Source organism: Haliotis asinina, chromosome 2 (genome assembly GCF_037392515.1).
Source record: "Haliotis asinina isolate JCU_RB_2024 chromosome 2, JCU_Hal_asi_v2, whole genome shotgun sequence".
NCBI lineage: Eukaryota > Metazoa > Mollusca > Gastropoda > Lepetellida > Haliotidae > Haliotis > Haliotis asinina.
In genome coordinates this window covers 31325648-31386595 of record NC_090281.1, presented here as the reverse complement: position 1 = coordinate 31386595, position 60948 = coordinate 31325648, and the positions used below count along the sequence as shown (strand labels likewise).

Sequence of the window (60948 nt, the reverse complement as noted above, 5' to 3'; positions counted from 1 at the left end):
AGACACACCTACTCCATACGCTATCATGGTCTTCCTTACTGCTTGAAGATCGACCTTTTCTCACTGTGGTCTATGATGACTTCGGTGAACGGAAAAGAACTTATTCACTGTGAAAACCAGAAAATAGTTGAATCCGTCCACGATTTTATCATAAAACACAAAGCTTGATTTTTAATTTTTTAACAGGAAACTAATTAACTTGTCAGAAACCTTCTCACAAATGTTCAGTGTTTCTACAAAGAGCTAGTCAGACACAACAAACCATAACTCTATTTTTCATGTTTACTTATATGATAGTTGTATTTGATGTAATGATATCTATGCATATGTTATTATATGATAGTTCATATGGATGACGACACATGCTTCATTATATTTTGTATTATATGCTGTATGGGTGAGGTACTGTAAAGCTTGTTCACCAGTCCCAATCAGAGTTACAAGACACACAAATATACAACAGTGCTTGAAATTATTTCCACACTTCAGCTCTTTTAAGGTACTTGAGAGGGATGAATCTAACCATTTCCCTCTATACTGTGTTATTGTTTTTCCTAGGGTATCAGATCAACCAGCTCAATCCAATAATCAACCAAATGACCCAGAGCAAATGGAACAGGAGAGCTGGACCAAATACTACTGGTCTCAGGATACTAGTAATACATTTATGCTTCATTTCCATGAGCTATTTCTAGAACATTGTGATGCTATTTTTAGGCAGATTGAGGAAAATGTTGAACAGAGTGTGGAATCCATAACTTATCTTTATCAAATTGCAGCTGATCAGTTTAAGATAACTTACAGAAAGCCAGGTACTGGTACTATGAATATACATCAACCACCTTGGTGGAATAATGAGTTGGAGGAGATCAAACACAGAAAATACTCAGCCCTGAGATCTCATAGGGCTGCTGGAGGTAATATTGATACATATATATATTACAAACGGCATTTTAAACTTAAATTCCATTTAAAGAAAGAATATTATTTCCAATGTCAAAGAAAAAGACTCATTGAATCAAGGAATGACCCAAAACAATTTTGGAAAGTGTTAAAATCTTGTAACATGAATGTAGCAGTTGTCCCGGGAATATCTGTAGATAAATGGTTTAAGCATTTTAGTGAACTTTTAAACTGTGTTTCCACTGATGACAATACTGAGGATGTATGGAGCAAAGTGGGCACATATACCGATATAGAGGAGGAACATCTGTCGATACTAAATTGCCCTTTTTCAGAAGAAGAGGTACTCCTAAGCTTGAAAAATGTTAAAAATAATAAATCACCAGGACCGGATGGACTAGTTCGGGACTTCTTCAAAGCCACTAGGAATTATATTTCACCCATATTAACAAAGCTGTTCAACAAACTGTATGACAGTTCAGTCTTTCCAGAATGTTGGGGAAAAAGCATCATATGCCCTTTGCATAAATCAGGTGATAAAACAGATCCGAACAACTACAGAGGAATTTCACTGATCAACTCCTTATGCAAGATTTTAACCTCTATAGTAGACAATAGACTGAAACATTGGTGTGATAATAATAATAAAATCTCAGAATCACAGGCTGGATTCAGACATAACTATTCAACAACAGATCATATTTTCATCCTTCAAGCTATGGTCACTAAATATCTGTCAAAGAAAAATGGAAGGTTCTACTGTCTTTTTATTGACTTCTCCAAGGCCTTTGACTCTATTAACCACAAATTACTTTTTGAGTGTTTGAAAGAAAAGGGTATAAAAGGAAAATTTCTCAGATTTATTATTAACATGTATTCTACACTCTGTGCTTGTGTAAGAACTGATTCGGGGTTATCACCATATTTTAAATGCAATATTGGTACCCGTCAAGGATGCACGTTGAGTCCACAGATCTTTATTTTATTCATAAATAAACTTGCTCAAATGCTGGAGGAAGAAGGTGGAAGGGGTGTCTTTATATCAACTCATATTCCTGATGTATATTCTCTGCTTTTTGCTGATGATGTATCAACTGTATCAGACACTGCCCTACAACTACAAAAGAAACTTAATATTGTTGAAAAATTCTGTACAGCTACGGGAATGAGAATCAATTTGAACAAGTCCAAAATTATTGTTTTTAGAAATGGGGTCCTCTTCGTTCTTATGAGAAATGTTTTTTAAATGGTGAACAAATAGAAGTTGTAAATATGTACAGATATCTTGGGATTGTGTTCACTCCTAAGCTGTCATGGACTAAAGCACAATCATGTTTAGCAGCTCATGCAAGCAAAGCTATGTTCTCCATCTATAATTACCAAAAACATTTTGGATCTATTAATCACAAGGACTATTTTAAAATATTTGACTCCATGATTACTCCTATTCTGTGTTATGGATCAGAGATTTGGGGAACCACTTACTGTAGATATATTGAAGCTGTACATATTAAGTTCTGTAAGACTTTTCTCAAAATCAGCAGGTATACCAATAATAGCATGGCTCTTGGAGAGTGTGGCAGACTCCCACTGCAATACCATTATACCTCTAGATCAATAATGTACTGGTGCAGACTGCTGCAGCTACAACACCATAGACTTCCTTATCAAGCCTACCAAATACTCAGATCTCTTGATGATAACAATAAATCTACCTGGGCTTCACACATAAGACAAATACTTTTTCAATATGGTTTTGGATTTGTATGGATCTCACAGGATATTGGTTGTATAAAAACATTTATATCTATTTTTAAGCAACGATTTTATGACTGTTTCCTTCAAAATTGGCATTCTGCACTTGAGTCTTCATCAAAATGTAAATACTATTCACAATTTAAATCTTTACTTAATGTTGAACACTACTTGTCCTCAGACCTCCTACCATATGAACGGAAAGTTCTAGCTATGTTTCGCTGTAGCAACTTTAGATTAGCAGTGGAAACCGGTCGCCATACAAATACACCATATGATCAATGTCTCTGTCTCTACTGTCACTCTGCTGGTTTGAACTATGTTGAAGATGAGTTTCATGTCCTCCTTATCTGTAGCAAATACTCAGAAATAAGAAATAAGTGTTTCTTAATCCAGCAGACCCATCCTCCTACAATTGAAACCTTTGTACGTTTACTTACCTGCACCAACATTGAATGTCTTAAATCATTAACTACATTCCTCTCCACTGTATTAAAACTAAGAAGTAAATCCACTACATCAACAAACTGACCATGTACTTCAACCATTACTCTACACCTAGCATGTATATATTATATATTTTTGCATGATGTTGTATTATGGGCCAGTGGCCTACATTACTGAATAAAATGTCTGTCTGTCAAATATACAACAACATGGAGATGTGTGGAGAAAACAGAGACATATGGAGAACAGCAATGTCATAACTGAACAGAAATCATTCCCTCTATTGGTGAAGGCCGTGTGGGATTAGTTAAACAAAGAAATCTAGTCGACCATGCCTCCTAATCCTCTTACTCCTTAAACAAACGACTTGCCTGGGCTGTCTAAAATTGAATTGAAATTTGTGTAAAATCGATGTTTCGGGTATTACGTAAGGAGGTAATCAGGTGTCAACACTATGGCGTTGGACGCTCCGGACATGAAGGAAAACCAAATACGTTATAAAGTACAGTAATGTGGTCACTATGAGCGAGGCAGACAGTCTGATGAGCACAGCTCATTACGGAAATCTCTTGTCTTTGGATCTGCTCGTTGAGACGCTGAAGCCTTCTGTCAAGTTCTTCTTTATTCTTTATTGTGGCCACTGTGTCACAATATGCAGTTTACATTGCTCACAGACCCTTGATTCACGATGACGCCAACTTTCTCGACTACTGTTCGTGCGACGACTATCATTCAGGAATTGGTTCCACAGCTTTTTCTTTCACCGATGTCTCTGTGTATGTGTTTTAGCTCGTTAATTAGCGTAGAGACAAGCCTTCTGCTATTCTCGGGCACAAGTTCTCCAAGGTAGTCGACGCTCCGGGTGTCATTAGAACAGTGTTGAGCACTGTCACACTCCACTGCTTTTCGACAGTCCTGTTGTGTATTTGATAAAACTATCGACAATCCAGGTGTGAACCAAAAGAGGATACCACCATTCTCATCGGTGGATGACATGGGACGAAGAAAACCCGCATACTCTTCATCACATTGCTACACCGTATTTACCATAACGAATGTTTAAATATCACTCTATGTAAATACAGCATCAAAACAAGCTGAAAACATGTATTATATTAACATGGTATAAACTATAGTCGATTCGAGCCACTGCTTTACAGTTCACTGACTGCCGTGGACGCAGGCTTTTCCCACGTGGCGGGGTAAAACTTAATGATCTATTCTCCCTCGCAAGGCCACGCGAACCAATCAGAAATGGACATTCTTAGATGGGGTAGGAGAAATGTGCCCTGTACGTTCTTATGAACCTTGATCTTTCAGGTACATTTCATCAGTTGTGTACAAATACTGGTCTAGAATAATGTTTCAAACACTTTAATACGTATTGATGCAGGGGTTCCATATATTTTCTTGTTTACGTCCCGCTCGTCAAACGTCAGAATAAATTTACAGGTATCAAAGCAGACTCACTCGCTGGGCCAGTGAAAAAAAACAAAGCAAAAACAGATAAATCAATTAATTTAAACAAATAGATGGAATACTAAAAACCACCTAAATATTAGTATGCACGCCCCATTTAAAAAGATAGAGCGCTAAAGTGGCAAGATTCAAACTCAAAACTATTCAATCGTATTTTACTCGATAAATTATAATGGTCTCAATGTCATAATGTGGGTAGTTACAGAATCAAAGCAAAATATTTTACATGTTTATGTACGATTTATTTAGCAAAGCCAGAAAAATCCCCGACAAACACGGCCGCTTCTCCTCAATATGTGGGTTTGTGAGAGTGAGGGTACTCCCTACAAGGCTCACTCCCATTAGTTAACAAGGCGTCCTCCCATTTTATGTATTTGTTACTCGATAGGTACGGAAAATTAATTAGGCGATGTGGGTATGTCATGACTGGTTGATTTCTCAGGATTAGGTGAATTGGGTATGGCAGAGTCGATATACTATGATCATAGGGGATTTAGCAACCATGTTGGAGTGAAGGAATGACAAAACTCTGTGATAGATTAATGAGTGTCTTTTTTAAGCATTATGAAAATGGGAATGGTAAATTAACACAAAATGCCCTAGACCTGTCCAGCGTGTCATATATATATATATATATACCTTCATCTACATCACCATCCTTAATATATTGAGCAGAGAGCACAGAAGGCCCTATAGCTGTAACCACTGAACCGTGGCGTCTCTCTGCTCCCAAGTTCCCAAGTGGGGGTGTCCTTCTCTACCTCTTCCATTAATCTTAAAACATCTAACAAGCTCAACGCATGCATCTTTTTATTAAAATGTCATGTTATACATAATCATAAGAGTATTTTTATGTATTATTCAGTTGATAAATTATTATTTTATTATATATATATAATAATAATTTATCAACTGAATAATACATAAAAATACTCTTATGATTATGTATAACATCACATTTTAATAAAAAGATATATATTTTATTATATATATATAATAATAATTTATCAACTGAATAATACATAAAAATACTCTTATGATTATGTATAACATCACATTTTAATAAAAAGATGCATGCGTTGAGCTTGTTAGATGTTTTAAGATTAATGGAAGAGGTAGAGAAGGACACCCCCACTTGGGAACTTGGGAGCAGAGAGACGCCACGGTTCAGTGGTTACAGCTATAGGGCCTTCTGTGCTCTCTGCTCAATATATTAAGGATGGTGATGTAGATGAAGGTTACGCAGGAAAAGTAGGTGATGTGGGTATACTACGTCAACAGGCAGCTGTGCAGTCAACCAGATAGTTTGTTGTTTTAACCTGTCTGACAATTGTTACGTCTGACCAGGGAGACAATAACAAGCTGATGTTAACACATGTGATCTAACGATAGTTTTGCGTTCTTTAGCATGTTTTGGAAGGGATGGCCGTGGTGTATCATTTATTCTTTCATTCATTCACATACGTACTTCTTTCTTATATTATTCCTTTCTCATTCATTCACATATGCACTTCTTTCTTTTATCATTTCATTCATTCACATATACTTCTTGCTCTTCATTCATTCATTCATTCATTCATTGTAAGATTTCGACTGATACAGTAAACTGGCTGAAGTACTGTTAAACGCAGCCTAAGTTGCGATGGAGACGAATCAGGTCACTGTGTGCATTGGAGCATGAGGAGGCGCATACTAATTAGTACAAATGGTAAAGAAAACAAGCGAGTGACCTACCCCTGTTGTAGATAATTTCTGGTCTGACAAATAGGAGAATACCCCATAAAACCTCGGACGAAGAAAAGCCGGGACGGGCAAACGGGAATTACTAAAATGGAGACCACACTATTAAAATGAAACATGCTAAACTGGGTAGGTACACTTAAAACTACTAGGCAGGTACATTTGGTGAATGTCCGTGGAATTGACAAGACATATTTCAATGCAGTTTAAAGATCTCACAACACCGTTTATTAATGTGTCCCAACATAGTCACTGGAGTTTGGTCACTCTTGATTAGGGCTTTCACAAATAACTTCAACTTCATAGATATAGGTTGAATTTTGTTATATTTATAAAATACCTAAATTCAAAAGAATCTCAAGGCTTAGTATTCTAAGTGTACTGTATATGTTGCTGGAAGTAAAGGGCTTCAACAACCAATGCTTGCCATAAAAGGCGACTATGCGTGTCGTAAGAGGCAACTAACGGGATCGGGTGGTCAGGCTCGCTGACTTGGTTGACACATGTCATCAGTTCCCAATTGTGCAGGTCGATGCTCATGTTGTTGATCACTGGATTGTCTGATCCAAACTCGATTATCTACAAACCGTCGCCATATTGCTGGGATATTGCTGAGTGCGACATAAAACTAAACTCACGAAATTAAACTGAATTGTCATTAGAATTTCATCTATTTTAAAACCATATGTTTGCAAAATAAAGAAAACAAGCAAACGAAAATATTTTCGTCCACGAGCGAGATTAGTCGAATTAAGACCGGAATGATTTCATTTTTTGTCATGATACTTATAAACACACTTTCATTCATATATTTACAACCCCCAATACAATATAAAAGAGCTATGAAAATTTAAGTGGAAGTCCAGATTCTTGTACTTGTTACAAATTAGCAGAATTAAGTCAAAATGAGTTGGATTTTGTGCCATGATACATAGAAATATATCGTCATTCATTTACAACCTCCAAAACACAGGAAAAGATGTATTTTGAGTAAAAGTGATTATTCCGGCATGTTTTTAAAAATCTTACTGAATTCGCAAAAGTAAGTCAAAATCAGTTGAATTTTGTGTCATGATACTCATAATGGCACTTTCATTCATTTACATCCTCGTTAGAAAAGATGTATTTGGAGTGAAAAGGAAATATTTTCGCTCATGGGCCCAATGTTTTTCGCCCATGGGCGAGATGTTTTTGAAAATCGGTCTCAATTAGCAGAATTAAGTCATAATGAGTTGGATTTTGTGCCATGATACTCATAAATATATCCTCATTCATTTGCACCTCCAAACCACAGGAAAAGATGTATTTTGAGTGAAGGCAAATATTCTCGCCCATGGGCCAAAATGTCTTTCTCCCATGGGCGAGTTTTCAACATTGCTCTCATTTAGAGGAATTAAGTCAAAATGAGTTGAAATTTCTGTCATGATACTCATACATGTACTTTCATTCATTTACATCCTCCAAATATGTGTTTGGGGTAAAAGGAAATATTCTCACCCATGGGCCAAAATGTTTTTTGCTCATGGGTGAGATTTTGTTAAATAGCTCTAAATTAACGGAATTAATTCAAAATGAGTTGAATTTTGTGACATGATACTTATGAACATACTTTCATCCATTCACAACCTCCAAAACATGGGAAAAGGTGTATTTTGAGTAAAAGTAAATATTCTCACCCATGGGCCAAATAGTTTTCGCCCATGGGCGAGACGTTTTGAAAAAATCACTCTAAATTAGCCGAATTAAGTAAAAATAAGCTTAATTTCGTGTCAAGACAATAATAAATACACGTTCATTTATTGAAAAACTGCAAAGCCTGGAGAAAAACGTGTAGTTTCAATGAAATTAATTATTCTCGTCCATGGGCCAATATGTTTTTCACCCATGGGCGAGATTTTTTAAAATCCCTGTCCGTTAGCAGAGTCAAGTCACAACAAGCTGAAATTTGTGTCATGATACTTATTAACATTTTTTCATTCATTTACAACCTCCAAAACATTTATTCTGGATGAAATTAAACACTTTCGCCCATGGGCTTGCCCATGGGCCTACCCAATGGCCACTGTTCGCCCATGGGCGTGCCCATGGGCGAGCGAGTTTAAATTTTGAGTTTTCGACAAATTTTTTTTTCATTTTGTCATCCTTAGCACACATACATAACGGCTGCCTGTTTAATTTTGCGAAATCCCTTGTGAGAGAGTGGCCACAGTGCTGAGAGTTTCTGGACTTTTGTGAGTCCAGAATTAAACTGTGACGTGTTAACTGATGTTTTGTGTTCTTTTAACCTGATAGCCAGTGGTCGACCAGTTTCACCAATATATGTCTCTTTACAACTACATTGGATCTGGTAGATGCATCCTGCTGGATTGTTGCATTTAGGTGTTGTTGGCCCGCGTCCATTAGCTGCTAGTAGCGTTTTCGGGTTGGTGTCGCTACGGAAGGTGACGTCTATTCCTGTTGTTTTCTTGATGAGACGGCTGATGCGATGACTTACCTGGCCATGGTATGGTATGCTAATTCTGATGGGGGAAGGTTCTGGTTTAGTTGACTTGGGAGTTTCTTTCAGGGTCTTGGTGTTGCTGACTAGGTGGGGTGGGTACTCGTTAAGGTCTTGGAAGGTTGATTTCAGGTGTTTTAATTCGCTGTGGAGGCTGTCAGGACTGCAGACTGCTTTTGCTCTTCGTGCCAGGGTAACTACTATGCCTTTCTTGATCTGGGGATGATGGTTGGACAGGTGATGAATGTACTGATCCGTATGTGTTGGTTTACGGTAAATACTTGTGGCTATGGATTGTTGATGTCGATGGAGACGAATGTCCAGGAAGGGAAGCTGTTGGTGTGTCTCTTTTTCCATTGTAAACTGAATTCTTGGGTGTTGGGAATTCAAATGTTGGAGCAGGGCCTCTGGATCTTGGTTGTCGTCCAGGAGGGCAAGGACATCATCTACTTTGCGGAACCAATGCTTTGGGGTGAAAGGTGCAGTTTTCAGGGCAGTTTCTTCAAAGGCAATCATGTATATTTCTGTCAGTAGTGGTGATAGAGGGGATCCCATTGGCAATCCATGGATCTGTTGGTAGAGCTGGCCATTCCAGTTGGAATATGAAGTCTCAAAGCATTTACTTACGAGATCGACGATGCTTTGGGCTGTGAGTTTGGTGTCCAGGTCTAGTAGAGATGTTTCCAGTCTAGTAGATAGGGTGTGAATGGCTTCTTTGATGGGTATATTGGTAAATAGGTCTACCACGTCGTAGCTGACTAACTTTTTTGTGTCACTGGTGTTTCTCAGTTGCTGTACGAGGGATGCCGAATCTTTCACGAAGGCGCTGCCAGTTTTTCCCAGTGGGGCTAGGATGCGGGATAGATGTTGGGCCGTGTTGTAGTAGACGGATCCACACAAGGATTCTAGTCTTTACAGGGTTCTTATGTATTTTGATGATGACACGGGCATATGGCGGTTGGGAGTTGTTGGGATTGGGGTGGTTGAATATGGAATCACTGATTTCTCGGTTGGTATGGAGGGTCTTCAGAGTTTTCTCTAGCTGTCTCTCTAGTTTGGCAGTAGGGTCTTTCTTTAGTGGTTTGTAAGTTGTGGGATCTTTCAGGGTCTTGTCTACTAGCTGTGTGAATTCTGGAGTGTCGATGATAACGGTTGCTTTCCCTTTGCCTACAGTCGTGATGGTGATCCCCTTGTCCTTTCTGAGTTCTTGTATTGCTTTCCTCTCATCTTTGGACAGGTTGTTCTGTTGGCTTGGGGTCTTGCGGATGATGTCAGCTATTTGGTGTCGTAGGTAGAATGCTCTCATATTCCTCCTCCAGGGTTTAAAATACTAAATCATCACCATTATAGATGGGAAACATATTTAAAAACGATGAATTAACTCACTTTCGTAATGAAATATATTTGTTCACTAAGGAATACACCAAACAATGAATTTACAGTCTACAATAATAATAATAATAATAATATATATGTTGATGATATATAATAGATGATATAATATAAGATATATATCATTTTTAAGTCTGGAATATCACATGACAGATTTTATACTACTCAAATCATTTTAATAGATATTTTCCAACGCTTTCAGTTTCTTTGCTCCCGAACGCCGAGTTTCAATTTACTCTGTACATACATGGTTTTTTGTCGGTTGTTTACAATTTTTTTCTTTCCACTCCCTTTTCCCTTTTCTGGAAAAATTTTTGGGGGAATCGGGTAGTCTTTTGAGTAATTGAATAAAATGTTGAAATCCAACCTCGTCGTTAGTAGATTCATGTAGATTCAACACGAACTGTCGAACATGGTCAATCACATGCGAGGACAGTTTCCCATTATCGTTCAACAAATCAAAGTTTGTGTCATTCCAGTTTATGTTCCCCAGTGCTTTTTGCTGATTGAGATACATCCAGAGTGTCAGCAATTTTCCTTTTGATGTGTCAGAATGCACATCGCGTATCAATGAGTTTAAAACACTACATTGATCGTCGTCGTCTAGCGTCAGCTAGTCTTCCCTCCTGCTACTATTACCTCGTCTCTCACTTCTTGCTCTTCATCATTAAGCTGATAATTATTTGCCATGACCCGCTTCAACTTGAGGGCTGGCGTATTGTTGTAACTGGAAAATGTAGGTGTCGTTGTTCTCCTCTCCTCCTCCTTCTGTATCATTGGAGTCCGTGGACCGTCCACCTGCATTTTCTTCGTCTCCTCCTCCCTCTGCTGAGTAAGTGATGACTGCTGCTGCTAGTGAAGTATCCTCTCGTATGTCTGACGTGGTAACAGTACCATAGGTTTGGTCATGGTCGTTGTTGTCGTCGTCCTCTCGAGTGTGGGAGGAGGAGGAGAAGCACCAATATCTGTCCAGCGCTGTTACGCAGTGTGTTAAGATAAAGTGACGGGAGAGCAACAGCTCTTTCTCGACTCTGTTGCCGACTCATTTGCTGGTCAGCAGACGAATGCACTTTCTGTAACGATACAAGGTCTTTTTCTCTCGATCCGTGACTGGTATGATACCGACGATAATGTTGTGTAGTAGCGTGTCAATGACTCGAAACTGTTGATGGGAGATACAGAACAGTAATGTTTTTCGTTGTTTTGGTTTAGATTTTATCAACACGTGTAGGAAATCAACATTGGCTAAGATCAAGTCACTTATTACGACGATCGTGGTGGTATGTAGACAGTCTTCTCGAAATGTAACAAGTCGGTTCACTGTTCACATTGGGTAGATATACCCCCGATGTAAAAGTCGTCGGGCTTCTCAATAACTTTCTTCTGCTGCAGTTTTAGTGGATGTGGACAGAATACAGATGATTTCCCGGGTGTAATATGAAGAACAGACCTTACTCATAGCGCACTGACCTGACAGACTACTCGACAAGACATTGACTCTTTTATTTCATATTAGAGTGGAAGATAGACTATGCTCAGTTCGTCATCAAACACACTGGTTCGTAATCTTCCACAAGATCCATTCGTCTGCAAAGGACTCAGATCCAATACCAAATACCCGAATGGTTTAGCTTCTACCGCGTCTTTATAAGACTCAATGAAATAGTGACTCTTCTTTCCAGTATCTTGCACTCATTAACAGAGTACAAAAATTTGCGTATTCACGCTCATCGTGGGCGCATATTTTCCCTTGAGGTAGAGGGACTGTTGTAGATTTATGATTGTGCAATTTAAATGATGCGACAACACAGTATACACTTTCAAAAGCAAGGGACTGTTGTCTATTTCCAACGATAGATCGTCTAATACAAGGCAGTAAGACCTGTTTGACTGTACTGACCGTTCGTGTAACTGACTTTCACTAGGCAATCCTTTGTGAAACTGAATGTTTGGAATGGTGGTTTGCATGTTGTAGTACAGATCTTGCCAAGCGCTGTAACAGTAGACGATCAGGGTTGGGGATTGATCGAAGACAGTAGCCGTATTTTCGAGTAGCTTATGAGTCCTAAAACTTTTTCTGCTCATGGATGCTCCGCACACCGACATTTGACACAGAGTAGTTATTTTAAATGCTTCACAGTCCGTGCTGATGGGTGAATAGTCGTGCGATAAATGATCACCTTACATGAGGTGCTCCATACTTTTAAGCCGCGCATGCCACTAGATTTCTCTGACGCTGCTGCCTAGCGCGTCATTGTACATTACGTCTGGCTTCGTCCCTCACGTGTCTTATATGATCCATATTAAAAATAAAGGCTATCAGTCTCGTGTGGCGTAGTAGACTGTGCTTGATGCTGACGTCAGCAGTGTTAGTATGAATCATACGTCTCAATATTCTGTAGTAATTATTCTCGGGATTGGGCTTTAAAAGACTCGTTCCTGAGTTCGAGACACAGGGATACTGTCATTGAGTCGTGATGATAGCTCTCACTGCATTAGTTTGGTCGGCTGTCATGTCCTCGTTCATGGACAAACAAATCTTGATAGACTACCGTTCTGTAAAGTCGTGAAAAGCCTCTTTAAATTCTGTACCTTTATCGACCCTGATTTTTTCCGGTGTGCGACCGTGCGGCGACAGTATCTCTTTAAAACCTTCCACCCACTGTTCTGGCTTCTTGTTTCTTAAAGGGGCCACAAACAGAAATCGTGATAAAATGTAAATGGCGATCAACAGATAGCGTACGCCATCATTGGCTTTAGCGTAATAGGACATATCCATCAGATCCATATCCTATTGTTGGTCTTTAGCGCTTACCAACACTTTGAGTCTTTGAAATTTACGTTTCACAGGTTTGTGTAGTGTATAAACTTCGTGTTCTCTCAGCTCTACTTTCACCTTAGACGTCGATACGTCTATTCCCCGCCTCTTTAAACTCTTGTGAAATTTGCTCAGTCCGTAAAAAGAGCCTGGCAACTTAGCATCGAGATAATACTTCTCCAAGTCCTCAAGTCTTGGTTTTCTTCTCTTCTTCGAAGCTTTGAAAGTAGACATGATCTCCTCGATTACCGATCTTTATGGAAACACTCCAATAAGACCAATAAGATGCTCCTCTTTTATATGTATATTTTCAACATGATAATATTAATATTGCGATAAGAGCATGGTATTAATAAACTCATTAAGTTTATGTTTCGCATCCTTTTAACCTTCGACATATGTAATCAAAGTATCTCGACCCCGTGCTGACTTGTGATTATAAGAACTCCTCTGTGATTATACGGACGCTTCTCTCGATTCATAATTTGATTTAAAAAGTACAACGGTGGAAAGTACAACGTGGGGTCTTATGACTTGGCCAATATAGCGAGCAGCAGTCACGCCATTTCCTCATCCTTGACCAATTTCGGAAACACCACAGTGTCAGCTAACTGGTTCAGACTGGTTGCTCCCCCACACCATCATGCTTGGACCACTCCACGAGTTTCTATCTTTCAGCGACACACTCATTGGAAAACAGTTCCCAATGCCTTCACCATTCTCTCTGACATCAGATTTCCAAACACAATATCGGGGTTCATAAGATAAAAAGCACAGCTCTCCACTGTCTCAACTGAACTAAACTATATTCCTCTCAAGACTATCTCATAGCATGAGGATTTACAGGGGCAAGATAGAGCGACAAAGGGTTGACAATTTAATCAAATAAGTTACATTTTTAATTTGAAATAAACTTATTATTTTAAATACAGATGTTCCCTTGATGTACAGTGTTGGAAGTAGTTTCTCTGATCTTGGAAATAATTGCAATTAAACAAGAAGTAGTATTCATATCCAGTATCAACTGAAACACATAGGGTACATCTTCTATAAAATATCGATTTTGTAACATCTATCAGTCTCAATTGGTAATCGATGACATGATAATCCAATGTTAAAGCAATTTTATGTTTATGAGGTAAACGTTGTAGGTAGAATTCAGTATCAGTATTACGTTTAATGGATTTATAGACCCTTTGATGATACTTCTAAATCAGACTGCCACTTTAGTATCAAGAAATAAATGAAACTATTCTTTACATTATGTTTTATACATTCTACATTATGACTAAACTGTTGAATCCACATGTTATTTCCAGCTTGAACAAATACGTCATATATACATGAGATCTACTTATGATTATCTGGTAATCTACAAGAGGCAGTAACTTAGACATGATTCAGTATATTGCAGAACTTTGAGGATTTGCGTGAAGTCAGTTTGGTATACAAGCATACCCCTTTTGTGTGAATATCAATGCATATTGGTTTGCTCCAGTCTCAGCAAAACAACCTATAATGGGAGTACCTTTCCTGAAAACTCTAATTTTGGTGCTGAGTTACCCATTGCAGTCGGTTTGGGGCGGTGAGGACTGGATTATGGTATGGTCTGTGACAGTAGACGTTTGTGACGTTCGTGCAAAAGTCGACGCACGTTATCGGCACTGATTGGTCGCTTGTGAGTCACAATGGTCTGGTCTGTTTCCGTCGCCCCGTGGAAGCATTCCTCGAGGTGGCTGCGCACAATCTGACGGTATTGAAGTTGTGATGTTACTGAAAGTCGCCCATTGCGTGGACGGTCTTGGATGCTGTTAGTGACCTGATAACACTCCTGCAGTCTGTCGATTGTCCTAACATGAACATTAAAATGATTGTCTACCCTCCGTGTAGTCAGGACAACTTGCAGTCGTCCAAAGACTTGATTCTTATAAACTGTCGTAAGTCGTGGCATGGTGACTGTGTTGGGACTCGCTTTCATTGGTATGGTTGTCACGATGATTCATTTTCACGAATGTCAAACAGAACATTTCACCATGTCCTCCTCGGTGATTTGGTCGACATGCTTTTTACATCACAGACATATGTTGGTAATTACTGTCAATTTGTATTGTAAAACATGTTCGAAAACACGTACAGTCATAATGAAACACGATCTTGTAAGTGCATTTGGTTTTGCAAGGCGTCGTTTTTGTGTGGTTCAGTATGGATCAGTGGTATGTTTCACGGTCTCTGAACCGATTTATTTTCCCTTCTACCTATAGTGAAGTGGCTAAGACCAAGGTTCCATTAATACTGGACATTTAATGATAAAGACATTGAAAATGTTTATCATTTTCAAGAATAATTAATATATGAATGAATTTCAGGAATGGAGGCACATATTATTGTCTGAGTGCACATATGCATCAGACACAAATGCCGTAGTGTTTCCAGTGTTTCCTCTTACATAGTTACTATAGGCAATCATTACAAACCAATGATTTCACAATAAGTTGTTTACAGGTACAGGAAAAGAAGGGAAATAGTCTATATTAATAAAAAACATCCCCGAAATATAAATGCCCAAGCCGTACAAAATACACTACAAATCAGGCGAATTTTAAGTTAACAAAATATACCTCTGTCAATAATTGTGTTAGAGATTACTTCCATTGGGTTTAGTCAAACTGCCACGCTCTGTTCTCTTATGTATTATTAATTATATTATATTTATATAGCGCACATATCCACGCACCTAAGCTAAGTAGTAAACGATTGTGACTAACATCACATTGGAGATACATGTCGACGCGGCCGTAAACCTCATTAGAATGAATGTGTTTAGTTTTACGCCGCACTCACCAACATACCAGCTATATGGCGGCGGTCTGTAAATAATCGAGCCTGGATCACATGATCCAGTGGTCTACAGCATGAACATCGATATATTCAACTGTGATACGAATGAAATATGTTAGTGCGCCTGGCCACCCGATCCCTTTAGTCACTTTCTCATGGGTTACTGAAGGACATTAAGTAAGGCCCTATGTAAGGTTGAGGCCGTTGTTCTTTTTTAATAAAAGATTCTCTCAGATGCAATGTCCTGCTGTCTGAACGGAGTGAAATTATTTCTCTGACATTTCTGATGCTGTCAGAACGATAGCACGTGGGAACTTGCTGTATCACTACTGATGCAGTTGTACCGTTCGAAGGCGTTTAACGTACAGTCTTTAAGTGATATAATCAACACTGGAGGCATACCTACGTTAAAGGCGAGTGTACATCCTCCCCGCCCGAAAGAATGACCACCGTGGGACTTATCATAGCCACAAAGACCGGTTAAGTGCTTTAATGAAGCTGTCGTACGTTAAGCACTGAATTTGGTCGTTGACTCTGTAAGAAACAGGTCACTATCGGTCGTTTTACCTGTCTGTAACTTCTCAAGAGCACACGGCGCCGTCAGAACAGAGTGGGAAGATTAGTGCGGCATTGAATGATAAAGTGGGGATGCTCTGGCCTAGCTGGATTGTCTGGGTTGTCGCACTGTGAGAGCAGAGCGTTCTCTTCTCAGCTTACGTCACGGATAAGCAGTCTTTTCTTTTGTTGGCAAATTTCTGCGCTGCAACAGTGTTTATTTACGTAAGAATGTGAAAAATGCCATTGTACAAAGCGACATGAAATGCAATGCTAATTATGTGGTCTAGCTTGACTGTAATTGCCGCGAGAATGGATGCTAGTTTCTGCATGGATAGTTGTCCCTTTACTCGCTGGAGACCTTTTTAAAGCATAGTGACAGACCAGTCCAACAGGGAGTTGTTTGCACCTGCTTCTAGATGGATAAGTCTAATTATACTTAGGTAAGGTGGGATACTGGTAGATCGTAGAGACCTTGCTAGAAACTCACAGAACCGAGAGACAGTGAGCCGACCTGCTGGGACTGGGGTGAGTTAGTAGCACAGCCAGCATCTCAGGTAGCACTCTATCACGGTTGATTAGGTTCTCTTGGTGGTCTCGGCATGTGCTGACCGCTTGTATCAGGCGGCCTCTTGGTGGAGCTGTCTAGTCAACCGAGCCTGTAAAAGGTTGTAGACATATGATTAGAGGGACAGCCGCTAAGCTATTCACACAACCATTGCATGTTAGATCTAAGATGTAGGCGTGAGAGTTTGTCTCTAATAGTGTTCCTATCTCCAGGCATGTGTCTCGCTGTTACATAAAACCCAAAGGTAGCAGATAACCAGAACATTCTGCGAATGGTATCTATGGCTTTATCATTAAGACAAGTGCCTTTATTTATACTGTACATTGTCCAAGTATTGTCAGTGTACAGCACAGTATGTTTGCCTCGCCATCAACACGTCCCCCTTTCCATCGCCACTCCCACTGCTGCTAGTTCCTTTGTATTTATGTGTTGTGGTGTAATACCAGGTTTGTCACAATTCACATAAAACGCCTTTGAAGTGTCTGTTGACGCCAATTTCGCATGCGCCTGTTGATAATGTGTAATAGCATACAGGTTCACCTTCGATAATATAGGTATACCATTGAAAGTCTCGTAGAATTGTGACCACCATTTTATGCCTCCTTTCGCCACCGTATTTTATGCAACGTGATGTTTGTATTTAAATAAATTGCACAAGTCGATGAGACGTTGAAGGAATGTACTCTCATCCTTTATAGCCCTGGCAGCCCAGCTGAGTTTACTGATGAATCGTAACTACTGTTTTGAAGCCCTTTTCATACTCGTGAAAGATGATGTGGAAGCTTTACGTTCTTTGAGTTTATTCTCCAGCAGTGATAGAGTACGTTTAACGCTGTCAATTTCGATTACAGTCCGTTTGATTCCATTTGAGACCGATGAATTGCTCACTAACACAAAATCTGTAATAATTGCAACAAAACCAAATTTTGCACAGCCATATGAAATCGACACACCAACTCTGATGACGTCTCTCATAATTTGGGACACCCGAATAAAAAAGTTGTTTAACGAACGATCATCATTTTCTTGTCACCTTTCGCAATTTTGTACGAGGGGGGTGGGGGGCTCTTGCTGGTAGAACAGACAGGTGGGCAAGGTGCACATGTGAAATTGCCTTTTTAAAAACGAAGATGAAAGGGGTAGGCCTCAACATGTTTTTGCTAAGTATCGTTTATGAACTGCACGTGCTGTTGGGATGAGGGAAGGGAAGTTAATAACTATCTTGAAAAACTGTACCAATTCAACCTGCATGGACACAGCTGAGGGGATCGTCTCAAAACCCACACGATGTGCGAAAGTCGATCCATTTCAACAACAGCTGGTTCGAAACACCATTAAGTCTCCATACAAACAGAATACCTTTGTCTCTCTGCTTATTCTGCAAAAGCGATGAATGATGCGTGCATCTGCAGAGTCTGATTTTGGCACGGCACCTTAACTGCTTATGATAGTCAGTTTTACTTTCGTAATGAGATAGTTTCCTTTACTAACCTCTTCAGTACTATAAACAATAGCGGTTTGGAAACTTCTCCAAATCCACTATTGTCTGTTCTACTACAGAAGTGTGTGGAAAATTTGGTTAAAACCGGCTGAATAGTGTCCGAGATATGGACGTCGAAGTGAGCAATATGTGGGTGGTGGAAAAAGTTTTTGGTTGGAACTGAAGACAGTGTTTATCAGTTGGACTTTGAAAAGAGAAACAACTGGTGCCCGGGCGATCTGCACACTTTTAAGTCAGGAGAACTACACGGAGTCAAAAAAGAAACTTCACAAAATGTAATTTTTGAAAATAATGAATAGTTTTTCTCTGATGATACAGCTACATATCCGAAATGGGATCCCAATCTTTCGACTCTAAAAAACCGTTGGCAAAACCCATTCAAACCCATCCATTTGTCGTGGAAATGACGTTATTGCCAAATCAGGATTTGCACGTGCAGTCGATCACATGATCTTTGCGTCGAGGTTTTCTTCATTTGCACGTGTTTGCATTGGCCTCAAGAATTCAAAAACCACTTTGAAACCACAGTTCTAAATGTGGAACGTGAACGTGCCGTTGGCATGTTGCAAGCGGGACAATCAGTTATTCACGTCATAAGAGCAATGAGATGCAGCCGTCGTACGAGGTCGTCTACAACAAACTGGCACCACTTCTAATCGCCCAAGGTCGGGTCTTTCACGTGTGACGTCACGAGCAGAAGACCGTCAAATCGTCCTACGTCACCTACGTGTCAGATTTCTGCCGGCTACACGAAGAGATGTTCAGAGATCGACATTTGAAAATCGGTTGCGAGATGACATTCGGATTTTTATTCTTGTGACTTGACATTCTGTATACCCATGTTTTGGAACGGGTGTGTTGCCTAATGGAACTGATTGTGGCACTGTCAGTGTATCGAGTGCATCACACAGATGTCAGCAATGTTGTGAGGAACAATCATCAACTCCTCTCTGACAGACACTCTCGGTGTCCTGTCTTTCAAGTAGTACAAGTTCGTTTTGCTGTCTTTGATATCGACCAGGTCGATGGATCATATCAGATTGGCGACGCATTTTCTGCTGTCTCGGTCGCATTCGCCCGTCTGGTGGAAGTACCTGAAGCTGACGCAATCGGGTAACGGTTTCTCTTCTGTTTTATTGCGTCGTGCTATCACCGATGACGATTCAACGAAGTTTATTTTGAGGGCTTCAACGGGTCTCGTGCCTGCGAGTCTGGTGACTTCGTGGTTGAGGACGTCCACCACTCTCGGCAAGGGTGCAACTCATTCCGTGCTCCTGTATTGGGATCAAATAAATCCTAAGGAATAAGGAAATAGGAGTGTACCTTTGATGGTGGCGATATTTTATTTTGACATGAAAAATATTTTTTGAACCAAGGAAAGTTTTGAGGAAGGTACATTGCCAACCTTTGCTCGCTTAGCTCACATATAAGATTCACCTTCAGACAGCTATCGCCTCACTAGTCAGCCGGTCATACATCATTACAGCAGAGGCGACACACACAGAGTGCCCGCTCAGACCAACCCGCGCAATGGCAGCGAGTCAACCACTGCCAAGATCTGTATTTCATACACTTTCCGACAGCCAGCCATATATCATCATAATCAAGCCTACACACACAGATACTCGTCCACGGTGCTCTTTCAGAGCATGCCGTGACGATAGCAAGGCTAACTGGCGAGACCTGCGTTTGGAAAACCCATCGCTTTGCTAATACATAACAAGTATGATGATACCTTTGGTTCTTACCTTTTGGCCTGACCAACCCCATGCTCACTAAAAAGAGATTATTTCCTAAAAACTATTCAACCGATTTTCGTGAAATCTTGCATGTTTCTCTGCAGATTGTTACGCTATTATGGAACTGTATTTGAAACACTCACGACATCGTCATTAGATTAATTAAGGCCGAATTGCGACAAATAGTTGAATATTTAAGCCTTTTCCCAATCGACCCCATGCTCACTTCGAAGTCTATATCTCAAAAGCTATTTGGCCGATTTTAACCAAATTTTGCATACACTTCTGTAGTAGTAATCAATAGCTGGACCTCCCTGAGACGGGCGTGATCCCAAACTGCTATTGTCTATACTACTCCTTCCAATACCTTCTCTTCTACCTTGCATTTATGCTGTGGATCAGTTGCCAATTTGGAGTTGCTGTATGACTTCTGTTTTTCTGTACCTGTGTCAATTAGTCTGAGGCCATTGCTGATACCTGACCGATGTCACGGCCCAGGGCACTTTGTAGTTCCTGTTTCCCACTTGTTGATAGCCTCTGTAAGTGGGTTTTACTGTAGTTGCTATTGCCTGTCGTGCTGATGTGGCTTCCAACCGTGGTTCGGTGCTGAGCCATGGATGTGTTCTGGGTGTGGCCCCTGGCAGCGCATACAAACATGGCAATATCTGCAACTTACGAATTTGCATCCTGTAAGGTTTTGAAATTTCATACATATTTCTCGTTGGGCGTTCATACCTATTTCACTCGTTGGGCGTCTCTTTGAGTTGGTTTTTCCGTACACTTTCACGTGTTTCCAGATAATAGAACATAGCATTATAATCATTGTGAGACCATCTGAAGCCGTTGTTACTCTGATTACGTCTATGATTATGGTCACAAAACATTACTGACTTTGTTTTGTGTTACTACAGATATTCGTCAACGAATGCAGTCTAGTCTAATTATTGTACTCTTTAATCAGAGTTCAGTTTATTGTCTTTAATAAGTTTTGACATTATTCTAGAATTGGATGAAATCCATTCGGCAGGTGTTCCCTCTTCCAGCCCAGGTTTGCCATGGGAGCTTTTCTTAAAAGCTAATTTTTTCTCAGTCTAAATTGATCTTGAAACGCGTCTGTTACTGATTTGGGTCATGTTCCATTGTCTCTTATGAGCAGTGCTTTCTCACCTTGTACGTGTATCGTTGGTGGAAGTTCGTCTTGAAGCAAGGACTAAAACTGTCAATATCTGTTTCGTCAAGCTCTGCTAATGCGGACGGTCCGTGGAAGTCTCCTTTTATTAATTTAGAAATTGAGCTCTCGGTAGAGCCTTTACCTTAAGCCAGTCGTTGAATCTCTCCATACTTTCCACAAGTTCATGGTTCGCGTCCGTACACTCAGCTTGCAAGTGAAGGAACTGATACCTGATAAAGAGCCCTTGAAGTGCATACACCCCTCTCCGAGCATTGTTCGGCAGCCCTCGGCACCGCGAGTTAAATCAAAAGGAATGTATGTATTTAGTACTAAAATATTGTTCTGAAAGCTAAACTAAAGTGGAATTAGACGTCTTGATGAAAAACATCTCCCAAAAATGATAGTCAAACGAAAAATATATTATGCTTGCATAACCAGTGGCGGCCATCTCGAAAAAAGACGGTGATTTTTGATTGGCCAACGTTATTTTGGATTGTGGAGAGCAATCGTGCCAATTTGATGCTTTCATTACAAAGTGAACGATTTGGGCAAGTTTGGTCTGTTATCCTCCCAACTATGTAGGATATCCATAAAAATCTTCATCCCGATGTATTTCACTTCTAAATGCCCTTCAAAGACTATGTAGGATTTTGGTGATGCAGATAATACTCGTATCTGTATTTATATGTCTGTTTGCATATGTGTCAACATTATCTGTCACATGACGTAAAAATTATCTGTGTTTCATTTGTTTTCAGATCACAAAAGAAATTAAAGTACTTCCTGTTTGGGCTACTCGCCACAGCTGTTTGTAGAATTATTTTGCTACGCTATATTAAGTTTACTTCTATGGTGACTATACTCCGGACAGTTCCACAAACAGATAGCTTTTCAAATGGAGAAGGAAGGAAAACGAATAACAACCTTAAACTGTCGAAAATATTGACAGCACAACAAACCGATACTTCTGTCAATATAGATAGAAGGAAAACCGAAAACAGTTTCAAAACGAGCAAAACATTGATACCACAAACAGGAAACTCTTCCCAAAATGAGGGAAGTGAAACCAACAAAATGGAGACAGTTTCAAAGCTTGGTTCTCAACTGCTTTTCAACAGAGATAGTCCTTATCCCATTTTCTTCGGACAAGAACAGACAGAAGATTTCCTACAGCGTGAATTTCCTTGACGGATACCGTCCAGTAAATAGTACCAAGACAAAGCGTATACTGTTTTATACCCCCCCCCCCCCCCCCCCCGCATTGGTACAGAAACTCTCAGGACCACTGTCGACAAGGTTTAAAAAAATGTCCACAGAAACACTGCGAATGTTTATTAGGTCCACGTCACATCGATAAAGCAGACGTTGTTATCTTTGATCTTACTGAACTCAACTTCAAGAAACCTCCTGCTAGAAAACCCAACCAATTATGGACCATGTTTGGAATGGAGTCTCCCTTTTATTACGCTGATCACTTATACGAGACAGAGGCATGTCGTGGTGTATTTAACTGGACTATGACCTATCGCCTTGACTCTGATATCATCTACCCCTACGGTGTCTTTTATCATCGGCAGCAACCACTGAAAGCTAATCTCTCCCACATTGCTTTGAATAAAACTAAATCCGCTTTATGGTCTGTCAGCAACTGCACCACTCCCTCGAAACGACAACAGTATGTAAAAGAACTCCGTAAGAATAACATATCAGTGGACATATATGGAAAATGTGGTCCATTGAAATGTAGAGGTCCACATTGTGATGGTATGTACAACGAATATAGGTTCTATTTAGGCTTTGAAAATTCACCTTGCATTGACTATTTCACGGAGAAGCTGTTTAAAGTCTATTCTCACAATATTGTTCCAGTCGTTCGGGGAGGTGCTGATTATAGTTCTTTAGTACCACCAGGAACTTAAATCAGTGCAGCGGACTTTTCAACTCCACAAGAGCTGGCGAAGCATCTTCAGTATCTGGAACAAAATGTTACAGCCTATGCTGAGATACTAGAGAGAAAATCCAGGTATACAGAAACTGAGTTGGATCAATTTGATTCTGCGTACTGTGATTTTTGTGTAAAAATTCATAATTTGGATCTGTTTCATCAGCAGTACTATGACATTGGCAAATGGTTGACTCAAGAAACATGCCATGTTTAGTTCCTTGGTTTTCTGATTTTGGACAGTGAGTGAGTTAATATTAACTTCACATCGGCAGTATTGCAGCCATATCGTGACGAGAGCATTCTTAAAAAAAGAACCTATGTATATGATAAAAACCTGTCGACGAAGGACAGTAAAACAACTAGAATATCACAATAAGAAATAAAACTAGCGTGGAAAGTTAAAACTAGTATCCCTATTCAGACAATACAATATAAAAACAGGCTATATAGATCACCAACAACTGAAGGTAGATCACCATATTAGGGGCCATGGGGACTTACAGTACTTCTGCTACCTGCATAGACCCTAGCTGGATTTACACCATCCCCTCAGCTGCTGGTGATTGTATGCAAGATTAGCCACAAATTGAAATAACAGAAACACTACGGCTAAAAATGGAAGATCAAATTTGACTTCAGATGTTTTGGGACTTACGTACCCTCTCAGGAGGACAATAATTTTACAGTACTTTACCCCACCTCGAGGATACAGCCACTAACACTCTAAGTTACTAATTCAAACTTCCAAGAATAAAATATTTATCTATTTACAATTCATTTAGCAAATCTAATGCCTTTAAAAATGCAATAATTAAATGAGAGCAAAGTTCGTGAATCAAGAAATTTATCCCTTGTGATGGAATATTCAACACAGTCAAGCAGGACATGCTTGACCGTGATTCTTTCATCACAAGGGATACAAAACGGAGGATCCTCACCTTTCAATAGATAATCGTGAGTATACCTCGTATGGCCAATGTGACATCGTCGTAGAATTACCTCCTCAAATCTGGACTGACGACCCAAGTAAGTATAACCGATATAAGGTTTTATTTCATGTAATTTATTTATACCTACCTGGGTGTCCCACTTCTTCTGCATCAGATCACGGATATAAGATCTTATTGTAGCTTTATAATCAGAGTATGGAATAAGAAGTGCTGTCACAGATTTGTTAAGTGCTGCCTTAGCAGCAAGATCGGCCATTGTGTTACCAGAAATGCCTACGTGACTAGGTACCAACAAAATATAATGTCGCACTGGCCAGTAGCAAGATTATTGTACAATTCGATTATTTCAATTAAAAGTGGATGTTCACAAGAAATATTGTTAAAAGCTTGAAGACAAAAAAGAGAATCGGAATAGATTATATACTGTTCATGTTTAGGGTGTCTTTGAATATATTTAAGGGCTGTTAGTATGGCGTTAGCTTCAGCTGTAAAAATAGAACTGTTCTCTGGTAATCTAGAAGATAATGTTCTGGATCCAATGACAGTGGCACAGGCCACTGCTCCACCGTCCTTGGACCCATCTGTAAATAAGGATTTATAATTGCTATATTTATGTTTCAGTTGATTGTATTCTTGTTTATATTGTAATTCATTAGTTTCTGATTTTTTAAATGTGGTCAATGTTAGGTCCACTTGGGGCCTGACCAACTACCAAGGAGGAGAAGAAAGAAGACGGGAGGGGACTATGTTTTCCAGCTCAATGCCGGCTCAAGAAAGAAATGGTTCAATTCTATGTTCTAGGGGCGGAACAAGAGAAGATTTCTTGTTGTATAAATCCTCATAAAGGGGATTGACAATACAGTTATATGCAGGGTTAGATTTATTAGAATATAATTTAGTAATGTACTGTAAGGCTACTGTAAGGCTACGGCGCTGCTCAAGAGATGGTTCATCAGCCTCAACGTAGAGACTGTCAATAGGTGAAATTCTAAAAGACCCAAGACAAAGTCTTAAACCTTGGTGATGGACAGAATCAAGAAGTTTAAGGTTGCTTTTGCAGGCTCCACCATATACGATGGAGCCGTAATCAAGTTTTGAGCGCACAAGCGATATGTATAGGTGTAGGAGAGTAACTTGATCCCCTCCCCACTTTGAGTTGGATACCACTTTCAGTAAATCGAGTGCCTTCAAGCATTTTGTTTTTAGTGATTTGATATGCGGCAAAAAGGTCAAGTGGGAGTCGAAAATTAGACCCAAGAACTTGGCCTCCTTTACAACTTTGATGGGAGAGCCATTTAAAAATAGTTCTGGGTCTTTACTAGTATGCGGCTTATATTTTCTACAAAAATGTATACAATTAGTTTTTGACTTAGAAAATTTAAAACCATTTTCTAGACACCATTTATTTATTTTGTTTAAACACAATTGTAATTGCCGTTCGATTGTATGCATATTTTTACCTCGACAGGAAATATTAAAACCATCAACAAATAATGATCCATCAATTGAATCATTTAAAACCTTGGATAAACTGTTTATCTTGATACTAAAAAGTGTTACAGACAAAATACTGCCGTGTGGGACACCCTGATCCTGATTGTAATGGTCAGACAGGGTACGCCGGTTGAACCCACTCGGACTTGAAACTGCCTGTCTTTTAAAAATTGTGATAGAAAAAGAGGCAAACGACCCCTTAAACCGAAGTCATGTAAATCCTGTAAAATGCCATGCTTCCAAGTGGTATTGTATGCTTTCTCCAAATCAAAGAATATCGATACTGCATGTTGTTTATTTACTATTGCATTTTTGACAAAGGATTCTAGACGTACCAAATGGTCAATGGTACTAGGATTTTTCCTGAAACCACATTGAATATTTGTTATAAGGTTATTGGTTTCCAGATACCAAGTTAATCTATTGTTTACCATTCGTTCCATGCTTTTACAGACACAACTCGTTAAAGAGATTGGTCTATAATTTGATGGATCAGTATGATCCCGGCCAGGTTTTGGAATGGGGACTACAATGGCATTACGCCAGGAAGATGGGAACTTCCTTGAAGTCCATATTGAATCAAAAATATACTGAACATCATTGAAAACGCACCACATGTAAATTTTGAAATAAGGCAATAGAATCTTTTGGAAATGGAAAATTAATGGTGGGAATTTTGATAATAACACACTAAATCGTAAATAACGCTCTACAGTAAAAAACGGATCGTTCGAACACATCATCGAACACATCACATGAAAACAACAAAATTCATGCACATCACACACGAAGGGCACAAATTGCATGCAGAAAGCATGCTGTTCAGGGGTATAAATGACCTTCGGCACAAAGCCGTTCTCATTTTCGCAGTACTTTCGTAAGTAAAGTTTTTTCGCCATGCCAAGATTGTCACCAGAGGAACGAGAACAGGCCTTGGGTATGTTGCAGGTCGGCGCTTCAAGCAGAAACATTGCACGACGATTTGGGTGTCATCATTCGACCATTCTGAGGCTTGCTAACAGATACCAACAAACAGGAACCAGCAGGGACCGGCAACGCCCAGGTCAGGCACGTGTTACCACCCCTCGGCAAGATCGAGACATTGTACGGCGCCATATTCGGGATCGAACCTTGCCCGCTGCCAGAACCGCCAACGCTGTCCAGGGTCGACGTGGTTTGATGAGCGCTTCCACCGTCCGACGCCGTCTCCGTGCGGCAGGGTTACGTTGTCGACGCCATTACGTTGGACCCATCCTGACTGACAGGCATCGCCGTGAACGCCGACAATGGGCTGAACAGCATCGTGTGTGGTTGTTACGACGTTGGCATGGTGTGGTGTTCTCCGACGAGTCGCGTTTTCACTTGCGAAATGCTGACGGGCGTCTACGGGTATGGCGTCGACGGGGTGAACGTTATCATCAGGATTGTGTTGTGCAAACCGATCGGTGGGGTGGAGGCAGCATTATGGTGTGGGGAGGGATAAGTTATCACCACAGAACCGCTCTGATTGTTTGTCGTGGCAGAGTGAATGCCGTTTACTACCGTGACAACATTCTTCAGAACAACGTCGTTCCCTTCTTTCACCAGCATCAAGATCTGCACACATTTCAACATGACAATGCACGAGCCCACACTGCACGTGTTTCGATACAGTATCTGGCTAACAACAACATTCCTCTACTTCATTGGCCTGCATTGTCACCAGATTTGTCACCCATCGAACACTTGTGGGATTACATCGGCCAACGCCTCGCACGTCGTCCGCAGATCAACAACCTTGGGGAACTCGACAATGCCTTGCAGCAAGAGTGGAATGCAGTGCCTCAGGACTTTATTCAGAGACTCATCCGTTCAATGAGGAGACGTTGCACAGCTTGTGTTGCTGCTAACGGGGGTCATACACGCTACTGACTTTCCATTTTGACCCCATCTTTATTTCATTGTCAGCTGCATTAAATCTTCACTGTTTTGCTTGATTGTTTTTTGCTTCTTTTCTTTATCAAACATTGGTCTACACAAATATGTAAAATTTACATAGATTGCTCACTTCTGCTCTTAGAAATCCACAATTTTAGGGGTGGTGCGTTTTCAATGAATTTTCAGTATATTTAGCAGTGTTTCCAGGCACGATTCAGGCAAGTGCTTTAGGAGCTGATAGTGGATATTGTCAGCCCCTGTTGCTGTATCATGAGCTTGCTCAAGGGCGGTATGTAGTTCATGTATTGAAAATAATTCATTATAATCTTCGCCGTTTTCTGAGTTAAGATTTAATCTTTTCCTCTCCTGATGTTTCTGAAACTTTTGAAACTGTTGGACATAATTTGATGAAGATGAATGCTTGGCGAGAGTTTCACCAAGTTCATTGGCAATGTCAGATTTATTTGTTAGTAAATTATCACCATCTTTCAGATGGTGAACAGTAGATTTGGAACCTTTGCCCTTTATTCTTTGAATCATGTTCCACACTTTTGACGTAGGCGTGCGTGAATGGATTTTCGATACATAATTTCGCCAAGTCTGACCCTTATTTTGTTTAAAAGAACGTCTAGCCTTGGCATTTAAAATTTTAACTTTGTCAAGATTATGTACGGTAGGGTGTCGGCGAAAATACTTTTCAGCCTTCTTCCTACACTTCCTGGCCTGTTTACATTCATTGTTGAACCATGGCTTACGGATATGTGGAACTGCGGAAGACTTAGGTATAGTTTGGTCAGCAATGTCATTCAATAAATCGGAAAACAACTGTGTTGGATCTTCGCTGTTCAGAAAAAACATCAGGTTTTAAGTTATCATTACACAATATTTTATACAACGACCAGTCAGCCTTGGCAAAGTTCCGTCTAAATATCGGTGGATCATCACCAGGGTCAATTGTTTGAGAATGGTGGGACAGTGATCACTCCCACATAGGTCGTCATGGACCATCCATTCAAATTCATTATATAAAATGGGGTCAGCAAGTGATCGATCCAGGGAAGAATATGTCCCCGTAGCTGGATGTAAATAAGTGGCTGAATCATCATTGAAAATACATAAATTGTTATTTGAAATGAATTCCTCCAGGAGTTTACCTTTGGTGTTAGTATGGACACCTCCCCAAAGTGGGTTGTGCCCGTTAAGATCACCCATGATAAGACATGGCTTCGGAAGTTGATCAAAGAGTTTTTGAAGATCTGATTGTTGAATACTGGAAGAGGGGGGTACATACAAACTACACAATGTCAGCACAAAGTGCAGAGTCAGACGAACAGCAACAGCTTGAAGATCCGTTTTTAGAGTAAGAGGGCTATGAGTGATGCTCTGATGGACTAAAATAGAAGAGCCTCCAGTAGCCTTATCTCCTGGGGGAGAGAAAGAATGATAATCAGTGTATCGCCTTAAGGTAAAATTATCAGTATTTTTAAGATAAGTTTCTTGAAGATATAATGTTGACGGTTGAAGGTCTTGATTGAGTAATTGTATGTTATTTTTAAGCCCTCTGCAATTCCACTGAATTATATTATCCAACTGAGTCATGGTGGCTCAATTGGTGATCGTTCACGGGTATTTGAGGAGGAGCTGTTCCTCCGACTGCCTTGTGAGGAAGGAATAACCTCCATATCCAGAGATTCAAACGAGTTTTGTAGAGTGACCTCTGAAGGTGATGGGGCAATAGGTGGATAGTTTCTATTTAACCTTTTTCCTTTCTTCTTTCCTGTTTGGTCAGTAGCTGTTTTTGAATGAGCTGGCTGTGAAGCAGACGTCTTTGATGTCGAAGGCTGAATTTCAGTCTGAGACCCGGTAGTAGACTGAGTGACTGCTGAAGTAAGTGTTTTTCCTGAATTAACTGGTCTGTCTGACAAGCAGTCGAGGATATAGCTACAGTGCGGGTGACTGCCGCAGAATAAGATATATTCAACGCAGTTGAAGTTTGATTTGTAAACAGTTTCTTGGCATCAAGGTATGAAATGTTCTTTTCGCATTTGATTTTCATTATTTTAGATTCCCGTATATAAACAGGACAGGACCTGGATGAAGCTGCTTGTGGGCCTTCACAGTTTGCGCATTTTTTGTCATGCTCACAGTCTGCACCCTCATGATGGTCACCACAGCGATGACACACCACAGGGTTTCGACATGAGTTAGACCCATGACCGAAATGCTGACACTGATAACACCGTAGTGGATTGGGGACATACACATCCATCCCGATGTTAACATACCCTGCTTTTATTGACTGTGGAAGAGAAGATCGCGAAAAGGTTAAGAGGTAGGTGTTAGTTGGAGTGATATTACCATCTTTCTTGAAAGTGAAACGTTTCACCGCTGTAGCTCCTTGATCCTCAAGTTCAAGAGCTATATCCTCCTCTGACATATCACAGAGACAACGAGCTTTGTCCCGTATGATGCCACGGCAAGAATTCAATGTCCTGTGCACAGACACCGCAACCTCGATATTGGCAAAGTTCTTGACAGACAGCAGATTGAGAGATTGCTGTCTCCGTGCACACTCAACCAAAAGCGAGCCACTACGAAGACGGGTAACGTTCTTTACCTCACCACAAATTCCAGAGATTGCTTTTGAAATTGCGAAGGGATTGAGTTTGATCGGTAGAAAGTCCTTAGACTCAATCACTAAAAATCGAGCCCAAGAATCGACATTTACAGGAATAGTTTCAGGTGTACAATCTGTTTCAACTAGACGCCTCTTTTTTTCATAGCGAGATGAACCAGCTTGTTGGGAAGACATCATGAAAGGAAGAGTATTCAGCACCCCTGCTCCCCACCCACCATGGAGTGTCAACAAGGACGGTGTCAAAAAGCACCGGATCTCCAAGATGCCAACACCAGGGATACAGGGATGTTATACTCCAGCAATTACGACGCAAAAAGCAATACTTGTATACCAAAATTAAATGCCGGGGTGGTTCTGCCCGTGACAAGTAATTGGACACATATTGAATTTGGAGGTCAATATTGCCAGATTGGCCCATGAGCCACCGCTTTCTGGCATAGGACTCTAGGCAATTTACAGTAATCAATGAATGTATCTTACAAGATCAAAATATCCAAGGCCCAAAAAATAAGGACACGTGCAAATAATATATCTACCATGCACAGTGCTTGGCGTGACCAGCCGATTGATAGAACCGGGCCAGTTCTACCACCCGTCTAGGTGAAGTAAGGGTCGAAGGGGTGTGTTGAGCAAAGGGAACGCAGTTACAGGCTCCCAGTGCCCTCAACCCCCAGACTCCCGTCCTCCACCGACACAGGGCCGCAACCCACGGCCAACAGGTTGGTGGACCAAATATGCCCCTGGATCCACACGGGGGTGTTGGCGAGCTCTTGGCGTTACCCAGCACCCACCATGAGGAGGTGGCTCGCCACGGGTGCCTGATTTTGGACAGATTTCTACCACCTCCCCAAACATAAAACTGTTTGTCTAAACTCGCATGCACCAAATGATTCGTCTAAACAGGCTGTAACCATTTCACTTGGTGGTTGATCCTCGGTGATGCTATAAATCTGTTTATCCACATCACAAACACCATGTGATTGTTCTAAACAGCTGTCAAAGCTTCAAGCATTTGACTTGGTGGTTGATCCTTTAACATTAACTTTAAAAAATAACTCTTGTTCCTTGTTTGTCTTGTTGTCATACCATCTCTCCCACAACCAGACGTCCCTCTGTAATTTGGTTGTCACGGAACGTTGTTCTAGTGACTTTAGTTGACTTTGCACTTAATGATTCGAGAGTATATTTGATAACGTGATGGGATAATATTCTGGCTTTGTGGAGAATAAGCCATCACTTCCTGGTGACTTTAGGGGTAAATTGGCGATCAATGCTGGTGAACTGTGACATAAATTGGTAAATTGTCGATCAATTCATTGTTTCTTTTGGGTAAATTGGCGTTTTGGTGATTTGGAGGTAAAACTGGCGACCAATTCATGGTAATTTTGGCGTACATTGGCGATCAATTCTTGGTGGCTTTTGAGTAATTTGGCGATCGAATACGGTCGATATTGGGGTAAAATGATGATCAATCGATGGTTACAAGATGGTGACAGGATATTACTTTATCTCATCAAGACCGAGAGACGCATATGTGGGGCAAATTAATTAGTTTCTCACAGCAAGAGCCGCGTATTGGGGGTGATAAAAAGCACCTCCCATTCAGCGAGAACCACGTATTGGGGGTTTTAAATTTTAGATTCGTATTGTACCTATTATTTCATTCAATTTAGCAGTAATGATCAAAGATGAGCTTTTCTTACGAGAGAGGTTACTTTCTGTGTTAATCAGAAGAACTATTAATGTGTTTTGATAACAATTGCTTACAATGTCGGGGGTTTATACAGGCAAATGAACACATATCTGCAAGAAAGGGGATTATGAGATGCTGTTACAGGAGGTAAGTGTTTGTTACTCGTCATTGGGAGTGAATACTAAGATACTCTGTGTGAACATTGATTGAATTAACGGTGACAAGGTTACAAAACCTTCTTCTAAATTGAATCATTCATTCATTTTGTGGAGTCCATTGTCAATCTTCTGAAAAAACGAATTTCAGAAGATTGACAATGGACTCCACAAAATGAATGAATGATTCAATTTAGAAGAAGGTTTTGTAACCTTGTCACCGTTAATTCAGTAGCTTTCAATACAAATATAAGTATGCCCATCTTCATAAATATTTGGGGAGATTCAACTGCAAGTGTATACATCATGATAAATCAGTATCGTGAAACTTATTTTAATTCTATAATACATCTGCTTGAATTGTGATATTTATTCGTAACAATGTGCAGATTATATTGAAATGTTCAGCAAGCCATTATGTTTGATGTACAAGTAGTGTGCGCAAATGTATATGCATATAAATACTGTCTCTACTCAATGGTTGGATTGAGTTGTCCGGGGTAAAAATAATCGGATTGTAGCGCTTCGAGCGCTTTAAAGAAAAATAAACTCGTCAAAGTGCTTCTTAGTCCTACATGTACATTTCAGGCATCCTTACGATTATGTATGTTCACGATACACAAACTTTTTCATGATAGCTGGAGTTGATAAAACCGAAATCCAGCATATCGATTGGTCAACGGTCAAACCAATAGTCAATCTGTATCCAAGCTGTCTAGTGACCGAACGTGCTCTTCAGATATTTAGCCCACGCCCCATCACCTGTCATTTCCTATGTGACAGGTATCTCATGATACGATTGGTGATAGATAAGAAATCAGCCACTATATTGAACAGTTGAGATACAAAACGTCCCATTCGGGAACTTTGATGACGCCCATCCCATGACCCTTTGTCTTATGTATGTGCAAGGAATAGCATTATACAATATGCATACATGTAAGTAGTATAGGGAATGACAGTTCTAAAACACTTTCAAGAAATGTCTCTACAAAGCCTTATTTAGTAAATAAGGCTTTGGTTGGGTCATTAGCTCTTGCTACTATTACCCCTACTACAAAAAGGTTGGCGTGCCTATTACCGTGTGTTGGTAGGAGGTAACACTGTGCCGTACGGTACGATCAATAATTCTTCTCTTACAAACCCCCTACCCGGCCCATCCCTCAAGTAGTACAAGTTAGGTTCGTCGGCTTTCATATCCACTTTATCTATGTTGTAAGTTTTGACTGACCATATAGGATCGGTGGCTCTATTACGGCTATCGCCCTCGTGTTCCCCCGGCTGGTATAGATACCTCACTAGGGCCCTATCTGGTATCTGTTTCTCCTTCCCACGCAATGGAGCGGCCGACTCTGCAACTATTGATTTTAGTTTGATAGCGTCTGCCGGTTTCTTACCGGTGAGACGGGTGACTTCATGGTTGATTGCCGACACCACCTTGGGTAACCTCGTGACCCATTCAGTCGATCGTTTTCCAGGGGTGACCATCTCCCTAGCATACTGATGGCCGAACAAGCGCTCAGCCAAAGTCCTATTAAATCTCTCAACTATGGCTTGGCTACGATGGGCTCCGGCCGTGCCACGCCTGACCTTTGTATCGTGTTTGGCTAGCAGTTGTGACACGGCACCCATGAACTCCCGTCCGGGGTCAACTTGCAGCTCTGTTGGCCACGTCAGCGGACTGCGTTTGTATATGCGTTCGAATCCTCTGGCTACCTGGGCCGAATCTTTCGTGGTCAAGGGTTCGGCTTCCTTGTAACGACTGGCTACGTCCACTACGGTTAAGGCATACTTGTACCTCTTGTCGTGGGGTAGGAACAGTAGGTCTGCCTGGTGAACGCTATTAGGTATGTTAATACCGAACCTCCTTCTAGGCACGTAGCGTGGTGCCGGCAAATAGATCTGCCACAGGCCTTGTTTTTCAAGCCACGCTTTGGCTTCCTCCGGGGGTACTCGCGCTATTTTAGCTAGCTTATCTACTGCGCTAGCTCCTTTCCAGTACCCACGCGGGCTGTAGTAAATAGCCTCAAATTTTTTCATGTCCATATGCGTATGTGTTTATCCCATCAATAGCTATCCAACGTTTCGTGTCCATAGGCGACAGGGACGTCTTGTTTATAGTCAGTCCGTATATCTTATGTCCATCACTTCTAAGTGTGTTCATTTTATGCCTAAAGGTACGGGTCTTGAACAGGGCTTCCTTGAATCTGGCGTGTTTGATGTGTTGTTTCACCACATACTTCTTAACACCCTTAGCCTTCCGGATCTCACTATTGTCGGCTTTCAGTATGGAGTACATCTTAGGTCTCAAACCTATGTACTCGGCTATGGGCGTGCCAGCACACTCGTCCTTCATCTTACCTAGGACCTTTTTATTTACAGTACTGTGTATGGCATGGGTCTTAGGGTAATCGCTGGTGTCGTATAAATCAAGGTGTTTTTTCATGTCCTCGTACACGTCCTCGGTTCGAATCTCCATCAGCAGGGAATCCGTGTCAGTGTACAGCACTTCACACCTGTCGCCGTACTGTTTCTTGAGCTCGTTGTAGTAAAAGTCGTACATCAGGTGTTTGGATAAATCGAGGATGCTCATCCCCACGTAAACAGGCCGGTTGAATTTTATGTGGCTTTTCTTCATGTGTAGGGCAACCAGGTTGTCTGTGAATATCTTACTACGGTTGAATGCCGGACTGGCTATCAATCTCCTGAGCTTGTCTTCCTCACTCGATCGAACCAGCTTCACGGTCACGCGTTTCCTCAGGTTCTCCATAGTCTTACCAAACACCGAGTTGTTCATGAGCTTGTAGAGATTTTTCTCAAAATCACTGGTGGCTTTTTTTCGTAGGTCTGTGTTCATTCTGATGTAGGGCTCCATCCATGGGCTCTGGTCGAACATGAGCACCCTATGTATTTTGGTCAGCCTCATACCCAACGACAGGTACAGCTGTAGGTTGCGATAGTGAACGATGTACTTGGTCTTATTCATTAAGTTAGGCACGAGTTTTTCAACGTCTGTCACACGACCACCTGACAAGTTATGTTGGTACTCAGACATCCAGTCTGGGTTAACCCTCATACGTTCGGGGGCCAGGGGGTAGCTGTTGTGCGATGTGTGTAATTCCTTGGGATACTCTAAGTCAACCTCGAGGATATACCCTTTGTTTGAATCTGGTGCAACCCCCATAACATCAACGTGTGGTACCCATTCGAATCCCCCTGTAGGTAGATACTGGCTCATGGCCCAGCCGTACAGGTTGTTTGCGTCGAGGTAGAGAATGTGATTGGTTGGTTTGTTAGGATCGTAACCTTTCACGTATTGATTATTTGCTTTCGCGTATCGTTTGGATGCCATGGAAATCCCACCTCGCAAGCCTTTCTCAATGAATAGGTGCATGTCGTAATCTGTGAGCAATTCCAAATTAACTCCGGTCTTTTTAAGCAAGGCGTCCCACGACAGACCTGGGCTGGTGTAATACCATGCGGGGTCGAGTTTATACTGCTTGAAACATGTCCGCCTAAACGTTTCAAACACGTCGGCTAACAGCAGTACATCTGTCCTCAAGTACAGGTCGTGATAATCACCCAGGTTCTTACAACCCAGTTTATTCCATACGTTAGTCGCGTGCGAGTAATCATCTCGTGAGACGGACGCCTCATTCAGCTTGCTATAAAAGCAGTCAATAGGGGGTAGTCTGGTCTCGGTGAACTTAGCCCAACTATCCATGTACTCATAGGGGTACACACCCTTCCTCATAAGCAGGGGTCTAGTCTCGGCGTCTGTGTATCGATCGGTGATAGGGAAGGTATTGTTGGCCTTGACCAGACTGTCGAGTGACGACAGGAGGAACTGAAACGAGTCAATGAACCTAAGTCCGTTTAAGCTGAAGGAGATGTATCTCTCCATGTTGTTGGGGATGCACGTTATATTACCATCGATTTTCGCGATGGCCTGCATGATCAAGTGTGAGTCGTACCCTCTCAAGTTGTGAAAGACAACGGGGATGTTTATTGTCTTAGGGTTGATTTTAAGCTTGAGGTTGCACGCGTTGTGAGCGGCGCCTCTATACTTACCAGTTATGTGACAGTGATCTCTCACCGAATCACCGTTAAGTGGTGAGTCACACACGTGACAGTTAGTGCTACGCTTGTGAGCTAGCTTGTCATCTTGGGTCAGACGCATGGGAGCGATTTTATACAATGCATTCCTAATAATTTTTTCTTCCTCCTGCAAACACTTTAGAAACCTTTCAGCCGCGTCAGGGCCCCTATATACTACCGGAGCTTTCGTTTCCCCGTCACAACGGACGACAATGTATCCAAACGAACAGGCTTTATGCTCTTGTGTTTTGTGGGTGACGGCGGTATCACTGGTGGAATCCCCACCCACAACTAAGGCTTCGAAGTCGGCGTATATAATATAAGGCACAGACATTTGATTCTTGTGGTTACTGAATTTTAGGATATTGTCACCTTCCTTAGGCATGTCGACTCGTATGGCCGTCTGCCCCACACCTTGACAATCATCCCGGTGGGATTCTAATAAATCAGCTCGACTGAAACCGTGTAGGCATCGTACACAAAAGTGTTTTTCCCCATCGTGTTTCGACTGGTCGTGCAACAACCGGCTGAGATGTTTTATCCACGTGTAGTGATACTTTGCACCTCGTTGGATCATGAATATATTGATAACTTGGCGATCCTTCACCGGGCTGACCCTGTGTACTATTGTTGTGTTACCTTCGTGCCCAAAGACATTTATAGCCAGATTATTCTGTTTTTCTACTTTAGTGATCTGGGATATGGGGGTGGGTTCATCTATACCATCCCAGTTGAGCCCATCGTCTTGGGGATAATTAGAAGGCCTGTTCGGATTAGTGTCAGCTGGAAATAAGGCTGACCTGATAGCTAACCTCAGGCAATCGTTTCCTCTATTCTTAACGTTTACTATAGCATGTTTGTTCCTATAGTAGGGAGGCAAGGCTAGGTATGACCCGCCTCTGAACGGCACGTAGTTAGCTATGTCTAGATAGATATTATCGATTTTATCTACAACCCACCCGGACCCCAAGTGTGTGTAGCGTTCTAGGTATTCTCGTATCTGCTGAAAACTGGTATCGATTGATGTATCAATGGTCTCTGTATGTGTGGCGACCTCTTGTTGACCTCGGAAGTAAGGCTGAACATACTCAGTGGTACTCCCAACCTGCTTATCGAGCGACATTTTCACTGTGATCTGAAACTTGATACTTCCTAGATTATTTAGTTCCTGGTTGACCTTATCAGCTATCAGAGGCTTGATATCTGTAATGTCTATGTTTCTATCAACGTGCATGCGCCAACCTCTCAAATAGTTGCCTACAGCGCGCTCAGTGCGCACGAACTGTAGGTCAATAGCTCTATTCTGTCGTAATAATTCTATAAGCTGTGGTTTTCTCATACGGGAATACCCGCCTAAACCCAAATCGTGTGCCTCGACTTTCAGTTGTTTTACAGTGGGACGTGCTACGGGGGCATGTGATAACAATGCGGTTAACCCGGCTCTCCCCAGGTTTGAATAACCCGTGTATCCAAGCTGTTTTGCTTGAGCTTTTAATTGTTTTACTGTAGGAGGGGCTTCTAAACCTAGTAATCTCAACAATGCTGACTTCCGCATTCTAGAATACCCGATCACACCTCTCTGTTTTGCGACCCGCTTGAGCTCGCTTACAGTAGACATCGTGTTTACACCTAAGAGAACCAATGTCTAATTGGTTCACAGTAAGGGGAGGTAACCCTTAAGTGGCTATCTTGAGCAGTCGCCTACGTTCTTTTATGTAGCCTTTTTTATTCTCGTAGATGAGTTGATGTCTGACTACGTTCGCTCCGTGAGCTTTACATAGACAGTAGTGTCCTTTAACCCCGATACCACACACAGAACACGTGTAGTTAGGACTTCCCATATGGAAACAACAGAACCCCTGATTCCTGCATTTCCTACCACAGGCCTCGGTCTTCCCCATAAGTATATATTCGCATCGGTATGGAGCGGGTCTCATGTTTACTTATATAGGTATTTTAATTTAATTGCTTCGCAACCAACGCAGTAGCTGCTATACCCAACACTATGAAGCCCAGTTCACGATTCATTTGTCCCTTGGATGGTGTGTAGTACTGAGCGAGTGTGGGTTTATTGAGCGGTTCCAATTGTTTACCAGTTAGTAGGTAGTATTCTTTCATTGCTTCATCGACATCGTTGAATGTTTGAACGGCATGGTTTTCACGCTGGAGTTGTTCATTAATAAAATCGATCCTCTGGAGGCGTTTTTTAGCGTACTCAGCCTGTGCCCTTTGTAATTTCTCAGTAGCGAGATCGTGCCGCTTCCTTTCTTCCTGTATTTCAGCCGCGTGATCATCTCGTAGTTTCGAGAAGAGGAAATTACTCCCGGAAAATGCCAGGGCATTCACTAACGCCCCACCGACCATCATAGCTATCGTGGCCATCCCTATATTTATTTCATTATATTATCAGGTATTATTCCTTGTTTTACTAGGATGTCTTTTGTGGCCATCGCCATACCAAGGTTCATTATGAGCATACCCATATCCTGCAGGTTGAAATCTAGCTTGATAGTTGGTTGTTTAAGCACCATTTTAGTCAACCGAGCGTACCCTACGGCTAGACTGGCTACCACTGTGGCGTGGTATGCGTCGTTGACGAACGTTTTCCCCTCAGACATTATGTATATGATATAAAATATTAAAATTATAACATGATATGCGGGTCGACAGTGGGGCCTGCCGGCGGCGTGGGGGTACCCTCAGAGTTTCCCTCACTGTGGGAGGGTACCCCCACGTATAACCATGTTATAACCACGGCAGCAGTTACGCCTACAGCCAACAACAGTCGGGTTGGGTTGGTCACTTTATGTTGGTTACACCACCGTTTTTTACCGGCAGCTACTCTCTTAGGATTCTTCTGCCTGGTTACTGTTGGGGGTACCCCCACTGAAGGGGTCTCCACCGTCACCTCGGGACTCACTGTTGGGGGTGGGGTCTCCTCCATCACTGTGTCCACTGGGGTTTCCTGTGCAGCATCCATCTATACTATTATTATTATTCTTTCTCTCAAATTGACAATGTTTTGCCGTGATAATCGCCGCCGTCACTGGAGCCAACAACATACCATATTTGTGGTACAGCCCGCAGCTGATAGAGCTCACGGCGTGTTCGATAAAAGGGTCTTTCTCGAGGTCTTCCCACAGGTAAAGTCGGCGCTCTGGTGGAATGGGAAGGAAGTGTGATACAATACCGGTGTATATCTGGGTCATAGCCGATCCTATTGTCTTTGTCATTTCTGCTCCGAGCCGGGACTCGTATCTAGCGTATAGCTTATCGATTTCTTCGGCTGACATTTTGTGAATTTTATCCGGGGTGTAGTCTCCAAAGTAATGTTTGGCTTTGCCGCCAACAGCCAACGCCACCAGTTTCTCTCGCTTGGGGGAATCCCCCACAGTGGGGGAACCCTCCACAGACAATTGTTCGAGCAATTCCTCACACTCCATCTTATAATATAACAAGTAAGATTTAGTTTTAACTATATAATACCAGATGCAGACAAAACACAGAGAAATGAAGGTTAAGTTGCACACGACAAATACTTCAAATATCATAGCTATGCTTAGCTTTGCTTAGCTATGCTTAGCTTTGCTTAGCTTTGCTTAGCATACTATATATGCTACTGGTTGGTCGGTCTTTAGCACGAGCTTAGCGTGTTTAGTTTCAGCGAGCTGTTTCTTCACCCGTTCCCGTTCTAATTTACTCATCACATCGTTCTCTCTCAAACACTCCTCGAACGAATCCCTGTCCTTGCAGTGAAATAAGGCCACCCATCGCGTCTGCTCCCTGAGGTCTTTCAACACCGAGTTGAACTTCTGCGTTAGCACCCAGACGCTGTGATTTGCATGCCGGCCGGAGAAGGCCAGGTACGATAGCATGTCTCTCTTTTTTGTTATCTCGCGATTAGCGCTGCAGTCGTCCAGTATGAACAGCGTCGGTTCCCCTTTAAATTTCTCGTGAAGAGCTTTCAACCAGTCCTGCAGGCGTGTTCCAGGGTCGATTTTGTGTACGTCTGGGTCCGTCATCACCCAAGGTCGCGCGTACGTTTTATTCATGCTCAGAGTAGGGCACATGATAACGATGTTATCGAACACATCCTTGTAGTAACCCTCCAACATATCCAACACGAAAACGGTCTTCCCACAGCCAGTCTGCCCGCACACTATGGCGCAGTGTGGGTCAGTGGGTAGTTGTGGGTACCCCTGGGGGGTGTGGGGCAGTGGGGACTGTTTATTGTTGGGGGGTGTGGGGGGGTACCCCCCATCAGTAGATGGCTTGCACGAATCTCCCATTGTCTATATTAAGTTGCGCGTCCATAATAACGTACAGATATAATTTCAACTTACCAGCGGTTTGAGCCTTCTTAGTAATCTGGATGGTTATCCCTTCGCTGCCGTTATCTATACGGCGCCCGCTACCGTGCAGTTTATCATCATCCGTGGATCGCATGTCCAACCATAGGGCGTACTTGGTGGTCAGGTATTCACCGATCTGCACGAAGCCGAGGTCCAGGTCCTTTGTTATGTAGTCCCCCACTGGTAGCTTTTTTATCTCATCCCACTGCTGGTGTGGTCTCATACCATGACTGAACAGCTGGTTGGGCACGCCCTCGATGGTAACTTCCACCTTTTCAATCTCGGGGTTGAAAAACTTCTCGCTGTCCCTCCGGAATGGATCGTAATCCTCCACGGGGACGACCAGGATACCTTTCATCGATCGCGCCGGCACGTTCAGGTTGATATTCCACACAGTGTCGCTCTTATCTCGCACGACTGATCTATGCCTCAGTACGCGATCGTACAGGATAGCCATCTTCCCAGAGTACTGGCTTCGAACCTGCCTGGCCAGCTCCGGGCTAGTGACCATGTCGAACTCCAGAGAGATGTTGTCTATGGCATAACTGGCCTCATCACCGTTCGGCGTACGCACTACTTTGCTATAGTCGTTAAACGTGAGCTCGTATTCGAGCCTATCACCCAGCGTGGCCTGGTAAAACGGCGCGTGTCCCGTGAGCAACTCGAAGTCGAGCGGCACGCAGAATCGATTCCCGTATGCTAGAGCGATGGCCTTTTCACCGTCCGATAGCTTGTCTTGCTGGTCTTGCGTGAAGACATACCCTATGCGCGCCCGGGTTGATTTACTGATGCCCTGGTACACATCATTGACTCGTTCTCTCTCGCTTTTCCAGAGATCCTTGTAGCAGTGAAACACGTCGCTGTCGTCGATGCTCAGCACCTCGTTACCGCTGATCTTGACGGTCGTTTTCTTGATGATAGCTCGACCCACGTTCCGCACTAGCTCGCGTTTATCGTTGTCGGAGGTCAACGTGATATTGAACGCCAGTCGAACAGTGCCTGGTACAATGAGGTCATTCTCACCAAGGTTTGGAAATCTAACTAGCAGAGTTTGATTCTGGTCTATCTTGCTGGGATTGTTGGTGATGGTCACCGACTGGCGCACGGCTCTGGCTCCTAATGGCTCTCTCAATCTTCTGAAAGGATCTAATTTTCTGCCGTACATTGTTATATAAAAGAAATATATTTTTAATACTAATGGATGAAGACATAGATATGACGGAGATGCCGGGCGCTAGTGCCCAGGCATTCGATGATGAGCAGGAGACCTCATTTACTAGTTCACCATTGAACCAAGAACTCTTGGAAACAACGGTAAATGATTATTACGAAAGTTTAAGAAGAGATAAAAACTACGTTGAACCACAGGGTCGATACCATAAGAATTTTTTTATTGATACAAAGGGTGTTCTACGCCTTAAGTCTGACCCAGGGGTTGACCTCTTTAACAAGAGCAATAAAAAACCACTGGCCTTGTCAACTCTAGCCAGCTGCCATGGTGTCGAATTTATCCGTAAAAATCTAAACATGAATGATTACGGTGGTGCAATACCTAAGGTCGTTAAAGAAGATCTGCAAGCTACCAGATCCCACCTCACCACTAGAGATGAAATGACACCACAGCGTGCTACAGAAGCCTCGGACAGCATAGAAAAACTGTTGAGCACCTACTGGGACAAACCGTTACCGGGGTTTGACTTTCCGGTAAGGGAACTGCGCGGCTTAGACGAAGCCGTGAAACGCGTGCGTGGAGAACTCGTGAACAACATGGGGAAACTGAACGAAATCGACGAGCACATCGCTAGGGAAAAAACCAAACTCAACGAAACTGAAAACGATAATATGAAGCGCCGTATCAATGAACGACTACGCGATTTAGAAGACGAGAGACGTACACGATTGGAATCCGCTTCCTCGAATCGTGAACAGCTTCGATCCCAGATCAGTCGTATTCGGGAAACAATCGATAGTATACTGAATGAGGATACAACTTTAGCCAACAGGATTCGGATATTGTTCCGGGAGCAAGGGATCACCATCGCCAGTATTCTGACTGCATTGGGTTTCATCATATCAACCCTGGTGGTGTCACTGACAGGGGGTACCCCTGTTGGGCCTACAGGAGGTGGCGGAACTCCAAGTGGCGGTGGGGGTGTTAAAGACTGGATAAAAAAACTCGGGGAACACCTAGCTAAACTGGCTGGTAAAGCCGCCGAAGCCCTTCCCGGCATCCTGGGTAGCATCGCCTCGTGGTTGTTGGGCGCTCTGTCTAAAACTGCCATGTGGCTCAGTCAAAACCTGTGGGCAGCCATCGTCGCCGTGGCGGGTCTGGTGTACGTAGCGGCTAAGAAATCTTTAACCAAATAAGTCCCAAAGTTACCCCACCAACCACCAGGGCCGTTTTATTATCAATATGCTGCTGATAGTGGGGTACCCCCACATGAATATGGGGGTGTGGTGTTGGTTGAACTTTAGGCTCCGGGGGCGGCGCAACTATACCCGTTTCACGTGGTGGGATGTGTGGGATATAGGGGGTGTTAATATCGGGGTTGATACCCAACTTTTGATCCGCCGTGGCTATAACTATTTTGTTGTTATAACCCACCACTTTTTTTATTCTCAGTTGCATATCACTCGGAGCCATGTACAGCCCCACACCAAACACGTAATTGACTTTCGATCTGGCGTATTCTAACACGTTTTGGTAACGGTCGATGGCCCGCGGGAGATCAACTGGAGAATTTATAGCATCCTCAACGTTGGAAACGAACTGTTTCTGAGCGTCGTAAGCAGTTCCCTTACCGAGGATGTTGGAACGCGTCATCGACTGCGCACCCAACAGCGCCCACACGTACGTTCGAATCGAGTCGTTCAACCTGACTACCCCGGCACGAGTGAATCCTTTCAACGTGTCCAGCATGAACATTTTCCACCCGTCTGCGGTTGACTGCTCCACTTTCTGGACTGTGAAAGCAACACCACCTTTAAAGTTCATACGATCATCCCTCCATTCATTACTCGACAAAGCAAAGTCCTGGCGTAGTATATCTCGTTTCAGTAAATCATCACTGACTTCTTTCACTGATCGCGCGCCATCATAAGGAATACCCAACCCGTGGTTCGGCCCCGGCAAACGCCAATCCGTCTTTGGGTTTATTTCGAATTCATTGCAAATACGTTCGTAGGCCCGTCTATCATACGGGTTGTTTGTTGCGCCCCACGCTTTGTCCTGTGGGAGGGGGGCGCTGATCTCTTTAAGGATACGTCTGACCTGGTAGTACACGTGGAACTTGAACACAGACTGACTCAGCGGTCCACGCCGAGTGTCGGCCAATGTCACACCACACCCCGTTGTAGCGCACCACACGGCAAAGTTGAATTGATTCTGCCAGAACTGCATAGGGTTGTTGAACCAAGCGTGGACTGCCTTGATGTTAGTCACCGAAAGTTTATACTTATCGAACACATCTAAAAGCTGGGCATTGAAATACAACCCAGGAGCAACCACGATCTTCATGGGGGAGAAATCTACGTCCAGTTTAGGGTAAAACACACCAGGGGAATACATTTTAAAACTATTATATAATAAGTATATATGTAATATGTACATAACACTTCCAGGAATAACGAGCGGTGAGGCCGTTCAGCTGACGAACGCGATCGATAACATGTCAGGTCAACTCGAAGTCGCACTCTGCGATATCACCTACCTACCGCAATGGACTAACATCAACATCAGCAACAATAAGCTGTTCGTCAGTGGAACTCGCAGCCAGATAACTGACGGCTACTACAGCGTGTGCTCTCTAAACGACGAGGTCTTCAAACCCCTGGGAGCCGAACTCAAGATGAACGACTCAAACGGCACAGTGGTGTTAATCAACAACGGAAGAACCTCCTTGAGGCTCGGCCGACCATTAGCGAGGATACTCGGTATGTCTCCTGACGAGATAAAACCAACAACAACCGTCACAGGCACGAAGTTACCCGATCTAGTACCGTACCGAGAGCTGTACATTCATCTCGATCAGGTGAGCACAACGTACAACATTCAAGGAGGTCACCCTTCCACTATACTGAGAGCAGTGCCGGTGAAAACTGAGAAATTCAACGACGGTAGAACCGAGTCGTTTTCACCACGGCAGTATAAGAGATTAACCCAGGGCAACATACCTGAGCTGACAATATCGGTGTTAGATATAAATCATAATCCTGTAAATATAGGATACCTCAGCTTAACGCTTCATGTAAAATGACCAGCGCACAAGGGCCCGGAGTGAAAAAATGCGTCAATATCGGGATCTCCGACCTCGGAGACACGCGCGGTTTCGACGCTCCCGGAGTAGATGGTAAATCGTACGCCTTGCAACTGAAAAACAACATTTACAAACGCGTTGAAATCCCCTCCGGTGGAACCCTAAGTGATATGATAGATACCACAAGAGCAACAGTCAACACTAAGTACGCCCTTGTCAACACCGGTAATAATAATTGGGTAATATACCCATCGTTCGGTGGTAAACTGTTCGACTTAGACGATGTTGAGAGCACTACCGTCGTCCGAAACAAGCCATATATGCTCGTCTTCACCGAAGATGACAAGTGGGTGTTGTTACCCGATAACGACTGGTTTCTCAATATTAGACTCGTCTCCCCTTACGTGTTCACGGATAACAAAGACAACCACCTAAACAAAGTCGTGAACAATGGAACCCTGCTCGTGGCTTACGTCCCAACTCAGAGACGTAGCGTAGTCGTCAGCCCAGTCAACACTATAGCAGCCCACATGCTATCGAGTAAACCGGCCATACAAAACGTGACATTGCAGTTGGTGTCTGAATTCGAAGGCGTGGTCAAGATACTAGAGAGTCTACCGGCAAACTCAACACTGATCATCAAAATCTACCTAGGGGAACCATCGGGGAATGATGTCGAGATTGTGAAGGGAATCAAACTCGGGTGGGTGAAACGACACCAGTATCAAGTTTGCAACGTTTACGTGCGGGTGGGTGTTGGAGCCGACACCAGTATGGAGGGGGTCAACGTGATCGTGGAAAACAAGATATCACTAACCAAGATCTTCCTGCCTGACAACATACACTTCATGGGTATGAAGTTAACCCCTGAATTATTATCAAAAAACCAGTTGGAAATTATATCGTAATAGTATAATAATGACCAGTCATCATCCCAACACTACGCTTAACGACTTAGGAGATACGGAGGGATTCGATCAGCCTGGTGAGGAAGAGGAATTATACATCCTGCAATTCAAAGACAACGTGTACAGACGGATGTCGTTATCAGATTTAAAAGAGCCTAAATGGCTGCTCAACTTAACACTCACCTCACCTTATATCACATTAACCGAACATGGGACTGTCGCTAAGATTAGGAACAACGGCATCTGGGCCGGGGATTTCATTCCGGATAGTGTATCCATAGGAACTACTAATACCGAAAAAAATAGGTTAAGGAGTGAAGTAAAAAATAAATTAACATTTAGCAATTATCCTACTAACTTAAGGCCTGATATATACACCCCTTTCACACTCATCATAGAAGTCTTATTTACGTTTTTACAACATGAAAACATCTCAAGAGTACACCAAATTTTACCCGGGGTGTCAATACACTGGTTTGACGAACACAAAAACAAATATTGTCGTATTGTTATACAACAGGATACCCACGGGGGTCATATAAACCGCTTAATAAACCTCAGTGGGGTTTTTATTACAACAGGAAATTCTATTAGCCTCTCACCTATTACCCTGACTAGTAATCTAGACCTTATAGACTTCAAATTAATTGATAGAATATTAACTGAACCCCAATTAAAATATCTTTCAAAATATATATTATAGGATGGGTCTGTACCCAGTCGTAGAGGAAGTAGCGAAGACGCTGGAAACCGTAGATGGGTTCCGCTTGAGGCAGTTATGTGATGTGAAACGTCAACTAGAACAAGACCGTGACACGCGGAAAGCACTATGTAAAAAGTACAATAGAGCTTTCAATATCGTGGACGGGGCTGACACTACCCTTATGGCAACCAGCATGGGACTAGGGGCGGCAGGCGTTGGGTTGTTGGCTACCATCGTGGCTGCACCTATAGTGCTAGGTATTGAAATAACGGCTGGGGTGACAGGGTTGGTAGGGTTGGCGCTTAAGTTAGTATCACGCAGACTTAATCGTAAGGCATTGAAACACGACGAGATCAGGGTTCTGGCCGAAGCAAAGCTGAACACAGTGAGTGAGCGAATTTCCACGGCACTCTCTGACAGTAAGATCTCAGAAGAGGAGTTTCGTTCAATCCTATCTGAACTCAAAAAATATAACGGAATGAAACAAGATATTCGGTCCAAGTCTCGTAAGTCTGCTATCAGCGAGGACGAGAAAAAAAAGTACATAGAACAGGGGATACACAAAGCCCAGCAAGCCTTTATTACGAATACCAAAGTGATCGTAGGCGGTTCACATTAAACTGTTTCATCGATATAAACGTGACATAGGGGAACACGAGGGCGATAACCGTAAGCGGGCCACCGATCCTATATGGTCAGTCAAAACTTACAACATAGATAAAGTGGATATGAAAGCCGACGAACCTAACTTGTACTACTTGAGGGGTGGGCCGGGTAGGGGGTTTGTAAGAGAAGAATTATTGATCGTACCGTACGGCACAGTGTTACCTCCTACCAAGGCACAGTAATTACCGCCAACTTTTTTGTAGTAAGGGTAATAGTAGCAAGAGCTAATGACCCAACCAAAGCCTTATTTACTAAATAAGGCTTTGTAGAGACATTTCTTGAAAGTGTTTTAGAACTGTCATTCCCTATACTACTATGTATGTTCGTGTGATAACGTATATTTTCTGCGTTAAATCTAAATGAACCAAAGTGACAAACTGTGAATCTGTTCCACGTAAGTCACATTACCTTATTAGTGCGTACCTTAACATATTTAATATATACTAGCAACATATCAGCGAAAACGCTTCTTTCTTAGAAGTTTATTAGGCATGTGCGTGAATTCTTCTTTACTGCCATTGACATAGATGTTTTGAACAATTTAACCTCACACAATGATATGAGAGGGACAATTCGTTTAAATATGTCTTACATACAAAGAATACAAACATGTGGTAAGAAAATACATATGCACCAAGATTACTAGGCATGAGCGTAAATTCTTCTTTACTGCCATTGACATAGATGTTCTGAACAAATTAACCTCACACAATGAAATGAGAGGGACAATTTGTTTAAGTATGTCTTACATACAAAGAATACAAACATGTGTTAAGAAAATACACACGCCACCAAAAGTCTACAAGAGAAAGTGTAATAAAATTACGTAAAACGTTACATATATGACATGTATTCACTCCTGCTTTCTTTTAACATATACCTTTACAACGCAATTAAACAATTAAACAATCAGAACTTGCTCGTATGACGAGACAGTGTCCTGTAATCTACGAAACCAGCCAGGGATATCAGGCGTGATTAGCCCTAATTAGTCTCGCCACAGCCGGTCAGGCAATCAGCACGGGGTTCCAGGTGTTGAGCAGTGAAGTGGCTCTCGGGCTCAATGATTTATAGTGACTTGGTGATGACCTGTCAGATGACATACCATTGACTTGGTGGTGATGTGTGTATTTATGTCAAAGCTCAATACCTCTCATTCCACGCTTTGAAAAGGAACTTTAACGTTAAAAAATGAAAGTGCCCAAACCATTTTGCCAATTTCATTATTATTTCCTTGAGTTTTGTACGGCCTCTATATTGAATCTCCCTTGACTGACCGATTGTGTTACTTGTCGATTCATGATCTTTTATACAGTTTAAGTAGATAACTTTATGAAACCAACTTGGGTTTCGGAACTGTGCGCCAGGTGGTAAGACCATGGTGTACTGGTTAGAGCGTCTGTTTGCCTGGGGCTCGCCATTGATGGATGCAAGAAGGACAGGTCGGCTCGGAGTTAGTATTATGTATCAGAGAGGTGTATTCATGCTTAACGGCGGCATGCTATCTCACTGAGCTGGTACCATAAAACGAACATAAGCGTGAGCTAGTACAAGCAGCCACACATACACATGCATGCACGTCGTCATATGAGTGAAATATTCACAAGTACGATGTTAAACCCCATGTCACCTCACCCATCAGGTGGTAAATTGAGCAAGGTTTATAACCATTAGCCCATAGTTTATTCCTTACGTTGTCACATACTCTGTTTGAGTAATGTTACGAGTGTGTATTTTCCGTATATTTTGTTATTAATTCAGCAAAAATTGATATTGGGTCACAATGTTTAGTGTTTTGAATAGTAATTATAATGGTCACATTTCGTATAATAGATGATCCGCATTTTTAGAATTTTGGCAGAAGGCTTGTACGGGAATTATCTGCCCTTGACTTCCTGTTTGCTACTTCCGGGAGACGTTGCTAGAGCATTCTACGTGTTGGCGATGGTTGTAAGTGCTCGCACTTTCGAGAAATGACGGATAGTATATACAAAGGCTAGTTGCCGTGTATTTAGGGACACAGATGCGCACATTCAGGTATTCCCAGGAGTATCATCATCAATCTACCAACGCCTGAAACTGCTGTGAGACCGCTCGCTGTGTTACATTCTGCTCGACTGTTTCTCTCTCACACAAAGACTTTGGTGTGTTTGCTATACTATATATATTGTGACCAATTGCCTTAGATTTTGTCTCTCTTGTATTGTATTTGCAATGGATAGTGTGTCTATTGAATTGTGACTTTGTATACCTTGCTCTCGCTACATAATAATACAGAGTTTGAATGTTTCGGACTTGTCTTTGTTCTGTTTTGCTGGTTCACAAGGGATTTCTTACATTGTTTGTCACGGTAAATTCTTAACCCGTAACAGTAACAGTAGTCATTCTCCGGAGCAGCGTAGGTGATTGTCCTCCACTTACAAGTATATTGGTCATTGGTATGAAGACTTTGCTATATTTAATTTTTATTCAATAATAAAGGCAGAGAAATGTATAGGTCGGGTTCAGATGTGTTCCTGTTTCTACAAACATATCCCCTGCTGGTCTATGCATCTTCCATTTCTCCTTCTTCTTCGTCAAACTCTCCCTCTGCCTAGGCAGTGGCGTCCTGTACTGCACCAAGTCCAAGTCGTTCATGTTGGACACGGCCTCAGTGAACTCATCAATCTCATCCATGCCCTCGTCAGTGTAGCAATGAAGGAAGGCCTTGTGACCAAACATGCATATGGCTGCAAACCGTACCGAGATACGAGTGAGTGAATTAGTGAGTTAACATTTAACGTCACATCGGCCATATTTCAGCAATACATGACGATAACATGTTTGACCAAGTCTTTGAACAGTAGCAAAGGCATCTTGAGGGACAGAGACCGCTGGCTTGCCCACATGAGTGAAAAGGAAATAGTTACTGAACTGTAACACCAAGGAGTCACTCATGTTAAAAGATTCACGTTTAAGAAAAATGGAGAAACTTTGAATACCAACACATACTTAATTTCTTTTTCTCAACCCCAACACCCAAAGTACATAAAAGCTGGATATTTTAACATCGAAGTGGAACAGTATATTCCAAACCCACTTCGTTGTTACAAGTGTCAAAAGTTTGGTCACGGTGCCCAATCCTGCAGACATCGTGCAACATGCTATAGATGTGGTAGAGATGATCATGAAGGTTCTGACTGTTTGTCTTCTCCAAAATGTGTCAATTGTCTTGGAGATCATATGTCTTCGTCAAAGTCATGCCATGTCTGGAAACGTGAATATGAAATTGTCAAAATCAAAATCCAAAAGAATGTCACATATCATGAGGCAAAACGTTTAGTTAATGTAGCCTCCCCTCAGTCATCAGGTGTACCATATTCTACAGTTGTTGCTCGCCCCAATACTAAGTCTGTTCTGTCAGTTGCATGTCAGACAGATCTCACCTGGGTTGAAGCTGACAAACACACTTTAATTGCATCAGATTCTACTGTTGATAAACACCATGCAACATCAGCTTGCCAGACTGAATCACAAACAATATCTCCTGTTGTGAACAATCCTTGTCAAAAAGTGGATTACAGACAAAAACTGATCGAGTACAAAAGGGATCACGTGATCCTGTACAAATCTATAACAAGTTTCAACTTTTAGAAGACATGGACGTCTCTCCTCATACCCGTGCGCGAAATAGAAGCAGTTCGCCTCGGAAGGGGAAAAGTCGGTCCCTAGTACTACCACCTGCTATAAAATGAACAAAAACTCCTTAATCCAATGGAATTGCAGAGGACTTAGGACCAATTTTAATGAAGTACAGTTACTAGCACAGGATTTTAAACCATCAGCATTTAGTTTTCAAGAAACGTACCTGAAACAAAATGATAAGTTCGAATTGCGTAAAAACCATTCTTATCATTCTTTTTCATCCCCTGGTGACAAAGCCACTGGTGGATCTTCCATATTGGTGAGCATGGTATAATTCATAGCCCTGTTCCTCTCAAAACCAATCTTCAGGCTGTTGCTGTTCGTCTTACTTTACATATAACCCTTACTCTTTGTTCCTTGTATATCTCCCCTTCTTCCATTCTCCATCAGAATGATCTTCAAGATTTGTATGACCAATTACCAAAACCCTGTATCATAATGGGTGATCTTAATGGTCATAACCCATTATGGGGAAGTCCTGATACCAACAGTAAAGGGAAAGTTCTTGAAGAGTTTATATCTGATAATAATTTATGTATACTCAATGATGGCTCTGACACATATTTACATCCTGGAACGGGAACATCTTCTTCCTTAGACCTGTCACTCACTGATTCAAACGTTTATAATGAGTTTGAATGGTCAGTCCATAATGATCTTTGTGGTAGTGACCATTTTCCAACAGTACTTACAGCAATTAACCCTTCCCATGATCCGCCTGTAACAAGATGGAATTTTTCAAAGGCCAATTGGCCATTATTTCAGGCCACCTGCCTTAAGGAACTTAAACCAGACCTTTTCATGGATGTACCTGATCCAATTAAAATGTTCTCGGACAAACTAAAACATATAGCTAATGAAACTATTCCTAAGTCCTCTGTAAATCCGCACATCCGTAAACCATGGTTTAATGATGAATGCAAACAGTCTAGGAAAAAGAGGAAGAAAGCAGAGAAATATTTTCTTCATCCCACTGTTCATAACTTAAATAATGTAAAAATCAGTTACGCTAAAGCTCGACGAACGTTTAAACACATTAAACGTCATACTTGGAAACATTACGTTTCCAAAATATTAAATTCCCGTACTCCTATGTCAAGGGTATGGAATATGATCCAAAAAATTAAAGGCAAGGGTTTCAAATCCAGTAGTATTCAGCATCTCAAAAATGATAATAACATACTAACTGAAAAATCTGTGATTACACGATGCCATTTAGAAAGTGGTCACATGCAACATATGTCATATTTGGGATTTCACTTTCTTAGTAAAGTACAAATTCTAGTACTTTTTTCGGTTGAGTCCCATCCGGGATTCGAACCCGCACCCTCAGAGTCAGGCACCTAATCGCCAGCACACAAAGTCAGCCGCCTAGCCCGCTCAGCCACCGCGACTTCCACAAAAATGAAAGTCGGACAACTGGTAGTCTAGACTGCGTACTTTGTGTACCCCTCTGATGAGTGTAAATTGGCACGGCTCCCACGGCCGAAAGCTATGATTACACGATGCCATTTAGAAAGTGGTCACATGCAACATATGTCATATTTGGGATTTCACTTTCTTAGTAAAGTACAAATTCTAGTACTTTTTTCGGTTGAGTCCCATCCGGGATTCGAACCCGCACCCTCAGAGTCAGGCACCTAATCGCCAGCACACAAAGTCAGCCGCCTAGCCCGCTCAGCCACCGCGACTTCCACAAAAATGAAAGTCGGACAACTGGTAGTCTAGACTGCGTACTTTGTGTACCCCTCTGATGAGTGTAAATTGGCACGGCTCCCACGGCCGAAAGCTATGATTACACGATGCCATTTAGAAAGTGGTCACATGCAACATATGTCATATTTGGGATTTCACTTTCTTAGTAAAGTACAAATTCTAGTACTTTTTTCGGTTGAGTCCCATCCGGGATTCGAACCCGCACCCTCAGAGTCAGGCACCTAATCGCCAGCACACAAAGTCAGCCGCCTAGCCCGCTCAGCCACCGCGACTTCCACAAAAATGAAAGTCGGACAACTGGTAGTCTAGACTGCGTACTTTGTGTACCCCTCTGATGAGTGTAAATTGGCACGGCTCCCACGGCCGAAAGCTATGATTACACGATGCCATTTAGAAAGTGGTCACATGCAACATATGTCATATTTGGGATTTCACTTTCTTAGTAAAGTACAAATTCTAGTACTTTTTTCGGTTGAGTCCCATCCGGGATTCGAACCCGCACCCTCAGAGTCAGGCACCTAATCGCCAGCACACAAAGTCAGCCGCCTAGCCCGCTCAGCCACCGCGACTTCCACAAAAATGAAAGTCGGACAACTGGTAGTCTAGACTGCGTACTTTGTGTACCCCTCTGATGAGTGTAAATTGGCACGGCTCCCACGGCCGAAAGCTATGATTACACGATGCCATTTAGAAAGTGGTCACATGCAACATATGTCATATTTGGGATTTCACTTTCTTAGTAAAGTACAAATTCTAGTACTGTTTTCGGTTGAGTCCCATCCGGGATTCGAACCCGCACCCTCAGAGTCAGGCACCTAATCGCCAGCACACAAAGTCAGCCGCCTAGCCCGCTCAGCCACCGCGACTTCCACAAAAATGAAAGTCGGACAACTGGTAGTCTAGACTGCGTACTTTGTGTACCCCTCTGATGAGTGTAAATTGGCACGGCTCCCACGGCCGAAAGCTATGATTACACGATGCCATTTAGAAAGTGGTCACATGCAACATATGTCATATTTGGGATTTCACTTTCTTAGTAAAGTACAAATTCTAGTACTTTTTTCGGTTGAGTCCCATCCGGGATTCGAACCCGCACCCTCAGAGTCAGGCACCTAATCGCCAGCACACAAAGTCAGCCGCCTAGCCCGCTCAGCCACCGCGACTTCCACAAAAATGAAAGTCGGACAACTGGTAGTCTAGACTGCGTACTTTGTGTACCCCTCTGATGAGTGTAAATTGGCACGGCTCCCACGGCCGAAAGCTATGATTACACGATGCCATTTAGAAAGTGGTCACATGCAACATATGTCATATTTGGGATTTCACTTTCTTAGTAAAGTACAAATTCTAGTACTTTTTTCGGTTGAGTCCCATCCGGGATTCGAACCCGCACCCTCAGAGTCAGGCACCTAATCGCCAGCACACAAAGTCAGCCGCCTAGCCCGCTCAGCCACCGCGACTTCCACAAAAATGAAAGTCGGACAACTGGTAGTCTAGACTGCGTACTTTGTGTACCCCTCTGATGAGTGTAAATTGGCACGGCTCCCACGGCCGAAAGCTATGATTACGCGATACCATTTAGAAAGTGGTCACATGCAACATATGTCATATTTGGGATTTCACTTTCTTAGTAAAGTACAAATTCTAGTACTTTTTTCGGTTGAGTCCCATCCGGGATTCGAACCCGCACCCTCAGAGTCAGGCACCTAATCGCCAGCACACAAAGTCAGCCGCCTAGCCCGCTCAGCCACCGCGACTTCCACAAAAATGAAAGTCGGACAACTGGTAGTCTAGACTGCGTACTTTGTGTACCCCTCTGATGAGTGTAAATTGGCACGGCTCCCACGGCCGAAAGCTATGATTACACGATGCCATTTAGAAAGTGGTCAAATGCAACATATGTCATATTTGGGATTTCACTTTCTTAGTAAAGTACAAATTCTAGTACTTTTTTCGGTTGAGTCCCATCCGGGATTCGAACCCGCACCCTCAGAGTCAGGCACCTAATCGCCAGCACACAAAGTCAGCCGCCTAGCCCGCTCAGCCACCGCGACTTCCACAAAAATGAAAGTCGGACAACTGGTAGTCTAGACTGTGTACTTTGTGTACCCCTCTGATGAGTGTAAATTGGCACGGCTCCCACGGCCGAAAGCTATGATTACACGATGCCATTTAGAAAGTGGTCACATGCAACATATGTCATATTTGGGATTTCACTTTCTTAGTAAAGTACAAATTCTAGTACTTTTTTCGGTTGAGTCCCATCCGGGATTCGAACCCGCACCCTCAGAGTCAGGCACCTAATCGCCAGCACACAAAGTCAGCCGCCTAGCCCGCTCAGCCACCGCGACTTCCACAAAAATGAAAGTCGGACAACTGGTAGTCTAGACTGCGTACTTTGTGTACCCCTCTGATGAGTGTAAATTGGCACGGCTCCCACGGCCGAAAGCTATGATTACACGATGCCATTTAGAAAGTGGTCAAATGCAACATATGTCATATTTGGGATTTCACTTTCTTAGTAAAGTACAAATTCTAGTACTTTTTTCGGTTGAGTCCCATCCGGGATTCGAACCCGCACCCTCAGAGTCAGGCACCTAATCGCCAGCACACAAAGTCAGCCGCCTAGCCCGCTCAGCCACCGCGACTTCCACAAAAATGAAAGTCGGACAACTGGTAGTCTAGACTGTGTACTTTGTGTACCCCTCTGATGAGTGTAAATTGGCACGGCTCCCACGGCCGAAAGCTATGATTACACGATGCCATTTAGAAAGTGGTCACATGCAACATATGTCATATTTGGGATTTCACTTTCTTAGTAAAGTACAAATTCTAGTACTTTTTTCGGTTGAGTCCCATCCGGGATTCGAACCCGCACCCTCAGAGTCAGGCACCTAATCGCCAGCACACAAAGTCAGCCGCCTAGCCCGCTCAGCCACCGCGACTTCCACAAAAATGAAAGTCGGACAACTGGTAGTCTAGACTGCGTACTTTGTGTACCCCTCTGATGAGTGTAAATTGGCACGGCTCCCACGGCCGAAAGCTATGATTACACGATGCCATTTAGAAAGTGGTCACATGCAACATATGTCATATTTGGGATTTCACTTTCTTAGTAAAGTACAAATTTCGGTTGAGTCCCATCCGGGATCCGAACCCGCACCCTCAGAGTCAGGCACCTAATCGCCAGCACACAAAGTCAGCCGCCTAGCCCGCTCAGCCACCGCGACTTCCACAAAAATGAAAGTCGGACAACTGGTAGTCTAGACTGCGTACTTTGTGTACTTTTGTACTTTACTAAGAAAGTGAAATACAAAAGAAAAAAGTGAAATAAAGTACAAATTTGTACTTTACTAAGAAAGTGAAATCCCAAATATGACATATGTTGCATGTGACCACTTTCTAAATGGCATCGTGTAATCATAGCTTTCGGCCGTGGGAGCCGTGCCAATTTACACTCATCAGAGGGGTACACAAAGTACGCAGTCTAGACTACCAGTTGTCCGACTTTCATTTTTGTGGAAGTCGCGGTGGCTGAGCGGGCTAGGCGGCTGACTTTGTGTGCTGGCGATTAGGTGCCTGACTCTGAGGGTGCGGGTTCGAATCCCGGATGGGACTCAACCGAAAAAAGTACTAGAATTTGTACTTTACTAAGAAAGTGAAATCCCAAATATGACATATGTTGCATGTGACCACTTTCTAAATGGCATCGTGTAATCATAGCTTTCGGCCGTGGGAGCCGTGCCAATTTACACTCATCAGAGGGGTACACAAAGTACGCAGTCTAGACTACCAGTTGTCCGACTTTCATTTTTGTGGAAGTCGCGGTGGCTGAGCGGGCTAGGCGGCTGACTTTGTGTGCTGGCGATTAGGTGCCTGACTCTGAGGGTGCGGGTTCGAATCCCGGATGGGACTCAACCGAAAAAAGTACTAGAATTTGTACTTTACTAAGAAAGTGAAATCCCAAATATGACATATGTTGCATGTGACCACTTTCTAAATGGCATCGTGTAATCATAGCTTTCGGCCGTGGGAGCCGTGCCAATTTACACTCATCAGAGGGGTACACAAAGTACGCAGTCTAGACTACCAGTTGTCCGACTTTCAATTTTGTGGAAGTCGCGGTGGCTGAGCGGGCTAGGCGGCTGACTTTGTGTGCTGGCGATTAGGTGCCTGACTCTGAGGGTGCGGGTTCGAATCCCGGATGGGACTCAACCGAAAAAAGTACTAGAATTTGTACTTTACTAAGAAAGTGAAATCCCAAATATGACATATGTTGCATGTGACCACTTTCTAAATGGCATCGTGTAATCATAGCTTTCGGCCGTGGGAGCCGTGCCAATTTACACTCATCAGAGGGGTACACAAAGTACGCAGTCTAGACTACCAGTTGTCCGACTTTCATTTTTGTGGAAGTCGCGGTGGCTGAGCGGGCTAGGCGGCTGACTTTGTGTGCTGGCGATTAGGTGCCTGACTCTGAGGGTGCGGGTTCGAATCCCGGATGGGACTCAACCGAAAAAAGTACTAGAATTTGTACTTTACTAAGAAAGTGAAATCCCAAATATGACATATGTTGCATGTGACCACTTTCTAAATGGCATCGTGTAATCATAGCTTTCGGCCGTGGGAGCCGTGCCAATTTACACTCATCAGAGGGGTACACAAAGTACGCAGTCTAGACTACCAGTTGTCCGACTTTCATTTTTGTGGAAGTCGCGGTGGCTGAGCGGGCTAGGCGGCTGACTTTGTGTGCTGGCGATTAGGTGCCTGACTCTGAGGGTGCGGGTTCGAATCCCGGATGGGACTCAACCGAAAAAAGTACTAGAATTTGTACTTTACTAAGAAAGTGAAATCCCAAATATGACATATGTTGCATGTGACCACTTTCTAAATGGCATCGTGTAATCATAGCTTTCGGCCGTGGGAGCCGTGCCAATTTACACTCATCAGAGGGGTACACAAAGTACGCAGTCTAGACTACCAGTTGTCCGACTTTCATTTTTGTGGAAGTCGCGGTGGCTGAGCGGGCTAGGCGGCTGACTTTGTGTGCTGGCGATTAGGTGCCTGACTCTGAGGGTGCGGGTTCGAATCCCGGATGGGACTCAACCGAAAAAAGTACTAGAATTTGTACTTTACTAAGAAAGTGAAATCCCAAATATGACATATGTTGCATGTGACCACTTTCTAAATGGCATCGTGTAATCATAGCTTTCGGCCGTGGGAGCCGTGCCAATTTACACTCATCAGAGGGGTACACAAAGTACGCAGTCTAGACTACCAGTTGTCCGACTTTCATTTTTGTGGAAGTCGCGGTGGCTGAGCGGGCTAGGCGGCTGACTTTGTGTGCTGGCGATTAGGTGCCTGACTCTGAGGGTGCGGGTTCGAATCCCGGATGGGACTCAACCGAAAAAAGTACTAGAATTTGTACTTTACTAAGAAAGTGAAATCCCAAATATGACATATGTTGCATGTGACCACTTTCTAAATGGCATCGTGTAATCATAGCTTTCGGCCGTGGGAGCCGTGCCAATTTACACTCATCAGAGGGGTACACAAAGTACGCAGTCTAGACTACCAGTTGTCCGACTTTCATTTTTGTGGAAGTCGCGGTGGCTGAGCGGGCTAGGCGGCTGACTTTGTGTGCTGGCGATTAGGTGCCTGACTCTGAGGGTGCGGGTTCGAATCCCGGATGGGACTCAACCGAAAAAAGTACTAGAATTTGTACTTTACTAAGAAAGTGAAATCCCAAATATGACATATGTTGCATGTGACCACTTTCTAAATGGCATCGTGTAATCATAGCTTTCGGCCGTGGGAGCCGTGCCAATTTACACTCATCAGAGGGTTACACAAAGTACGCAGTCTAGACTACCAGTTGTCCGACTTTCATTTTTGTGGAAGTCGCGGTGGCTGAGCGGGCTAGGCGGCTGACTTTGTGTGCTGGCGATTAGGTGCCTGACTCTGAGGGTGCGGATTCGAATCCCGGATGGGACTCAACCGAAAAAAGTACTAGAATTTGTACTTTACTAAGAAAGTGAAATCCCAAATATGACATATGTTGAAAAATCTGATATTGCAAACAAGTTGGGCGAAACTTTGGCTAAACATTCGTCCTCCTCAAATTATCATCCAAAATTCCAGACTTATCAAACACACCAAGAGAAGAAACCAGTGAATTTTAAATCTGATAATGGTGAAGATTAGTCGGACAACTGGTAGTCTAGACTGCGTACTTTGTGTACTTTTGTACTTTACTAAGAAAGTGAAATACGAAAGAAAAAAGTGAAATAAAGTACAAATTTGTACTTTACTAAGAAAGTGAAATCCCAAATATGACATATGTTGCATGTGACCACTTTCTAAATGGCATCGTGTAATCATAGCTTTCGGCCGTGGGAGCCGTGCCAATTTACACTCATCAGAGGGGTACACAAAGTACGCAGTCTAGACTACCAGTTGTCCGACTTTCATTTTTGTGGAAGTCGCGGTGGCTGAGCGGGCTAGGCGGCTGACTTTGTGTGCTGGCGATTAGGTGCCTGACTCTGAGGGTGCGGGTTCGAATCCCGGATGGGACTCAACCGAAAAAAGTACTAGAATTTGTACTTTACTAAGAAAGTGAAATCCCAAATATGACATATGTTGCATGTGACCACTTTCTAAATGGCATCGTGTAATCATAGCTTTCGGCCGTGGGAGCCGTGCCAATTTACACTCATCAGAGGGGTACACAAAGTACGCAGTCTAGACTACCAGTTGTCCGACTTTCATTTTTGTGGAAGTCGCGGTGGCTGAGCGGGCTAGGCGGCTGACTTTGTGTGCTGGCGATTAGGTGCCTGACTCTGAGGGTGCGGGTTCGAATCCCGGATGGGACTCAACCGAAAAAAGTACTAGAATTTGTACTTTACTAAGAAAGTGAAATCCCAAATATGACATATGTTGCATGTGACCACTTTCTAAATGGCATCGTGTAATCATAGCTTTCGGCCGTGGGAGCCGTGCCAATTTACACTCATCAGAGGGGTACACAAAGTACGCAGTCTAGACTACCAGTTGTCCGACTTTCATTTTTGTGGAAGTCGCGGTGGCTGAGCGGGCTAGGCGGCTGACTTTGTGTGCTGGCGATTAGGTGCCTGACTCTGAGTGTGCGGGTTCGAATCCCGGATGGGACTCAACCGAAAAAAGTACTAGAATTTGTACTTTACTAAGAAAGTGAAATCCCAAATATGACATATGTTGCATGTGACCACTTTCTAAATGGCATCGTGTAATCATAGCTTTCGGCCGTGGGAGCCGTGCCAATTTACACTCATCAGAGGGGTACACAAAGTACGCAGTCTAGACTACCAGTTGTCCGACTTTCATTTTTGTGGAAGTCGCGGTGGCTGAGCGGGCTAGGCGGCTGACTTTGTGTGCTGGCGATTAGGTGCCTGACTCTGAGGGTGCGGGTTCGAATCCCGGATGGGACTCAACCGAAAAAAGTACTAGAATTTGTACTTTACTAAGAAAGTGAAATCCCAAATATGACATATGTTGCATGTGACCACTTTCTAAATGGCATCGTGTAATCATAGCTTTCGGCCGTGGGAGCCGTGCCAATTTACACTCATCAGAGGGGTACACAAAGTACGCAGTCTAGACTACCAGTTGTCCGACTTTCATTTTTGTGGAAGTCGCGGTGGCTGAGCGGGCTAGGCGGCTGACTTTGTGTGCTGGCGATTAGGTGCCTGACTCTGAGGGTGCGGGTTCGAATCCCGGATGGGACTCAACCGAAAAAAGTACTAGAATTTGTACTTTACTAAGAAAGTGAAATCCCAAATATGACATATGTTGCATGTGACCACTTTCTAAATGGCATCGTGTAATCATAGCTTTCGGCCGTGGGAGCCGTGCCAATTTACACTCATCAGAGGGGTACACAAAGTACGCAGTCTAGACTACCAGTTGTCCGACTTTCATTTTTGTGGAAGTCGCGGTGGCTGAGCGGGCTAGGCGGCTGACTTTGTGTGCTGGCGATTAGGTGCCTGACTCTGAGGGTGCGGGTTCGAATCCCGGATGGGACTCAACCGAAAAAAGTACTAGAATTTGTACTTTACTAAGAAAGTGAAATCCCAAATATGACATATGTTGCATGTGACCACTTTCTAAATGGCATCGTGTAATCATAGCTTTCGGCCGTGGGAGCCGTGCCAATTTACACTCATCAGAGGGGTACACAAAGTACGCAGTCTAGACTACCAGTTGTCCGACTTTCAATTTTGTGGAAGTCGCGGTGGCTGAGCGGGCTAGGCGGCTGACTTTGTGTGCTGGCGATTAGGTGCCTGACTCTGAGGGTGCGGGTTCGAATCCCGGATGGGACTCAACCGAAAAAAG

The 60948-nt window shown here is 42.7% G+C and overlaps 1 pseudogene; it reads left to right on the top strand.

Moving 5' to 3' along the window:
* The first annotated feature begins 22454 nt into the window (after positions 1-22454).
* LOC137271742 (alpha-(1,3)-fucosyltransferase C-like) lies at positions 22455-23562 on the top strand (annotated as a pseudogene).
* The last annotated feature ends 37386 nt before the right edge of the window (positions 23563-60948 follow it).